Source organism: Venturia canescens, chromosome 9, assembly GCF_019457755.1.
Source record: "Venturia canescens isolate UGA chromosome 9, ASM1945775v1, whole genome shotgun sequence".
Lineage (NCBI taxonomy): Eukaryota > Metazoa > Arthropoda > Insecta > Hymenoptera > Ichneumonidae > Venturia > Venturia canescens.
Window position 1 is genome coordinate 10,571,572 of NC_057429.1, and position 70,707 is coordinate 10,642,278.

General features: G+C 44.3%; 4 protein-coding genes and 2 long non-coding RNA genes across 10 annotated transcripts; 1 reads left to right on the plus strand and 5 right to left on the minus strand.

Annotated features, from left to right (window-relative positions):
- Positions 1 to 18,806: 18,806 nt before the first annotated feature.
- LOC122415924 (uncharacterized) lies at positions 18,807 to 19,601 on the minus strand. The gene is made up of 2 exons (XR_006262022.1): positions 19,460 to 19,601; positions 18,807 to 19,341 (listed from the first exon to the last, which is right to left on the minus strand). It is a non-coding gene; the product is annotated as an uncharacterized lncRNA (long non-coding RNA).
- Positions 19,602 to 22,664: 3,063 nt separating this feature from the next.
- On the minus strand, positions 22,665 to 23,786 carry LOC122415921 (uncharacterized). Of its 2 annotated transcripts, XM_043428522.1 has the most exons (4): positions 23,565 to 23,786; positions 23,344 to 23,400; positions 23,048 to 23,179; positions 22,665 to 22,945 (listed from the first exon to the last, which is right to left on the minus strand). In XM_043428522.1, coding segments are annotated over exons 1-4 (354 nt in total). In that variant the 5' UTR covers positions 23,729 to 23,786; the 3' UTR covers positions 22,665 to 22,944. The 2 variants fall into 2 exon arrangements, with proteins under 2 accessions (XP_043284457.1, XP_043284458.1); XM_043428523.1 differs by lacking the exon at positions 23,344 to 23,400.
- Positions 23,787 to 24,415: 629 nt separating this feature from the next.
- LOC122415920 (uncharacterized) lies at positions 24,416 to 29,554 on the minus strand. Of its 4 annotated transcripts, none has more exons than XM_043428519.1 (16): positions 29,394 to 29,554; positions 29,234 to 29,293; positions 28,933 to 29,001; positions 28,674 to 28,742; positions 28,474 to 28,533; positions 28,162 to 28,185; positions 27,903 to 27,971; positions 27,703 to 27,762; positions 27,289 to 27,372; positions 27,131 to 27,193; positions 26,901 to 26,945; positions 25,384 to 26,801; positions 25,199 to 25,252; positions 24,936 to 24,989; positions 24,691 to 24,728; positions 24,416 to 24,502 (listed from the first exon to the last, which is right to left on the minus strand). In XM_043428519.1, the coding sequence occupies exons 1-12, from the start codon at positions 29,489 to 29,491 to the stop codon at positions 26,732 to 26,734; spliced, it is 771 nt and encodes a 256-aa protein (XP_043284454.1). In that variant the 5' UTR covers positions 29,492 to 29,554; the 3' UTR covers positions 24,416 to 24,502; positions 24,691 to 24,728; positions 24,936 to 24,989; positions 25,199 to 25,252; positions 25,384 to 26,731. The 4 variants fall into 4 exon arrangements, with proteins under 4 accessions (XP_043284454.1, XP_043284453.1, XP_043284456.1 ...); XM_043428518.1 differs by having other exon boundaries at positions 28,162 to 28,230; XM_043428521.1 differs by lacking the exons at positions 28,162 to 28,185; positions 28,474 to 28,533; positions 28,674 to 28,742.
- A 1,998-nt stretch (positions 29,555 to 31,552) lies between these two features.
- Positions 31,553 to 32,540, minus strand: LOC122415922 (uncharacterized). Its single transcript, XM_043428524.1, has 4 exons — positions 32,379 to 32,540; positions 32,119 to 32,172; positions 31,997 to 32,038; positions 31,553 to 31,876 (listed from the first exon to the last, which is right to left on the minus strand). Exons 1-4 carry the CDS (start codon positions 32,474 to 32,476, stop codon positions 31,807 to 31,809), a joined length of 264 nt encoding a protein of 87 aa, XP_043284459.1. The 5' UTR covers positions 32,477 to 32,540; the 3' UTR covers positions 31,553 to 31,806.
- A 134-nt stretch (positions 32,541 to 32,674) lies between these two features.
- LOC122415925 (uncharacterized) lies at positions 32,675 to 36,251 on the plus strand. Its single transcript, XR_006262023.1, has 3 exons — positions 32,675 to 33,970; positions 34,454 to 34,496; positions 35,769 to 36,251. It is a non-coding gene; the product is annotated as an uncharacterized lncRNA (long non-coding RNA).
- Positions 36,132 to 37,126, minus strand: LOC122415923 (uncharacterized). Its single transcript, XM_043428526.1, has 4 exons — positions 36,965 to 37,126; positions 36,705 to 36,758; positions 36,583 to 36,624; positions 36,132 to 36,442 (listed from the first exon to the last, which is right to left on the minus strand). Exons 1-4 carry the CDS (start codon positions 37,060 to 37,062, stop codon positions 36,373 to 36,375), a joined length of 264 nt encoding a protein of 87 aa, XP_043284461.1. The 5' UTR covers positions 37,063 to 37,126; the 3' UTR covers positions 36,132 to 36,372.
- Positions 37,127 to 70,707: the final 33,581 nt, after the last annotated feature.

Consider the following 70,707-nt stretch of genomic DNA (forward strand, 5'->3'; position numbering starts at 1 on the left):
CGACACATTCCGGCTGATTCCCCGGAGATTTAACCTCCCTCGTCTCCCTTCATAGGACTCGATACTGGCTCCGGCCCGCCGGACACTCGAGTCCTGCGCACTTGACTCTTCCGCGAGCCCCGCTTCATTCGCAGTTGCTTTTAGTGTCACTTCAAAACTGGCTTATTTAACGCACGTCTTAGTTAGTTGCAGCCACAGAAATGGGCTTGACCTCAATATGATCTTTAACTCCCGGTTCAACGAGCCTCCCCCCTCTCCTCGGACAACACAGACGCGTCTCAATCCATTTTATTGCCTAGCTCCCGTCAATAGCTCATCGGCGGTTGGTTGCTGCTCAACTCGCTTAAATTAAACCAGCGAAAATGCGCTTCTAGCCTCATCGGAGTCTTGCCTGTCGCTGCATGACCTCGCTTCTCTGAATTCACCTGGCCCCCACCAAGAGCTTCGTCAAATTGAGGATCGCCGTCCAACGTCGAAGGTTCCAACAGATTTGAGTATCTGCCAGAAATTGATTTTCCTCTCACGAGTGCGAGGACCGAAAAACTTGGAGTTTGGGACAAAAAATGTCCACTGACGTTGGATCTGCATCAACGAACGTTGGATCGATCCTCGAGGTGTGACGAGCCTTCGCGAGGAACGGCCAGGAACGAAGGTCCGAACGTCCGATCGAAGAGCCGTTGAAAATCAAAAAATCATCTCGCGGCCGACTCTTGCTCAGAGCTTTTTGGCGAGGTCACGAACGATTCCTCGATCGATAACCAACGCCTACGCGCTCCGGGCACATTCGCAGACATGTCTCGAACCACCTCGAGCAATCCGTCTAACTGCACAAGAGTAGCAAGATCCACGATCGTTAATATTTTGCTATAACTGATAGCCTGCGATGAAATTTGTTGATTTTTTATGTAAATTCACGTTGTACCAGTGACCGCTCGGGATGTTTACCGTTTAAAGTAAACTCTCCTGTATATTCAAATAAAAACTGATGCTCGTCACAATTTCACGAACTTATTATAATCGGTAAATTCGCACGAAAAATTCAATGGCTTCGTTGCCGCAGTTGTCATGGGTTCCGAGTATTTTTTCTCCGAGCTATGACCCGGGACGATTGATTGATTTATGCGCATGTTACGTTTTATCTTATTATCAGAATTTTTGAATTTTTTACGTTTTTGTGCACGTCAGAATAATAGTGAATATTCTTCTTTCGGAGCAACTTAGTAAATTTGTAAATAAATGAATGCAAACGTAACTGAACGAATAATCGAATCTGTGGACGAAATTGGACATTGGTATGCAAAAATTCGAAGAAAGTTGGCTCTCTCGATATTTATTAATCGATAAACATCGAGATCCGCGCGGGCTTGAGCATTTTGTTACGGCATTTGCAAACATAATATTGTAATACGAAAAAAAACTTTTCGTCTTCGTTGGCGGGCGAGAAGGAGCCGATTGTCCGCTCGTACAAATTAAATCGAACTGCTCGTAATTTTAAAATACTCGCGTCATAATCATAAACAACACGCTCCCGAGGAAAGGGAAAAAGAGCTGGAGAGAGTCTCGATTCGAAATCACGCCTGTAAAACGGAAGAACTCAAACGCATTCATATTATTGGGCACTTATATTCGGCCGAACAAAGATACCGGATAATTACTTATGGGCTTATCGTATCTCCCTGGATTATGCTGTAGCAGAATTTTTTCTTTTGTTGAATTTTCGCGACGGCCTGGACAAGACGAGAGTTATGCGTTTCACCGCGATCACCTGATTTCGGCGGCTTTCTCCGGCTTCCATATTTGTGAAAACCCCCAAAAAATTACTCCACGAAATTTGGAACCTTTTTGGCGTGATTCGGGACCATAAAAATTTCAAATTTCAGTAATTATGCAAAAAATTCCCGTTCAGATTTGAACGTTTTTTCACATCAAGTTATTTATTCATGAATGGTGTGCAATGAATTTTGATAATTTTTTGTTTCAATAGTTGTAAAATGATATAAAAAAAGACAGTTCTATCGTGTACTCGTCACGAAGCATTAACTGTTTTTATGTTTTTCACATGAGAAGATTTTTGAAATTGGTTAAAGAAATCCTTAATTTTTTATTCGATCAAAGATTCTTCCGGGACCTTGGTACGGTGTTGTTGTGGAAAAGATACACGGGCCGGAGCATCTTTTGAAGAAAATGTTCCGCGCCCCAACGATGCCTGAGGGTCGAGCGGATAAGACTAGCATTTGCTCGTAAACGTCTGTATAGACGTCGTCAGTGCTAGACGCACGTTAATCCACTGTACGAGCTTAGCCCCCTCTCTGTTCGAGTATGAAATAAAATAATGAATATTTTACGTTCGGGAATAGGATAAAAAAGTCTTATTCCGTGTTAACGTCGAGCTCTCACTGTCAACCATCCCGAATCGATGTGATTTTTAAAATTTTTACATGATTTTTATAACCCATCACGAGTAGACTATGCAGTGAGGAAAGCCCGAGATAAAGATGGCTAGAGATTTGAATATTTATTCATTTAGTTATTTATTTATAATATATATATATATATGTATAGGAGCGCCTGGTGCAGATGAACCGCAGGCCACAGGTGTAGTAAACTCCTTTTACCTCGCGAATTCTCGCTTAATGGACCACAGCATCTCGGCTCACTTCTTCTTAATCGTGGTCTGTTCTCCCTCCCATATAGAATATAGCGATACATGCTCGTTCTCGACTGGAAGATTTTATGACGTTTGCACTCTCGCGCCCGTCATACGCATCCGCAACCTTCTGTGCGAATCGCCAACAGCGACTATACGGGCTGGTGTGTACACAGTTGTATTTAGCCTAGAGTTTGGAGAAACTTTTATACAATTTGGGTTCCAAAAGAACGAGAAACTCAATTTTTTAAATTGGATTTGTATCGAGGTTGGATTTAAAACGGAAGCGAAAAAGGGGCGTTTCGTTTTTTTTTGTCAAAATCAAATCTGACGATGGTTCTTGAGCCCCTCGCGATGAAAAAGTGTCCGATCATAATGGTGGGTTCTCAAAAAGTGACCCGTATTTCGGGGCATTTTTGTTACCTACGCCCCCGGCGGTCTCTCATTCATGCGAAGTTCGCGTCTCCTCAGCACGTTTCTCCATCTAATCGACGAACCGGTTGACCCACGACCACTTCCGGGCTCTCTTGTCCGGCTGACTTTTGCCGCGGTGGGAGATCTTTATTTATTTACGATCCAGCGCGCCCACTCGGTTGATCAATCGCAGGTGATTTTTCGCACTGACCGATCTTACGGTATCTCCCGAATTTACATAATGTCAGTCGAATAAGAAAGGATCAAGGTTGGGCCTGAAAAAAAAATCCAATAGACGTCAGGACAATATGCGATATTTATTACACTCTTTTGTACAACCTCACGATTAATTGCTCACATGTTTATCAAAGTTGTAAAGCAAATAGTTACAAATGAAAACTGACACTATGATTCTCTAAGAATAAATCGTTTAACGAAAGAATTTGCTAACATCCATCAAAGCGTTTCCCACAATAATCTACGAGTCAATCCACGCAGAAATCCGTGTAGAGCGCTGCTCTACTTATACCCATGTTCGGTTCGTTCGTTTACGAGAAAAGTTGCACCATCTAGCGGTCAACGAGCGAACTACATTTTTTTTATGAAAGAAGGAGTTCCGCCGGGAAGATGATCGCGGCGAGGTTCGGCGATGCATCACAAAAATATTTCCCGAAGCCAATCAAAGGCCTTTTTTTCTCCAAGATTGAAACGTTCATCTTCGCCTCGCGAGAGATGAACTCGCTGTATTGAATCTCGAGAAATCGGATAAGGATTGAAACAACCGACGAGCGATGATTTTCCATTGGACTCGGGGTTCGGCTCGTTTGAAACATTATCGTTAACTTATATCCACGCAAGTGTTGTACACTTTAATACCGATGCTTTTCACCTCTGCGCCACGGTGTATTCGTAGTATTTAATACGAGATGATACGTAATACTACACTCTGTGTACACGCGCGTGTATATACGTGATCATTACGTGCGTGCTCGTAACGAATCTTTTAAATGTCGTGACATCGAGTTGAATCATTGCAACGACGTGTATATTCTGTTCGCAGCCAAGTATACACACAATATTTTCTTCTTCTTTTTCTTATTTTCAATCGGATAGAAAGGCAATTTCTATCCTGACTGGTTTATCATGAGGTTACACTCGCTCATCAACGGGGACACAAGCCGATTGCGCACCGTGGTGATTCCGATCGTGTCCCCGTCACGAGTTGGAATATCATTCGAGATTTGTGAATATCATTCGGAATTGACACGCGTACCGAACCTAGTGAACTGTCAAAAACGAAGGCTTCGAAATCGAGACGACCGGGGCAAAGAGGTGACTCGGAAATGAAAACTGATTAACGCGCGCATATTTAACGTGACAATGACGATTTGGCCCCCACAGAACGACCGATCGATTGGCTAGACTCTCGATACAATAATAGAGCCAATATTCCAGGATCGCCCCACTCCACATCCGAGGTGAGTTTTGCGCGTGGGCGCTGTTGGAATATCTTTTGAGGCGTTCGATGCCGCGTCGAAGATTATCTCGCATTATCTCGCGCTATCGAGCACGATCCTCGGATCCTCACCCCGAGATAGGATCGCGGGTGTTCAAGGATCGAGGATCCCGCGGAGAAACGAGAAGGAGGGCCGCGACCCGTCGCTCCATTATACCTTCTTCTCGTGTACCTCTTCTCACCCAACTGCCTCCCTCCCTCGTTCTTTCTCTCTTTGTCTCCCTCGGGATCATCCGTTGGTTCGACGATAGAAGCGCGAGCAACATTATACCATACCAATGTACCTTGTATCCGAGTTTTTCTTCTTTCGCTTATTTTAACATCGATCGTATAGATCGGCACTCACGAGCTATCCAGGACCATGAAGATCAACAGGCATTTGCGAAATCGCCCCTAAATTAGCATCCTTCTCGAATACTCCTTATCAGCTACGATCAGGGAAGTCTATCGTCTAATCCAAATGCGATAATGCAACCCCGATAACATCAACCTCGTGGATACTGTGGAGGAAGACGTTCTAAATGCCAGTTCGATCAATACCGGACCAACGTTTATGAGCTTAACGGTTAACAATGCCCACTCAGGTGGTTCGTCAATGAATAAAAATGGTGGAGGCCCGCTTTCGCACCGCTCGAGAATGACTCTTTTCGGTATACCGCGTCTTTTCGCTGGTGTCCTGATCCTTGACGAAACGGGCCAGAACTACCTTTGGAGTGTTTTATCTCCAAAACTTGGCCAAGGACGAAATAAGTTGTGGGCTACCATTCGCGGGTATTTCCTGTCATACCGATTAGTGCAGCTGCTTTATCAGGCCTAAACTAGTTGAATCCTGCTTCTCGAGTTTGTGGTAAAAGGAAACCGGGGGAATCTCTGCCAAGGTTGGGCATCGTGTCTCTAGGTATTTCCGGCGATGACATCTCGTCCCATCATCAATTTATCCGGGTCCGAGGTTGGCTCTCACGAAAAGTCTTTTTATTTTGGTAAGAGAGGTGAACCGAACGGAGCAGGGAGAGAGCGAGCGAGGGCGAAAGAAGGTGGATTATGGTTGAGGTAGTTCTGCTATTTCGAGGTTGGAATATGGGACTGCTCTGGCGAACTGGGGAGTCTTGCGTCGGAGAGTTCTTCCGTTGGTGGAATATCGTTTGGAGGATCTTCGAGCGATTTGTCAGGGCTGCCCGAGCGGCCGTGTACCACCTTATCAAATATATATCGAACACCGCTCCCTCGTGTATTTACCGTGGCTCGCCCCGTGAGGTTTTATTGCAGGATCGAGCAGCAAAGGGCGCTGTGCACACATGAGCTTTCGATTCAATCGTCCACCGGGTTAACGCTCCCGCGATCCTCCTCTTCTTATCCCCCGCGATTCTTTCTCTCTTGGCTCAAGGCGAGCTATCCAGCGCATGGGCCAGGATCGAAGAGCCCGGAGTTACAGTGCCAGCGAAACTCCCTTATAACTTTCGTCGCTGGCGAGCCTTCACTCTCCACGTATACCTGCAGCCTGAACTAAGCGCACGCGTTCGCGTGTCCATTCGTGCGACGATCGTATCGAATTATTCGAACGCGTTATATATGTACGTGTTATCCCTTGATGCTACCATCCGGATAGGTATACACGGACACGGGAGTCGCCGCGCAAACGTGTAGAAAGGAGAAACTTATCCCTATGAGGGGATTCCCACGGTTTGGTATACCCGCCGCTTAGACTCGGGTGTCAGGTGTACTACTATTCGTTCCGAACCGGTAGCCATTCGTTGATCATCAGCCACCCACGCTCCACCTCGATCCTACTGGCTTCCCGACATTCTACGTAGTCTCGGGTTCCACCGCATGTAGCTTTGCCTGTACGAGCGCACACGTCCGATAGGGAATCCGCTGGATATCAAGTGGCTGAGGATTGATGATTCCTGATGAGAAATCAATCGGCGCTGCTGCTCGACGGACATGTCCTTCAATTCAATGTCTTTTTATCTGTCGCCCAGTTACCGCATTCACCAGCATTCGACGAACTGCTGAACCACTGATTGAGCACATTTGCAATTTAGAGAAATTCTTATTCCTTCGAGTCAATCTTCTGGGGGCATCGACTTTCATGCCGGTCGATGTCGCTGCCATCGCGCTCATGAACGATGAGAGCTACAGGCAACGACGAGTTTCATGACGATTATCCGTTACCGGGAAGCGGATTTGCAGGCCCTTCATCGAAGCCGGGCGGGATCATCGTCGTCCCATCCGGATCATTAAATCGCGAGGCGTCGAAACCCCTGATTTATCTTCATCATCAAGAATTTTCCTACTGCAGTTGACTTTCATTAAATTAAAGGAGTCGAGTTACCGGCGCGGGCTCGTTATCGCGGGGAAGGGAGCGCACTGAAATTCTCTTCCAACTGGATCGCCAATCTCAAAAGCGATTCCGAGCTAATCCAATCTTATCGGGGCACCTCTTATGAGAGGGTGGCTAAATGGTCAAGTGGCATCCGGGACCTCGCCCCTCAGGACTTTCGATCTCGATAAGCTCGAGGCTCGAACTTAGCAACCCTGCTGCCGGTTTGCCCCAGGCGTTTGCATGCATACGAGACGATCATCGGCATCTAAATACTGTGGTAATGGCGCTTAATATATTGCCTCGAGATAACAATCGTCGGAGCGAGAGAGAAAAGGACGAGCGCGGAGGATGCGGGCCTAGGGACTTTTTGCCTCGGGCTGCTTGCGGCAACCGACGCTCGGCATATCGTGAGCAGGACGGTGCGAAAGGATCTTTTAACGCGGCTCGCGATCGAGAGCTTCGAGAAAGTATAATAGTAAGTAAGAATAGCGAGGATTGCACTATTCAGGTGTGCGCTCGCTCTTCTCTCTTGTAACTCGCCCCGCGTCATGCGTGTACGGCAATAACTTTTTCAAATCTTTTGCTATATCAGGTGATTAATCGATCGTTACCGATCGTTTGAGATGCGCCTTTCGATACACAGAAGTAGCGTTCTATCCTCGTCCTTGTTGGGAATACCGAGTGAATAAATGATTGAAATTCGATAAATTTATTTCCCATATTTATACGCATATTTTCATGATGTCGTTTGGCCGCTTGTACGTACATGGGAATACGAGACCCCGATACAGGAAGAAGTACGATGGTCGGGGTCAAGAGGCTGCCGTGGACCAGGCACGCGGGGTTGACGTATAAGAATTATGATTTAATGACCATTTCGTATACACGAACGACACAAAGTTCTATGATCGGAGCTCTTTAATGACACGTCACTTGCCACGAGGCTCTGCAATTATTTAGCCAAGCACGTTTTGCTTACTCGAGTGTGACGTCACATCGGAGCCGTAGCTTCTCACGCCCTATGACCGCTCGAGCCGCTCGGCCAAGACTACACTCCACCCCGCATCTGTAGACTGCGCCCTTCTTTCCCTATTTTTTCTCCACGCTCACCGATCTAACGATCTACGATTAATTGACTTTCTTTACCGTGTATTTTCCTCGAGCTGGTAAAACGCACTACATTTTCAATCTCCTCTTTTTTTTCGTTGATCCGCGCGCTTCGAATTTGAGCTTCTCATCTGGCCGAAATGAGATTTGATGAATTTTCTTCTTTTGGTTTATAGTTTTAAGATAATTAAGTAAGTTCGATATTTCTCGATATTTATAGAATTGGAGGAATATTATAATGTCGGGATTCGATAACGTACTTGGGATTTGAATAAAATATCGATTAAACGACTCTCGAGTTTGGTCGACCCGTATTAGAGAGGTCGCCGGTTCTCTCTCCCTCTCTACTCGCTGTATAATGAAAAAACACCGAAAAAAAATCAACTGGAGATACCTTTTGTATGGTTTTCTATTTCTTGTGTTTTCTCGCTTCAACCGTAGCCAAAGCGCACTTGTAGCCCAGCTTCGTGTTCGATATAAATCAGATTGTATCAAGACGAGCGCGCGCGCGCGTCGAGTGCCTCACTCTATCGGTTAGAGGATCTTTTAACCTCGCTATGTGGGCTCGCGACGTTGGGCAATTATCGCCGATATATCGACGCAGGGAAAATGTCACCGGGAACCTGGTGGAGAAGAAACGTCTTCGCAGAGCCTCCTCTCTTGACGTTCCAGCCACATATTCGGTTTCGCTCTTTTCATTTTTTCCATCAATTTATCGTTTAATTACGCAATAATCCATCATAAACAACTTTCTCAGTTATTTCATTCCGGACGGTGTCCAAAATATCGAATGGTCTGAAATGAAAGTGTCGCCAGGATTTCGGAGTGACTCCGAACGTTAGTTTGGCCTCAGCATATTTTTATGATTTTTTTTTGCCAACGTCAAACAATGCAAGATCGTTTCTTGAGCTTTTGATATAATTTTTTTTAGGCCAGTCCATAAATAATGGCCGGTTCCATTGTACTCTGTTATTACAGGAGCCTTTTCCGCCGGGTTTCGAATCCTTTTCCTCGAATCGGCGTATCCCTCTATAAATTTGTAATTTTATTACACACCCGAATCGCTCGGAGAGCATTAGAACTGCTTTTAACTCGCGAACTCGTTCTATTTTTTACGATAGTATGCGGCTCCCGATTCCGGTTCGGATCTCTAGGAGCTGTTGGGAGCAACAGGTTAGAACGATTTGTGAGCCTCTTCTTCACTCCGGAGTCGATGTAAGCGCAATTTTTCAAAGACCTTCAGTTGTTTCGAAATATTTTACGATTTCTAATTCGAGAGGAATCGAGAATAGTTTGATCGATAAATCACGCAACGAGGCCACCTTAAAATACACTTAATTTCACTAAATTCACCAGCACACCTTCTTTTTCGTATCTTCTTCGTTGAGATTAGAAACGAATTCAAAATCCTAATAAACGGGACATTCGAGGCATAAATCTTGTTCCGATCTCGCAACGCCTACCAAATGTTCATCTTTCGTGTTACGACCACGGTGAAACGATGGATCGCGATTGGTCGACGCTCCGCGCAGCGATTCAACCGGCACATACTCCAATTTCATCTTCATCGAATTGCCATAATCAGCGTCACGAACATTCTGTGTGTTTCCCTCGCTCCAAATCGCACGGAATCCCGAACACACGAATACACACACGCGCACACATTTCTCATGTATATCCATTCTCCTCGCACGAAGATGGAGGTCGATTTCTAATTCCCGCAGAAAACTACGTCCAGTCAGTCTGCCAGAGAGTCTCCATAAATTGACGTGTTTACGCACGCATTTGCTTAGTTTTTACGATCCGCCCCGAGTCTCCGCGATCCTCTCGCAGAGTTTCGACTCTTTCCAAAGCAAACATCCTCCTGTACAGGGTGCTCTCAAAGTCGAGTTCCAGAGAACAGTCGCGGGCCTCGAGATCCACAACGGAGAGCAGCCCTCGGCGATTGTTCTATATAATGCGACGTTTTGTTCGGGCCATAAATGAACGATTCAGAAACGACGAATCCGGTGGACTGGGATCACAAGTAGAAGTGTAAAGTTTCTTCCGTGCAGAGGGAAGAGGGCGTGAGGATTTTTATTATTCCAAACAACCAAATTTTGTACGAATCCAGCGGCGATCGAGTACGACGACTTCGAAGACACTCCATCGGCTCTGAAATATTCTCTCAGCATCTTTATTCATTTGGCGAAGTCTGAATACGCAACGATAAATATACACGAGGGCGACGAGGACGAGGAGACAATAAACAAATGTAAAATACTCGTAGTTCAACGACGGTCGAGTTTCCATCGTTAACGCCGGCTCCCATGACCACAGATGTCGGCCCATCTCGTCCCTGCAGTCGGGAGAAATCCGTCGGTCATCAACCTGAAATTCGTTTCCCTCTCGTTGTCGATTCGCGACTTCGCTGCGAAATAAATCAGTTAAAAGCAGCGCTTTTGTGAAATTTTTTCGCAGAGCTTTCTTATCGGCGGTTCAATTCCAACTTTTATTTCCTCTTTTCCTCACGGCATGCTCATCTTCTCTCGAATATTTTGCCCGCTCGATCCGCGCGCGATACAAAAACCATCTGATCACATCAGCGTAGCAAAATATGTAATGGCCCTCTAGCGGTATTGTGGAAACAAACGAAGTGTTGCTTTACGCCGTATGGTACGTGTGTATCTCCTGCATACTTACGCACGACGAACAACATCATTATGTGCACCGGGGTTACGAACAGCTGTCTACGAGATGAGCCAATTAGAGGCACATACCCAGCAAACACTCGAGTCCCTACAGGCTGTTCTCCCAGTACAATCCCAAACGATTTTTTTATCTCCGCAATACTAATGTTAATTCAAAAGTATACCTAGCAAATGTGAATTTCGTCTCCATCCGAGGACACGGAAAACTGTCGTCATTGAAACGACAGTGGAAATCATAAAGTGGATCATTTCCGATGAACCGCATCGAGGAGCTCGAATAAACCAGCGCTCCAATGCTGCGATGCAGCTCCGTCTCGTTCACGGGATGAAGACACCTTGTATAAGTCGGAAGGGACGATGGTACGACACATACGTGAGACCCCGTTACCGTGGCTACGGGAGAAATATACGTGGTACTTAAGTACCTTCGCCGAGAGGAGGAGGAGGAGGAGAGACAAAACAATGAATGATAAAAAATTGGATACCCCTGTTGGTTCTCGGGGATGGAAAAGTTGGCGGTTGTGTGGGTTTTTACGTGGCACGAAGCCGGTGCCGGCGAGGCCGCGCACGGAGAATTATAGTAATCCGGTGGCACGTGAGGCGTACCACTGGTACCCTATTACCGCACATATTGCATTATCCTAGTCACCGGGCGGCCGGCGAATGAATAGAAATTATTTCTTCACCTCGTCTATATCCCTATCGGAGGGCCTCAATAAAGAGAGTTTTCGTTGCGGCATGGGAAGCAAGAAATGTGCGGGCCGAGATGTGCTCTCGAGTTTTTACGCATCTTCCAACGATCCCCGAGCGGGGGGATTTCTCGTGCGAGTTTCCAATCGGCTACCTCGGAACCTGCGGGGAGCCTCGTTGCGTTCTGGACGATCCGGAAGGTCGATCGAGTTAGTTCGCGGTTAGGGCGACCTCCAAAGTCCGAAAATACGAGGCCCGATGGCCTGCACTCGCAGTAATCGGCTTCGACCTCATCGTGGCCTCGATACTGGGCGCCACTCGCAAATGTCTGAGTCAGAATAACTCGACCGGAAATCGTTATCACTTAACACTTGGCGCACACGGAGCTAATGGTCGTTTCGCGTGCCACGGGAATTGATGCAAGCGCACACGAGTTGGCCAATCACACGACACGCCGATATTACACCGTTGCTTTTCCCATTTAGCGGATGATTCACCGAGCGAACGTGTCTCGGAGGGTGTCGATAGCGCAATAGCCCGCGACTCCGATCGGGACGAACTCTCGTCGTCGATCGTTCCCCTCGACACCGAGGAGCCCAGTAATTACGGGATGGCATCTGCCGTCCCCGTGAACACAACGATCATGACTTTTTTCCGAGTTCCGGACTGAGAGAGCCCGGAACTCGGACTCGGATGAGCAGCGACGGTCCGCGCTTCGTTTTCTTCCGACTCCTAAACGACTTTTGACATTCCTCTGGCTCTGGTGAAACCGATCTTCGGGGACGCCGTCCAATGGTGTTCTCGGAGCAATCAAAAGCACTTTGATCACGATCCACACTTTCGAAGGCTCAGCTGGGAATTAGCAGGTCTACAATTGCTACGTCCGAGGTCTGAGTCACGACCGGCTTCGTTTTTGTGGCATGGAATATGAGAAAAGAATTTTCGACGTTGTGAGCTGCTTGCAGCAATTAGTAAACGACTGTTTTACGAATAGGACAGTTGGAGAGTGTTTGAAGTCTTTTAGAACCTGGCAAACGAGCGAGGATATAATCGCAATTTCGGTGGCCCAGCGAATTACACAATGGTCTACATCGCTTATTCAATTATCCACTTATATCCGTCGACGAAAACGGAGTTTGCCTGTTTTCACGTCGAGTTAACGCGCTGTTCCAAGACAATAGAAAAGCTCCGAAACTCTTAAATTAGCTTCTAAAGCGTAGCAGAAAACAGGGGATAACGCGCGTAATAAGTTATGACGCAGATAAGATTTCTCGTCGATGATTTATCCTTGGGCGAGATTGGGGCCCATCGCGGTCGTAACTCAGATTAGACGAGGCCTCGCTCGTGGTAGCGGTAAATTAGTGAGTCGCACTACAGATCCTGAATTTCATTGCTTCGTTGCTGGACCAGATGGGAGCGTGTGCTCGCAGCGAGGACGGGGAACAGCATCGCGGAAGAAACATTGGTCCAGGATGCCGGTGCGGAGTCGGAGCGTTCGTTCGGTCTCGGTGCCCGCGCCTGAGCGGGCTGTTGCTGACCCCCCGTCGAGGATTCCGGCACTCCTGATTATTAAAATTACTCTTACCCCCGAGAAAAAAACGTCGCAGCACAGCAGCGCGAGCAGATTCCTCGTAGATTCAACCCCGAAATTTATTGAATTGTCTCGGTTATTGTTTCAAATGAAGCGCCGAGATATTCGAAGAGATCGGCTTATGGGATAAGCCGAGTCTCGTAAATCTCACGCGTACGCGAGGACTAGCCACGTACCGAATCCACATAGACACCATGTTCGTATAAATTGGGCCTCGACCGATCGTCTTCCTAGTGCCGCTGCGGAGCCTGGAATTATTATTAAAACGAGTCAAGTCACGCAGTGATTTTCGACGATAAACCCCCGTCGAAAAATCTATTGCTCGAGCACCTTATTCGAGGGAATAAAAAAACCTCGAATTGTGAGGGGATCCGTGAGCACTCGAGTCCCTCGAAACGAAGCCATGCTCCGTGGAATTTTATTGAACCGAATTTCACTCGAAATTATGATTTTTGCGTCAATTATTCCGAGCGCAGTGAATGCGGAGTCTCCTGCAACCGAAATAGTCAACAAGATTCGCATTTCCGACGAGCTCCTCGCACGATAGCGAGGGATAGTCGTCCAAAAATATCCATTCGAGTCTATAAATGGCGAGGAAGATGCGCGAGAAGACAAAAGAAGCGAATGAAGAGGTCGAGTGATATTTGCAATCGGTGCTCCTCTCCTTAATCCCATTATCGGAAGATTTACGAGAGATAGAGAAATTCGCAATGTCCTCGTTTCGGATATCGCACGCCTGCGCGAATCGCGGAATATCGTAGCGTGTCTCATTAGTTTCTTAAGCTTCATTTTAAGAGGGAATTAAATGCCAGTATCACGTTTATATGGGTGTCGACTTTGCGCGGTCCCAGAGTCGTACGACCCCATGCAGAGATTCGTATAACGAACTCTCCAGCGCTTGCGAGCCCGAGCTCCTTGGCCGTTGACGAAAGGGCTCGGTGCCTTGGCTCTGTCGACGATCTTGCGCCTTTCTCACCTCCGAGACCTCGTGGATCGTACGATCTACGCCATACGCGCGCGCGCTCACAAGCATCTTTCCCCGAGTGTACGTTCACATCGGCACGAATGCGGGTACACGAATTTGCAAGTGCATATTTATACGAATATGGTCCGGATGGAGTAATACGAATGGTTTACCTGCCAAATTATATATAATACATAATAGCCGAACGGAATGGCTCGGATTTTCGAAACTTAAACGACCCACCTCGTATTATAGCAATATTAATGCTGCACACATAGCTCCGGAGTCTTAAAGCCAATAAAAAAATACTTAAAATAAGCGAGAACCACCTCCAATCGGTCGAATATCCAATTAGGAAGATTAACGCTCGACGTTTATGCGCATTTTAATTTGTCCGAGGCCGAACGAACGCCGGAGCGAAAAAAGCTGTTCACGAAAATCCTACACTGCTTCGACACAAAACGTGCGAAAACAAGGAGATAAAAAACTCCGGAGACTCCCCTCGGAGCCTCCGAGATTCTTTTTCCTTCGATATTAGACCGGAGAATTTTTCACGATTTTTTATTAACCGCGGAGAGAGTGCGTTAGAAACTTTTCAAAAATTCGGGACCTGCTTCGCGAGCGCTTTTGGATCACAAACTTTTGAAGCCCCTCGAGGTGAATAAGCGCGCGGAAAGTAATGTGATTAAAGCCCGTTAAAAGTAGAATTAGCGATGAAATATTGTCCGACTAATTTCATGAAACGAAAGGTGTCCGTTTCTCGGAAGAACGTCGATAAATTGCGGAGATAGAAAAAAAAAAACAAAAAAAAATAAAAAAACAACGCGGAAAATTCAGCGTGAAAGCGAGAAACTCGTGTGCACAGATATTATGAACCGCGAATTATGTACTGAAGGATAATAAATAGAGAAGAGGCGCAGCAGGTGCATAAGCGGAGTTTATACACACCTTGTTCAGGCGGAGATCGATTGCAAGTCCCGTGTGGGTGGACTCCGGCCAATCGATTACGAATTCAATGTGCACGAGAGTTAGGTGCGATCCGGCAGTGTTGTAAATAAGCTCTTCGAGATTGTGAAAAGCTTCCTGATGATGCATCACACCGCGATGAATCGAAAGTTTTTCTTCCTCGCACAATCCACCTTCGTTTATGTTTTATCAATGGAACTTTCCTTCTCACAAAAGTACGCGATACACTTCGATGTGTTTCAAAGAATAATTGTATCATCGAATGTATACTACGATACTCGAAAGTTCGGCGGGAAACAAAAATATGTTGATAAAAAACTGCGTCCGAGTTTGCTGGTAATCGGTAAACTCGACACCGCAGGTCCGAAGTGAATTCATAATTCATTGGGTTGTTCAATAAGTTGTCGACAATGTTGATCAGTTAGGCGACGATTGGTTGTGTCGAAAGTAAATCAATTTGAGTATCTCGTTTCAAGGCATTAAAGGGCAGCGAGGCTGGGAGGGAGGGGGCTTCCTTGCCAGCGGGGGGACTCGGTATTATATCGCGAGGAGGATGAGTACCCGGGGAGCGAAAAGAAGACGCTTGCCACGTGGACTCACGTTGCGCTCGTGTGCTATAAATTAATAAAATATACGTATATAACGTAGACGCGTGTACGAGCTACAAATCTGCGAGTGAAGCTAATTTATCAATTTCACGCTGACCTCGTAAATGCGTTTCTGATTTAGCGCATTTTTATTATCACTAAAACGGTCGTTGGCTCCTCGTGGCCAGCATGATTATTTGCCCAAAAATTTAATTGCAACGATCACCGCCGATAATTTACAGTTTCCATTGTCGCGTATTCGTCGAGGTGCGTACGAGAAGATTTCGCGGCTTTTTCGAGGATTCGAACGTTGCATCATTCCTGTTGCTTTTAACTGCGATAATGTTCATAATCTAAAAATCATAATCCTCGCTTCGTCTCTCTACACTGTTTCATGTTTATCGGTATCTCGATAAAATATTATCTGTAACGGCGGATCAATTATTTTCGAGAGGCACACTAAGAAAAATATATCAGCGAAGGTATTATTGCAAGCGTTGATGGCTCATCGAGATATAAATTCGGGACGTCAGTCGGAGAGTCGAGGGGAAGAGGGAGGCGCGTGTTTATGGAGGCTTGGAAAGTAAGCAAGTTCGTTTGCCACTCAGGATTTATGGGATGTAATTGAAAATTATATTTGGTGATAGAGGGTGATCGATAGCGAGCCGTTAACTTGTTAATACATCAGGTTTGCCCGGGGCCCGTTTCGGGCCCCATTCGGGATCGAGCACCTCCGCGCGCTCTTCTTTCCCTCTCACTTTCTCGTTTCTCTCAGTGTGCTGCTCTGTTTCTTCAGTTTCTTCGGTTCTCCATCATCGGCCTCTTATCTTCTTCGTATTCTTCTTCATCCCCTCATCTGTGGTCGCCTCGCTCCTCGAGTCGTAAGGTTCGAACATCGCCACTGCTCGCCTGGTGCAGTTAAGCCACCCACTCGTGTCCCCCCCCCCGCCGCCCCAGCCCCATCGCATACACACGTAAACACACACACACACACACATTGACCTTGGATCGTCTTAGCGGGGTCAGGTCGACCAATAAATCCAATACGCCACGGTTCGTCCAACCTCGCGAAAGAGAGACTGAACAAGAGAACGAGGCAGAGAGAGAAAACGGTTTTACAATTCATGAATTTATTATGGGCAGTGGGGCCTCGTGAGGGCCTTCTCTCTCGCCTATTGATTTATCGTTACGCTTTCTCGCTCTGAGAGCTAAGGTGCGCGCACGCATATCCCATACATCTGGACCAGAAACACAATATTCCGTAACTGCTCGCGTAGATACGCGCCGCTCAGCGCGAGTGTGTTCGTACCTGAGAGAAATTATTCCATTTTATTCGATGGGTTTGTTGTAAATTTGCGAGCAAAATGAAGGGAGCTAAGAAAATAGGATCGAAGCGAATTAAAATATTTGGATCGAAGGAAATAACGTGGCGATGGAGGGATTCGCGTGCGACGTTTGCTCATCGTGGGAAATGGAAGCAAAAGACACGGCGAAAGGAGAAATATAGACCGGGTTATTATTGGTCCGCGAGACGCGAAAGGAAGAAGATCCCGATGCTGCAGGTGAACGAAAAATCAAAAGTTTGCGACTCGTAGAAATCCTGATTTTCCGGTACAAGCGCGAACGTCGATAAGTGCGCGTACGTTTGACCCCAAACTTAAGATGGCAAATCACGTAGCACAGTTTACACCAGCTCAAATGGCACATGCGTTTATAAATAAAAACGACACGTAGTTCATTAATCACGAATATAAACGCCCGTAGTAGGAATGCCTTCGTATTTCGAGAGTTGCAGTCCATTTATCACCTCGCAATAGTGCAAGAGGGCACTTGAGAAGGAAACGCATTTGTAGGCGAGCTTCGGTGGCTCTGCCCTCAAATGTGATCCGCGCCTGTGTGAGTGTGCGCGAGCGTTGTGAGCAAGATTCTCGCTAACAAGTGGATACGCTGTCTCCACGGATGATGTAGCACCATCCTGGGACCGCTGGCCCCCCTACGGCGTCCGACACCTCCAACCTTCGAACCTACGACCGATAGAACCTCCTCCTCCCTCCAACCCCTGCGTTACCTGTTCCTTCGCTCACCGTACGTAAATACGTATGAATATGGTACTGCCGCCGAGCAGACTCATCGTCGCGGACGGTCAAATCGATTCGGACGAGAAAACACCGATTCTGTAGCGAGACCGTTGTCCGATATTTCGGAACTTCACACGCGTCTCTCAGTCGCGGTACGATACTCTCGGTCGGGACCTTGTGCTCTCGCAAGACTCATTCATTTTCATATAGAAACTTTTACAGGGCCACAACCAACTTGGCAGAATTCGATTAGAAACAAATTGTAGATCTGTATTGGAGGATAATTGACCTGGAAACGTTTTTGGAATCTTCTTGATCGCGAGGATCAACCTGGCGCGGAGTGTGACCAGGAATAGGACCGGAATCCTGGTCCGTGATTCACAGTTTGCTTAGCTCGAACCCACGAGTGTGGTCCAACGTGAGTCGTGACAAAATGAAACTCAAAAACACTCGATCTGACTCTCGACACTTCGAAATAGTAAATTTTACGTCCAGCTCGATCTTCTGCCAGGTTCTTCTGGATCGTCGCAACTACTTTCACTTTCTACACGGTCAAACGAGCTTCAAGAAAAATTCAAGTAGCTGAGACTGTTTGTTCAAAAATAACGTCGAAGAAGCAAGGTCTTGTTGAGAGTAATCAGAAATGAGAGCCATCAGGCACAAGCTCAGAAAATCCGTAGGTAGAAAAAAGTGAAGAGCTCACGAGTGAAGTGCAGGAGACGTGGGAATCCACGTCGCTGCGGATTACGCCCCTTCGCCACGACGCTTATATACACTGTATATTACGGTTAGTACACGAGGGCTCTGGGTTGCATATTCACTTTAGCCAAGCGAGGTTCGTGACCTCGTATCGCCGCTGGATTACAACCGACTCAACTCGAGGCTCGAAGCCTCCAATTGAACTCGGCGCTTCAACGTCTTGTGCTCCACGATCCTTTTATTTATTTGAATTTTTCTCTCCCCCGCCCCCACCTTTTTTCCCTTCGTATCCTCTGCGAGGCGCCACGTCACGGCGGAGGCTGCAATTACAAATTTAGAGGCGAGACCGAGTCGTGCCAAATACCTCCCAACCGCCATCCTCGTGCCGCCCTCTTTCTCGCCTCGTTCTTCTACCATCACCCTCCTCCTCACACAGCTTCCAAACTAACTATTAAGCGGTTAAACTCAAGGAAACTCAAGGAAACAGGTCAAATGAGGCTTTTTCTATTTGGAGCTCATAACAAATCCTCGATATTCGGTACCCTCGCTCGTTTTTATTTCATCGTCACCCGTCAACGAGTCTCGTGCGTACATTTCGATGTACACATTACAAAAGTCACAATTCAATACTGTTTTTAAAAAATTCCATCAAAAGACGTCTTTTCCAAAATCTTTTGAAATCTCTTCTTCTTCGATCTACTTACGCGTCGTGCGTGGCTCTCATCCGTCATCTTCTACGGAACTGTAATCTTCATCATCGTCCAGATTCTTGGGATGATATGGTCCCAAAAGTTTACTTTTCTTGCAAAAAAAACCGTCAGATTATTCAATATTACGAATAGATTGCTTTCAGTTGATCAAACAAATTTTGCAAACATATTTTGAGTCACGATCTTTGTTTTTATGAAAGATTTATCGCAAACGTTCCAGCAATATTTAATCGAAAAACAGCTAAATTTGGATTTGGGCACACACCTGAACATGTGTAAAAATCGAGTTTGGATTACAGTATCGTCTGAGCCAAACAGCACTTTCCTTAATCGGACGTAATACGCCAGCTTGCTGTTCTCTAAAAAAAGTTGTTCCCATAATATTCGACTGACATTCTACTGATAAATTCAATGATCAACAGAATTAATGCATTAATAATCGATTATTAATTATGAAACTAATTCGGTTTTTCTTACTGTAGAAATTCTTCGTGAGAAAGTGTTTTGTTGGTGCTCCTGAAAAAATGGATATTGAAGTATTACGAATATGGACCAATCATAATTTCCTGGATAATGTTTTACTTCAATGTTGAATCAACTCCAACGATATCCTAAGAGCAGTTTCTGCCTATCGTTTAATCACTTTTTCAATAATGGAGTTTCCCGAAGAAAACTTTTATGACTTCGTTCATTTTACAATCTACACCAGTGGCAGGTCTTTGAGTTCGCACTATAATATTGGTCAGCATCGTACAACGTACGTTCGATGATAACTCGCCATCGTAAGTATAAAATTGTTAATTGCTAAAATTGCTTTTTAACGATAATCGCTGTTCCAGGACTGTTGGCTTGCTCACGAAACTGTTTATCCGAACGTTAAAAATTCGACAGCTTTTAAAGACATTTTTACAAATCGATTTAGCGCCTGAACGAAAGTCTTCGTTTCTCCATCGTTCGAACATTTCCTTCGGGCATATCTACGAACTTTTTGTAACATTGTCGGAGTCTGACAGATCAGCGAGTCGTGAAGATAAGAAACGAGTTTGTAGGTGATACGATCGAGTATTACTTCCGGCCGACTACGACAATGAACAAATGTATTTTCACGTGTCACAGACACTTTTTTGAAATGACATAATTTCAAGATAATTCAAAGTCCCTTCGTAATGCTTGGATCGTTTTTATTCAATAAAAAATACACTTGGCAATTTATGGTGTTTGGTTTTCATCTTCCCGCCTTCATTTCTCACTGTAACAAAAAGTTTCAATACTTTGTAAACCTGCGATACTTTTATGCAGACTCGTCTAAGTTTTCTCATTTTTTTCAAAGTGATTACGAATGAAAAATTCTTGTGCAATGACAGTTGATTTTTCTGCTTACAACTACCAAATTGAGCTCCGGACTCACGAGAAATTACTCGATATTTTTGGTCCTTCTAACCCATCGAGTTCATGGCTGAGTTGACGGCATCCGTAATAACATCCAAAATGCTCGGATCGGGATTCCTACGACTTTACGAACCACCGAACACAAAATAGTTACTTCTTCAATCTCGAAGTTAATTTTTTTTCGTCATTTGCTTCAGAGAACGATATGAATGGAAAAAAAATCATTTTTTATGCAAAAATTATTTAATAGAAATAATTATAACGATTCTCACCCTCTAGACGCGTAGAACTTCTGATCCGGAGATGCTTCTCGACGAATTATCGATTCGGCATTCGCTTCCTCACAATTGACTATGCCGATCGCGAGCACCAGAGCTACCATCAAAAATACGATTCCGAAAGAAAACTTCATGTTTATTTTTTATTCGATTTTCGTTCTATTCGCTTCGGTAGTCGAATTTCTAGTATAGCGATGCTCAAAAGATTCTCCTTTTTTATACAAAATTTTTCTAGGAAATCTTTCTAATTTTTATTTCTTCCTCATAATAAAAGAGGAGCGTAATAATAAAAAAAACTCGCGAGCCTCCATTTTTACATTAATATTAACGTTCGTAACGTAAAAATATGTCCATGACCCTGTTCCGGGGATTTTATTTCGTTTCCTCGATATACTAGAAATAATTTCTACGTTAAGTGGAGCGTTAAGTTCACTGGGATATTGGTGGACACAAAATATTATGTTCGTATCGTTTTTATTCTATAACAGTACATGAGGAAATCGTCGTTGGCCGGTACTCAGTAATTTTTTTTCATTCGTTACTGTAAGAAAAAAATATTGCAATTCACAAAAGTGGATAGAAGCTTTTCTGTTATAATATTGTTATAAAATTTACTGTTGAATTCTGATTTCTAATTGAATTTTTTTTACCAGAAAACCGAACAATTTTTAGTCAATTTGAGCACGTACATGTTGGACTTCGTGGTCGCTTCAACCCTGGTACCTTACTTTGTTTTTATCTGAAAGAAAAAACAGAAAATTGAAAAACCATATTAAAGATGAATCGTCGATTCGCAGCGGTAAAATACTGGGAATTCGTCACTTTTACGCCACTTATTTGAACACTGGCACATATACAATTGACACTAAATTCTGTTCAAGAATCAGCCTTACTCTGGAATCTTTTTCCCCATTTTTCTTTGTAGGCATCCACCCTTCTGAACAAAAATTCATCGGTTAATTTCATAGAATAATCGGTTAATAAAACTTGTTATTCTGTTTTCTTACTCTTTGTGCTTTTGCAGCCATTCTTTGGCAGTTTGTCTTTCGTTTGTATCCCTGAAAAAAAAATCTTGAAATCTTACAAATTCATTTCACAATCGATTCTCCAAAAAAAAATGTTTCATTCTCATGGAGATTTCAATAGAATTTCAAGGAATCTATGAGCAGAATAATTGACAAAAAAATTGATTTTCTGAGATCATTGAACCGAACGTTATTTCTTTGGTAATGTTATCCTTGAAAAAAAAAATTGTTGCACGTTCGCTTGGCTCCTCACTCGCAGTCGAGTCCGCTTACCGTTTTGTAAATTTTCCAATAACCGATTCCGAATTTCTTTTTTCCATGTTGGTATGAGCTTCTCGACGGACCATGCTTTCGGCATTGATTTCTTCGGAGTAGCCCCGATCAATCGCAATCACCAAAGTCACGACCAAGATCGCAACACCAAGATGTAACTTCATTGCCGCTTTCTATTTTCAGTTTCTGGACGATGAAGTATGACTTCGTTTGCAGCACAACTTGTACTATCGTACAAGCTGTCAAATTTGCTATTAATGATGGAAAGTTTCGAACAATGCAGTTATAAAGGGGCCATTATACGTCCACAGCAAATTACCGCATTCGTAGGTCATTAACGTGCGGTTTCGAGGGCGGTCGGGCTACGGTTGATTACAGCTTGTTCGAACATGGAAGAATCGATAGTGCTTCAAAAGCATTTTCTAGGAAGATAGAAGAATTGCTTCGCAAAATAATCGAATCGAGATTTCTACGACTTTAGGAACCTTCGAAACGGAATAGTTTTTTTCAATCATCACATTCCGTTTGAGATTGATTGAAATTTGATGTTTTATTTAAAAAAACAATTGAAATTTTAATACATGAAATTGCAAAAAATCAATTTTTTGAAGTTCGGATTAGACATTTCACTTTTCTACGGAGATTCGATAACATGAAGCGGGAAAAACAATTTAATTGGGTGAGGGATACAAATTTGGAAAAAAAACTCGACACGGATTTCGTGTTCGTGTGATTTTTATTTAATAATTCAATAAATTTATAATGAAATCGTCGTCAGTTTTATGAGGAATGAGTCGTTTATCGTCCAATTCGGGTCATTAGGTCTATTGTTTTTATCAGAGAACGAGACAATTCGTAGTCGATTTCCGCTCGTGTCGTAAAAACCCGTTGGACTGGACTTTGCTCAGTGTTTAGATGGCAGAAGTTTTTTTAGTTTTTTACCAAGGTATCCCAAAAGTTCCTTTTTAAGTCCAGGATCGGCTTCCGGATCGGCGTCTCTGAAAATAAATGTAGCCACTCCAGTCAATCAATTTTTTCATTTTTCTAGTGACTTTTATGAGGAAGGACTAAAAAAATTGTTATTCACTAATCACACTCACCATTTGCCTATGCCTGGTATTAAGCTCAGTAGCGCTGACAGCATTCCGGGATCAGCTTCTCGACGGACCATCGTTTCGGCACTGGCTTCCTCAAAATTCATTTGGTCAATCGCTTGATCGACGTCACGGCCTCTGTTCGGGGGAACCGAAAGTTGTCACCATAAATTTGCATGAATTTATCATCGATTAATAAATTGTATGACGATTGTGAGAAATAGAGCGAATTAGTATGCAATGATTATTTAGTCAAGTCAAATAATTGACGCATTTACTGAAACCCATTTAACGTTTCTCACTTTCGCATTTCTCGCAATCTTTCCATCTGTTTGGGAGGAGGTCGTGGGTCAGCGTTCCTAAAAAAATCTTCTGATATTGCAGTGGTACGGAATTTCTTAATACTAATGACTGAAAAAATGAGCTTGAGTTTGCAAAAAGAGGAAGAACTGGAAAATGAGAATTAAAAATTAAAAAATGGAATAGAATTCCTCAGGCGTTGCAGCACTTTGGAAGAGCTCACCTTTTGCCCATTTTTTTATTCATTTTTCGTTGTATAGGTTTCACCCCAGGATCAGCCTCGCGACGGACTATGCTGTCAGCTTCGACGGTCTCGGAGTTGACTTGGACGATGGCGAACGCCAGAGCCACGACCGAGAAAACGATAATACCGAAACGAAACTTCATTTCGTAACTGATTTGTTGTTCTGGCTTTAGAGGCAAAACTTCAAGTTGGATCACCACAATTTTTCTTCCCGTTTTATACCGAAGCTTGTCATCGGAAAATTTTCAAATTGTATTTTAACGTTTAATTTTATATCCTATAACTTCATTTTTACGTAGTGAGCTGGTCCGCTTACTTCCTTGTAGAAAAAAAACTTCGTAAAAAATGTCGTTTCGAAAGATTTTGATGACCGTGAAAGCTCCGAGTTTTCTCGATTCTATACTTTATCGCTGTTATTTTCATAGCTCGGTCACCTTGGCGTTTCGATCAGCTTTTTTCTTTTCGTATAGAATTTTCACTTCCCCTCAGGGCTGAGGGAAACTGCCAAAAGCCTTGCATGGGTTATTCTCCGAGCATTTTGGTCGGGTGGATAAAAACTGTTGGTGTTTGCTTATTTTTGAGGAGATATTTCATGGTTTAAGAAACGGAAGAACATAAATATTTGAACGCAATTGTTTATGCTGATTTTCTTGTTTTTATTTGCCACGATGAAGAAAATGCTTCTAAGATCATTTTACAATAAAAAGATACGCCTGTGATACGAAGCGAGTGTCATTAGCAAATGCTACGATATAGAGCAAGTATCGTGAAGGAAATCATGGTTTTGGGGAATCAATGAAAATTCAACTTGCCAACGATGGAAGCTTCAATTCTGTTTCACAATATATTTATTCACTGAAAGTACATTTGGTAAAATTCATATCCTTGGATTTCCCCTTCGAGACTTCGATGTTACTCTGTAAACAAAAATCGTTCACTAAGGAGTTGTGGGATTCCTATTAAAATCGTTTTTAAGTTTCCCTTACTCAACAAAAAAGCTGTAGTCAGAGTTACATTTTTCTGCATTCATTGTATGAATTTCTGTTTAACATTTTAACTAAATTTTCATGATTTTAAAAGTTTCAACAGGTTTGAACTTCCCTACCTGGACGTTTGTTGTACATGCTTTCGGCGCTCCTTCCACTTGTCATGGAAAAAAAATGAGAAAATAAATGTTTTCAGTACCAAAGCATCGTGGAATGTCAATCAAGAATCATCGTCAATTTATGTTTTAACTTCTAAAATCTACAAAAATAGCTAACGTTCGACCAAGTAACTCAAAGTCGAATAACTCATTGATTTATAAAAATAATTATTTTTTCAATTCAAATTATTACGAATGTCACTCACAGTCGTTTTTGAAGCTCTTCTTTTATTACCGCTACATCTTCAGGATCATTGGCCCTGAAAGATTGTATGTTCAAACACTAGGTTACACCATAATTTGGGATAATTTTTAGGCAGATGATAGTACAATGAAAAATATCCCTCAGTATATACTGCTGGATAATAATGTTTGTTAAAAACCATTGCTAATCGAATCCAAATAATTCATGACTTTACAAAAAAAAAACTATTATTATTGTGATTCAAATAATTACGATGCCACTTACAGTGCTTCTTTGATATGTTCTACGATTTTTTCCACATCGATTCCGTTTGTACTCCTAGAAAATAACATAGCCAAAGGTTAGAATACCACCGAAGTTGAACGATGTAATATTTGAAAAAAAAAAACTTTAACACCGTTGTCTCGATCACTGATTCCAATGGCATCCAATTGAGTGAATGCCCTCACCGTTTTCTATTTACGTTGGCAGATTCGGCTTGGCCAATAACGAATATCACCGCGACGACCAGAAATATTATTCCGAAACGAAAGTTCATGGTTTGTTCGGTGTTCTTGGTGTAGTGGCACGAATTCGAGTCTACTAGCAATATGTTTCCGGCTTCTTTTATCCTAGTACTTACTGCCGATGAGTGCTATTCACTGATAAGGCCTAAATGCCGAAAATTACTCATAACAAGAACCGCATATTAGACGAAAATATTGCTTCGAGTTCGCAATACAAGCATAGTAAAAAAAACTGTTCACACGTGTATTAAGAACTTTTAAAAATATCACACTCTAATGTGCAAAAAAAACCAAATTTTTCGCACTTTTCAGACGTTTAAACGAATCTTTATTGTTGTGTTGTATAAATCCTAACTTCCTAATTAATATTATAAACGCGGAAGTGTATTTTGTTTGTTTGTCCTTTCTTCACGCCTTAACTAAGCAACTAATCTACTCGATTTTTGGCAGGGAGTTAGTTTTAAGGACGGAGAGTGACATAAGCTACTTTTAGTCCTTGAAAAACATCAAATTCCCAAGGTTAGCTTAAAGGAACATTCGTATTTTTATACCGAATATCGTCCTCCCTTCTTCTTTGCGCAAGCGTCCTTAAAAAGTGCACTTTTAAGTACGTATGGTCGGTGTCTCATTCCTCCTGGCAAAGTTTGTTAAATTATCACGCGAGTAAAGCCACGGTTAAAAGCTAGTGTTGAATAAAAAAAAAAACTAAAAAGAAATATCACAATTTTTAGTTATATAAAATCGTCATTTTTGCTTTTATTGATAATCTGAGAACATTGTGTCAGATATTCGTTCAGACATTGGGGACTTATAAGAGGCATGCTTTTGTTCAGATGCGTGCTTCATTCGGAAAAAAAGAATTTCGGACGATGTTTTCGTGGTACATTTAAAAATGATATTCCTCTGGCGTCGCATCTTCTTCGGCTCAATGCTTCTTTGTAACCGAAAATCTCGTTTGATTGTTGGAGTAAGCAATCATTTGCTAGTGCCTTGTCCGTTTTCGCGCTCATAATCGTTTTACATTTTTTATAATATTTTTATTTTTATCGTCGAAGGATTCTAAATTTTGAATTCATATCTATATATTTATTGTATAAAAAAAAAATCATTTTTTCATCTTCGCATAATTTTAGTAATAAAAATGGATCTCGAAGTATAAGTTTTGAATCGTCTTTATTCGATGATGGTACATTTTATGCATAATCATTTGCGATTTTTCTGATACCCTCCGCCGAAGAACATTTATCAGTGCTTCACTGAAGCGTTGAAAATCGATTTGCTTCCAGTTTTTTTAACCCATCGCGTTCATGGCTGCGTTGACGCCATCGGTGATAACATCCAAGATACTCGGATCAGGATTTCTACGAATTCATGTGCGGTCAGAAACGATCGAGTTATTTAGAGGTTGAATCATTGGAAATAATAGAAATGATAATTTTTATATTTATGTGTTTACTCACCGGCGTTCCCGGGCGATATTCATCGGTTCAGCAGATCTCTTGACACTTGTTATGAAACGGAAAAAATTGTTTTTACACATCGACACCTGACCCTACACTGATGTCGTTAAAAATTCTCTCATTCGTGAAACCAATTACTACATTACTCGATTTAGCAATTTCGAATGTTTGAACATGTGATTATTTCTCAATAATTCATACGGTCTCGTTGTGAAAAATCGTTTACTTACAAAAGGTTTAATCCTGGTATCGTTTTCAAGATTGCCGTGATCATTCCGGGATCAGGATTAGGGCTTTTTATGAAACAGAAAATAGTCACGGGCTTGTTAAGAGAAGTGACCAATAATATATATATTTTTTTTTTTCCAATTAATAACTTGACTTTTACCTTCTCTTTCCTTTTTTCTTATTGGCTTTGATCATTTCCAAGAGTTGAGCCATGCTCACTTTTCCTGGATCAGCAGCACGACCGCTGTTCAAATCAAAACAATTTTACTTTTGCGGCTCATATTCATAAGATTACTGTTAGAGGAATTATTGTTGAATAATTGAAAGAGTAGAAGCTATTAAACAATGTTTAAATATAAATCACACATGCGGCTGAAGGGGATTGAAAGATTTTACATTCATGCTATCAGTATCGTATAAAAGCCTTTGAAGTACCAACTTCCACTGGATTTAAATCTTCATCATCAATTTTCTAATTTTAAATCTAATTCTAATCGATTATCGAAACTGGAAACCAAACGATTCATCTACTCATGACTTTCGTAAGAATTTTAATTAACATGACTCTACTCACAGTCGTTTTTTGATCTCATCGATGAGTGCCTGTGCCTTAGCATCGATGGGCTCAGCACTCCTGCAAATTTCCAATGTTCAGACAACGAATTTTCCTCAAAAATTACACAAAAATGAAATAAACTCAAACGAACACATAAACTCAAATGAGAATCCAACAAAATGATCATTGAATGCAGGTTTTCCAATGAGTTTCCTTACCGTTTTCCCAAACCAACCTTCGATAGCATGCCCATTAATGCGCTCATCATTCCAGGATCAGCTTCAGGGCTTTTTATTGAACAAAAAAGAGAAGAATCAATATTCTGAATAAAACATCACCTCTCGTTACCGTAGTGAACGACTTTGAAATGAATTGTGACGAATCACAGTCTTTTTCTTCGAGATTAAGAACCTCTGTGAATCTACATCGATAGATAAGTGAAAATATATTTATTTCAATAAATAATTTGATTTTTACCTTCTCTTTCCTTTTCGTTGGGCTCTGATCATGTCCAAAAGTTTTTTCGATAGATCAGCATCACGACCCCCGCGTTGAAATCAAATCGATTAGTTTTCAATTATAATACTGTTGAATTTTTTGTTGAAAATCATTGATATTTCTCTATTTGTTCTTTAGTATTTTGTAGAACTATCAAAGTATCAACCTCCATTTGATGAAATTATTCATCATCGATCCTCCAGTCCCATGACAATTGATTTATTGCCATTTGGAAGTGAAATATCAATGAATAATCGTCGAACGAATCTGAATTGAAATAACTTTACTCACATCTTTCTTTTGATCTCATCAATGAGTGCCTGCGCCTTGGCATTGATAGGCTCAGCACTCCTGCAAATTTCCAATGTTCAGACAACGAATTTTCCTCAAAAATTACACAAAAATGAAATAAACTCAAACGAACACATAAACTCAAATGAGAATCCAACAAAATGATCATTGAATGCAGGTTTTCCAATGAGTTTCCTTACCGTTTTCCCAAACCAACCTTCGATAGCATGCCCATTAATGCGCTCATCATTCCAGGATCAGCTTCAGGGCTTTTTATTGAACAAAAAAGAGAAGAATCAATATTCTGAATAAAATATCACCGCTCGTTATCGTGGTGAATCACTTCGAAATGAATTGTGACAAATCACAGTCTTTTTCTTCGAGATTAAGAACCTCTGTAAATCTACATCGATAGATAAGTGAAAATATATTTATTCCAATAAATAATTTGACTTTTACCTTCTCTTTCCTTTTCGTTGGGCTCTGATCATGTCCAAAAGTTTTTTCGATGGATCAGCATCACGACCCCTGCGTTTAAATCAAATCGATTACTTTTCAATTAATACTGTTGAATTTTTTGTTGATAATCATTGAAATTTTTCTATTTGTTGTTTAATATTTTGTAGACTATCAATCCCCATTGGATTAAATTATTCATCATCAATCCTCCAGCCCCATGAAAATTGATTTATTGCCATTTGGAAGTGAAATATCAATGAATAATCGTCGAACGAATCTGAATTGAAACAACTTTACTCACATCCTTTTTTTGATCTCATCAATGAGTGCCTGCGCCTGGGCATTGATAGGCTCAGCACTCCTGCAAATTTCCAATGATCAGACAACGGTTTCATCTTAAAAGATTTGCTCAAAACGACCTTCAGCTGTCTTTTTTTCTGTTTTTATGGGTTTTCTCTCACCGTTTGTTGATGCCTGCTTCAGCTTCCTCAGAGTTGACTTGGGCAACGGCGAAAACCAGTGCCACAAGCAAGGAGATTAATCCAAAACGGAAATTCATGTTTATTCTTTTCTCGTTGTGCTTAGTTCAAAAACTAAACTTGAGTGTATTAGTTCCAATATTTCGTGCATATTTATACCGAATATTATCATCAGGAAATACTCAAACTGCATTTTTACATTCGATTTAATGACCGAATATTTTAACTGCTGCTTCGTACCGTCCGGTCGCTGTTACTTCCTCATAATAAAATCGCGAATCCAGGAAAATATTTTTTTTTCATTATCTTTGTGCCTTCCATTGCGTCGCTTTTTTAACCTTTTCCTACCGGCCTCCTCTGCTCCTCCCTTATTTTTGTAGTTGCAGCAATTTGATTCTTATTGAAACGTGATGGGCAAAGGGAGACTACAGAAATTTTGATAATCAATTACTTGGCCAATTCAATCATTGCTGTTTCCGACTCTGATCGTTCAAGAGACGTTTTCGAGCAATCGTTCCAGGAATTGAAATGTTCGTCACATCAATTTAAAGTCAAAGTACAAAAATTTCAGACGACTTGGAATTTTGAGTCAAAATTTCTGATTCTCGTGCCAAGAAGCACCAATTAGAGCAGAATCCATTTCGACGGTTTCGAACATAAAAAAATGTTGGATTTTCAAACTTTGACCATTTCGATTCTAGCTGCTGGCTTTCTGGCAAGTGGTTTCTACATGATTCTGGAAGCTCCCAGATTTTTACTCTCGTGAAAATTAACAACGAAAAACTCTGTTGAAATTTAATGGGATGATGGCAGCTTATACGTTATGCCAATTTTTGTGACATCTCCCAACCAATAAATTCGATTAATCAACGATAATTATCTTGGCGCAAATTGGGAATAGATTCGTATTGAAATTTTGGTATTAATTTATCATTCTTGAATGAAGTCATATACCGATGATGCTTTGCACCTGAGAACAGCAGCTGGTGAAATAACCAGATCCGTTGATTGGATGCGACCAAAAAATATTCAATCAGATTTATCGATTCATTAATATAAAGATCCATTGAACACCATCGATTGATAAAATAAGCAGTAGCGACAGTAGAAGTTATCGCGAGTTATCGTTAGAGCAACCGTCATAAATTTCTTTCGCAAATAAATGAAACCTTTTGTTTTAGAGAACTTTTATTGCTGTATGCACAGAAATATTGATCCAAGAATTAGAAATTTTTTAAACAAAAAAATATTTAACTTCGTCGATTTGGTATTGTTATAAATTTGGAATGTTTGGAATGTTATAAAATAAAGGCGCTTGTTCTTTTGATGATCGGATCGTTCTTTGAATTGAGTATTATTTTTATCGCTTAGTTTTGTTCTACATCAATTATCATATTAATATCCAACTTGATGACCATATGCTAATCAAACTTTTATTATTTCGTTTCAGAAGTCAACATTTCTTTGAACAAAAGATGATCTTATTTCAACAGGTATAAAAAATTGAAAAAAAATTGATGATGAAAATTCCCTTATGCTGTTTTTTGTCACACTCACTGTTTTAGAACGAATGTGAAAAAAATATGTTTGAACTGAAAACAGAGTTTCAATGTACAAAAATAACGTTCCATCAGGAAAGAAGCACCTGGTCGAAGAACAAAATAATTTTTTCGCTTCCAGACGATTCAATACCCGCTCGGGGATTATAGCATATTCGTATTTTTTGTCGAATGAACGTTTGTTTGAGTAAAAATAAACTGGTTAATGAGTTGGGTTCCTAATTTTTAGCCCTCTCTGCTCCGTCTCGACACGCTGCTTACGTCCGCTCCTTCCAAGCACTCACGCCGTTCTGACTCGCCTAAGTCGTGACTCCTTATCACCCGCGCACCCTTACTCGCTCCTGTCAGGGTAGAAGAAAGTGGGACCGCTGCGAGCGCTTCGAGATAACAACAGTGCTAGAGGGAGTAGAAAACTCTGGAGGTGAATTGCGACGGAACAATGTCCAATGAGAAGTGAACAACCTTCGATTCATTCAGATCGGCTATCAAGCCAAAGTAAACGACTAATAATTCAGTAAATAATCCAATCAAAATAATTTGTGTTTCGAACAACGCTCGTTTTCGGAATAATTAAATCTTGGATTACGATTTCTGCAGTATGTTTTTATTCGTTGATATTACATTCAGTTAATAAAGAAATCTTGATTTTGTTTTGGTCAATTGTACGTTCTCTGTGATCAAAGAATATTGGATTAAGCGAGAAGAAAATAAATTCTTATCAGCAGAATTTATTAGTTGATGTTCCATACGATGATTCTGCGGTGATTGGCTAATGCACAATCAGTTTTCAAATTTCCCACTCACGCCTAACAATCCGGTTGAACTTGGTTGGATTTTTAACCCATCGCGTTCATGGCTGAGTTGACGGCGTCCGTGATGACATCGAGAATGCTGGGATCAGGATTGCTACGAGTTGATGTGTCACCGAAAACAGTAGAATCGTTACGAATTATTGTGGTTAAATAATGGCATGATTGTGAGAATTTTGAAAAAAATAAATTTTTGAATTTTTGTGCATTTCCTTACCGGCGTTCCCGGTCCATTTTCATTGATTCAGCGCTTCTCCCGCTAGTTATCAACGTCGACAGAACTCATCGATTAATGAAAATAAGCATTTTTTTTATACGAATAGTTACGTTTTTACTTACAGTCGTGCCTTGATCGCATCGACGATTGCCTTGACATTCAATGGATCAGGACTCCTGCAAATTTTGGTGATTCAAATATTACATTATTTCTCAAGGTTCAAAGGAATGACAATCAATGAAAATCTCTCATTTGTAGAACGATTTAAATGAATGTCAACGTCAAGTCATTCGAAATAATTTCAGTGGAAAGGGTTACTCAAAACTCGATCAAAATGACTTTCAACTGTCTTTTTGTTTTGTTTTCAAGGGTTTTTTCTCACCGTTTGTTGATGCCTGCTTCAGCTTCCTCAGAGTTGACTTGGGCAACGGCGAAAACCAGTGCCACAAGCAAGAAGATTAATCCAAAACGGAAATTCATGTTTATTCTTTTCTCGTTGTTCTTAGTTCAAAAACTAAACTTGAGTGTATTAGTTCCAATATTTCGTGCATATTTATACTGAATATTATCATCAGGAAATACTCAAACTGCATTTTTACATTCGTTTTAATGACCGAATATTTTAACTGCTGCGTCGTACCGTCCGGTCGCTCTTACTTCCTCATAATAAAAACGCGAATCCAGGAAAATATTTTTTTTCATTATATTTGTGCGTTCTACTGCGTCGCTTTTTCAAACTTTTCCTATCAGCTTTTTCTGCTTCTCCCTTATTTTTGTAGTGCAGCAATCTGATTCTTACTGAAACGTGATGGGCAAAGGGAGACTACAAAAATTTCGACAATCAGTTACTTGGCTCATTAAATCAGTGCTTTTTCCGATTCTGATCATTTAAGAGCCATTTTAAAGCAATCGTTCTAGGAATTGAAATGTTCATGACATCAATTTGAAGTCAAAGTAGAAAAATTTGAGAACACTTTGAAATTTGAATCGAAATTTCTGATTCTCGTGCCAACAAGCATCAATTAGAGCAGAATTGATTTCGACGCTTTTGAACGTAATAAAATGTTCGATTTTCAAACTTTGGCCATTTTGATTCTAGCTGGCTTTTTGGCTAGTGTTTTCTACATGATTCTGGAAGTTCCTAGTTTTTTCACTCTCGTGAAAATTAACAGCGAAAAACTATGTTGAAATTTAATGGGATGATGGCAGCTGATACGTTATGCCAATTTTTGTGACATCTCCCAACCAATAAATTCGATTAATCAACGATAATTATCTTGGTGCAAATTGGGAATAGATTCGTATTGAAATTTTGGTATAAATTATCATTCTTGAATGAAGTCATATACCGATGATGCTTTGCACCTAAGAACAGCAGCTGGCGAAACCAGATCGCTTGATTGGATGAGACCACAAAATATTCAACCAGATTTGTCGATTCATTAATATAACGATCCATTGAACATCATCGATTAATAAAAGGAGCAGTAGCGTCAGTAGAAATTATCGTTGGAGCGATCGTCAAAAATTTTTTTCGCCAATAAATGAAACTTTCGGTTTTCGAACACTTTTATTGCTGTATACACAGTAGGATCGACATATCCAAGCATTAGAAATCCTTGATGCAAAAAAATATTTAACTTCGTTGATTTAGTATTGTTCAAAAAATGTTATAAAATAAAGAAGCTTCTTCTATAATTGGTTCGTTCTTTGAATGGAGTATTATCTTTATCGATTGGCGCTGACACTGAAGATAGTCACACTGTCAAGAAAAAGGAACAAACGACGTGAAGAAGTTTGTTTATTTGGAGACAGTTGTTATATTCACAGACCGGCAAAAAAGGATGTGAAGTTTAACCGTCTTCGGAGTATTAAATCAATTCATCTAATCTCGATAGTTTCAATTCTATTTGCTTCTTCACTCTAAAAAAATTGTATTTCAGTTGTACAAGATCGACAAAGTGATTTCTTGAGGTGATAAACGTTGCATGTGTGTATTCGAACGAACGAGTGATAGAGATAATTTAATAGATCATATTCTTAGTTTCACTTGATTTACATTTGGTTAAGATTACATCAGGTAATCTAAACAAACTTATCTTTTCTTTATAATTTACACTATTGTTGGAGCAATCTTACTGTGTCTGAGTACGATAAACTTTATTCCCTATTCAATTGATCACTCTCTATTTCTCTATTTCGTTGTTCTCTATTTCGATTAATTTCGTAATGAACTTCCTCCTAAAACTTATCATGTCGATTACCTCAACTCTGTAGTGGTATCTCATTAATCAGTTCTCGAATTCTCAACTTTGAGCAAGTCACAATACATCATCGTCTCACACGAGTCTCGTGAAGATTCTCTTCTCGTATGAGCTTGGTCTTGCTTCAGATCAATTATCATATTAATTTCCAACTTAATGACCGTATTCTAATCGAACTTTTATTTCATTTCAGAAGTCGACATTTCTTTGAAGAAAGAATCATCTCATTTTAAGAGGTATAAAAAATGGGAAAAAAACGACGATGGAAATTTCCTGATGCTGTTTCTTTGTCACACTCACAGTTTTATAACGAATGTTTATAAAAAATGTGTTCGAATTGAAAACAGAGTATCGATGTACAGAAATAACGTTCCATCAGGAAAGAACCACTCGGTCGAAAAACAATAGTATATTACACACCTAGGGAGGGAAAATAGACTACTTCAAACCGCGGGCCGAAGGCGAAGAATTGTCACCCGAGCCGAAGGCGAGGGTGACAATTCTGCCCGCGGTTTGAAGTAGTCTATTTTCCCTCCCTAGGTGTGTAATATACTATTTTCTTGCTCCCCTAGCCGAAAGTACGCACTTTCCGGCCGCATTTCAGGCCGGGAAGAGCATTTTTCGTGGCCGGCTAACTCGGCTAACTTCAGTGCGCTCTGACGATATTTTTGCGGCCGGTGATCCTTTAACATTTCGATATATGAATGTGAAGCCTGTATTCGTTGCCATGATTTTGTTTATTCGTTGCCAAGCATCATTATTATTTGCTTCAAGCGGGCGCGTATAGCGTAGCTTTTATCATTCATGTTATGCGCTATACTGCCATGAACCCGGACGAATAACATACATTTGTTCGTTCAGATGCGAAAACAGAAAATAATGTAACCGAACTAATAAAATGAATATGGTCGTCTGGAATAATGTTGTATTTCCAAATTCCAGGTTCATAGGAAAGCACATATTCATATAAATTGTCAAGTATAGCGGGAAATATTCATATATAAAAATTGTTAACTATCATGGGACTTTGAATCAGACATGTATCAACGAATTATTTATTTGTACTAATAATATTGTTGTATCATTGTGTGATATTTTGTGTGTGTTTTTTGACTTTTTGTTTATGTTTTTAATGCCCGCCCCGACCAGCAAAACCTCGGCTTCGCCTCGGTCCTGCAAAAGTCGGGCGGGCACCCCCCCCCCCCCGTAATTGCTAGTAATTATTGAACGTACTTTCGGCTACGGGATCAAGAAAAATAGTATACAACCCACGGCCCAAATGTTAGATGCCCTGGCATGTGCGACATGAAGGCCTCGGCTTCGCCTCGGCCTTCATATAGCACATGCCAGGAAATCCAACTTTCGGGCCTAGGGTCGTAATATACTATTTCCCTTCCAGACGATTCAATGCCCACTCGGGGATTAGCATATTCGTATTTTTTGTCGAATGAACGTTTGTTTGAGTAAAAATAAAAAACTGGTTAATGAGTTTAGCTCCTAATTTTTAGCTCTCTTTGCTACGTCTCGACACGCTGCCTGTTCTGACTCGCCTAAGCCGTGACTCCTTATCACGCGCGCACCCCTACCCGATGCTGTCAGGGGAAAAGGAAGTGGGACCGCTGCAAGCCCTTCGTGATGACAACAGTGCTAGAGGGAGTAGAAGACTCTCGAGGCGGATAGCGACGGAACAATGTCCAATGAGAAGTGAACAACTTTCGACGTGAAATAATATCAGCGCAAGTTAGGCTGAATCAGAATTCATTCGGATCGGCTATCAAGCCAAAGTAAACGATCGATAATTAAGTAAATAATACAATCAAAATATTTTGTGTTTCGAACAACGCTCGTTTTCGTAATAATTCAATCTTCGATTACGATTTCTGCAGTATGTTTTTATTACTGTGATATTACATTCAGTTAATAAAGAAATCTTGATTTCGTTTTGGTCAGTTGTACGTTCTCTGTAATCACTAAGCGAAAAGACAATAAATTCTTATCAGCAGAATTTATTAGTTGATGTTCCATACGACGATTCTCGTGATTGGCAAAGGTATAATCAGTTTTCAAATTTCCCACTCACGCCTAACAATCCGGTTGAACTTGGTTCGATTTTTAACCCATCGAGTTCATGGCTGAGTTGACGGCGTCCGTGATGACATCGAGAATGCTGGGGTCAGGATTGCTACGAGTTGATGTGTCACCGGAAACAGTAGAATCGTTACGAATTATTGTGGTTAAATAATGGCATGAACACGATGGTTTACTTGTGATTGTGAGAATTTTGAAAAAAATAAATTTTTGAATTTTTGTGCATTTCCTTACCGACGTTCCCGGTCCATTTTCATTGATTCAGCGCTTCTCCCGCTAGTTATCAACGTCGACAGAACTCATCGATTAATGAAAATAAGCATTTTTTAAATACAAATAGTTACGTTTTTACTTACAGTCGTGCCTTGATCGCATCGACGATTGCCTTGACATTCAATGGATCAGGACTCCTGCAAATTTTGATGATTCAAATATTACATTGTTTCTCAAGGTTCAAAGGAATGACAATCAATGAAAATCTCTCATTTGCAGAACGATTTAAATGAATGTCAACGTCGAGTCATTCGAAATAATTTCAGTGGAAAGGGTTACTCAAAATTCGATCAAAATGACTTTCAACTGTCTTTTTGTTTTATTTTCAAGGGTTTTTTCTCACCGTTTGTTGACGCCTGCTTCAGCTTCCTCAGAGTTGACTTGGGCAACGGCGAAAACCAGTGCCACGAGCAAAAAGATTAATCCAAAACGGAAATTCATGATTATTTGGTTGATTGGCTGTTGTTTGTTTCAGTAGCTAAACTTCGAGTCTGCTCATTTGAATTTTGCGTGCTATTTTATACGGCGTCTTATCGCCAGAGTTTCAGCAGTCAGCCTCGTACATTATTTTGAATTTACTATTTTTTTTATTACTGTCGTTCCCGGTCCTATCACTCTTGCTTCCGTCTAACGAAAGATAACTCCTGCGTTAAATCTGAATTTGTGGAACTCGAGCAGCTCGTACATATTTTTCATTATTCAACGATAAAACAATGGTTTAATTTTCATTTTTTCACTCATTTTACGCATGTTGGAACTATCGATTTTTTCCAGTTCGAAATTGTACTAAGTTTTTTCAAATTTTCTTATTTCTGCAATATTTTTTCCATCAATCGAAAATATTTCAATTATTTTGTTTGAAAATATGAGTAAAACAGATTGGTGAGAGTAGTCGGAAAAAAGAGACTCGAAAACATCGTAAATTGGAGATTTCAACCCCCTGGGCGTAACTTTGGGGTGGAAGCAGGCGAGGGGCTGTAACTCTTGTATCTCAAAAGCAAGGATAATTTGATCGCTCTCTTTGTAGAGACTCGGAGAGTCGGAGTCGTTGTACCGCGTGGGTGTAAGTCGCTAATTACACGTCTGAGACCAGTCGCGGTCTCAAGGTGTTCGTTATTATGTGCGCTCGAATGCGAGAGAAACTTTGTAGTTGAAAAGAGAAATGTTGATAAAATAAATGCGGTATGAAAAGCCTGAAACGAAGCGAGTGATTTTAAAATTCATTAAAAAGCCTTGGCTCTGCATGAGAGTAACGTAAATTAAAGCCAATTGGAGGGTGAGTCGGGCGACAGCTCGAGTTAATTTGGATGTAAGTAAATTGAATCTGATTTCTCACGGCTTCATTTACTTTTTCTTTATTTTCAGGGCAACCGGATCGTCCTCACGATTCAATAGCAAACGACATTCTTCCAGGAATGAAAAACTAGTTTCAACAATCAATTGAATAAACAATAAAATCTGAAAAAAATGGAAAAACAAATATTCGTGTGACCCGAACTATCAAAACACTTTGTAGATTTTTCGAACGCTCAACAAACCTGTTGTCTCAAAAACTATAAAAAATACTGCTCATATCTCGAGGTTATAAAAATATTCATAAAAAAACCCGATAGAAAAGCCTGGAAAAGAAATCCGTGCCAGCTTTTAAAAAACATTTGAAAAAATTTTTAAAAAAATTGAAAAATCAGGAATTCGCGAAAAACTAATAAAATAATGTAAAAAACGTTTGACTTTATTCGCATGAACAGCTGGCATTAAATTTTTCATTGTTATTGATAAAAAGAAAAGAAAAGAATGAATTCAGGACTATTAATAATATGCAGCGAGTCGTTAATCTGGCCGGTGGATTCGTTTGGACGTGGAAACAGATGCGTTGACCCCGTGAAGAAAGGCGACGCGTGCGCCACACCCACTCGACGAATAAAAGAGAAATATGCGAGAGCTCGGTGGAGTCTTGGCAACGCGGAGCGTCAACAGGGTCGAGGATGCGCGTACAAATAAAAGGGACATTTTCATCGGTTTATTAATGCTCCTCATCACATCGGCACTGGACCGCATTACTCAATGCTGCCAAGGGTTTTATGCGGCTCGTTTCGAGCAGGTTCTAGTGTTTCAAGTGTGGGTATCGGAGAGGCAACTTGTTTCAAATCGTCTCTCGAATGACCGGATAAAAGTTTATTGTTCCGACGACAAGGAGGAATAAATAATGAGAAAATGAATGAGGATTGATGAGCGGGAATTTGTGAATAAGTGAAAAATCAGATTTCCACATGGTCGTTGCCGATGGTAAAAAATCAACGAGAACTGATACTCCAAGTACGAGACTCGTGGAGGTCCGTAACGAATGTAAAAACACGAAAAAATTGCTCGCAATAAAAGTTCGAATCGATCGCGAGAGTCTTCTCGAGAGGATAAAAAACCGAAGGAATCGCGGCGTTGCCCGCGGACGAGTAATTCATCCGTTGATCAAGGGAGATGAGAATACGTGGGTGAGAAAGCTGGTCCACAGCGCTGGTCAGGATTTATCAGAGCGATATGTCCGGCGGTGACAGTGTGATGTGTAGGCATCGCTCACAGGCCGAGCAACATCTCTCACCTTGGCATCCTCTCTCGTTTGACGCTGTTAGAGAAACCTTTTTTCCTAGATAGCTCGCTGACGGATTTTAATCCTCGTACAAGTTAGCGCAACGACAACCCCTCGAATTGTTCGATCAAATGGCGTCATTTTTCAAAGTCAGATAATGCTTGTTCGCCGGGCGAACTCAACACAGCCGCGTTTAATTATTTACTCTATGCGATTCCGACGATTCCTCGAATTCCAATCGCGGGGATGAAAACTAACATCTTTCTTGAGAGCGCCGCGAGGAGCTCGGTGAGGAAACAAGCTTCGCTATATTTCTCGCGCGAGCGGGGAACGCGGAGTCAGGGGAGAAAGAGCTGTTCAAAAAGATAATCGCTTCGTCGTTTATTGTTGCGCGCGTGAACGCTTTTTCCGATCGGGCACCTGCTCGTCGATTCGGTGAAAATCGGATTTTTCGTTCTCCGAAAAAACTGGGCGAGCCTTCCCGGAGGAAAAACTCAGTTTCGTTGGAAAAGAGCGACGCATCGAGACTGTTTCCGGGAGAAGATCGTCCCGGTGGGCTTCCCCGTAAGCGACTCTCGTGCGCGCGGCTTCCTCGACCCGGGGCGTCGAAGAGGTTGTACTTTTGGTGGCGTTCCCCAGGTCTTTTTAAACCTGGCTTACAGTCCGTGCGCGCCGCAGCGTCTCTGCGTGACCGATGGGACGAACGCAGCGAGATCGAGATGCAAAAGAAGTTCCGCGCGCGAGGTGCCCCTCGTAGTTGCTTTCAAACTCGCCGCCTCCGAAGCGTATAAATTCGCCCGGGTCTCTCGATCTATTAATTCGAGCCGACTTCGCATTCCTATGGGATCCTTCGCGAGTACTGCGATCTCGAGCTCAGCCTCGCGACCTCTCTGGCCTCTCATTCTCATTCCTACACTCGTCCGCGAGCACGCATCCGCGCACGTATATGAAAGTTAGACGCGCCTGTGAGGGCGCGCGCGCGTGCACTTTTTTATTGCCCCCGATCGTTTAATTTATTTGTAAAAGCTGGGGCGATACCTTCCGCGACAAACGGCTGTATGCTTCAGTGACCCCGAGCCCAATGGTTGTTGCCCGATGTTATATGACCTCGCCGAAGATTATTTGTATCGCCGCGGATGCCAACGTGCCTCGCGAGTTTCATTCTTGCTTCGATAGAAATTCAAGCGAGTAATAAACTGGGGGATCAAAGTAAACAATTCGAAAAATCGGAGCCACGATCGGGCCCCACGAGCCCCCCCCAATTGCTGAGTTTTTTATATACCGATTCGGAACGAAACTCGAGGCACTGAATTAAGGCAACATCAACAATCACTTTTTCCGTGATAAATAAAGGATTAAAGAGTCTAAGAGATGAAGAGAATCTCTGAAAAATTCGTTCGCCGTAACGCCGTGAGAGGTTTGAAATATCGAGAAAGGGCCAATGTCTTTCCTCCGTTAGGAGCACCGAGCGCGCAACAGATCGAGAGAGTACGGAATCGTTCCGAGCTCGGCTTATGTATGAAGCTATAAATCTCTCGCGACAAATCGCCGAGTCGTATATTCGTTCTCAGGCTAATTGTTGGGAGGCGAATGCCGGACTCTCAGCGAGCCTCTTCAATGGCGCGGCTTCTGTTTGCCGAGTGAAGCGATCTCGGGGCTCTTTACAACTCGACCATTCATTAAACGACCGTACGATCGAATTAATCGATTACCTAACCTTTTCCTCGAGATGCTAAAAAGCTCGTGATTCCTTCGCCTCAACACCTGCGAACACATTTTCTTATTCAAATCAATCGCGGACACACACACACACACACACACACATCAATAAACAATCTTCCAACTCTGTTTATATTCATCTTCGTATTCATAATTCTCGCTCCCGCGTTCATATCTCCTTCCGGCAAACTAAATTTATTTTATTACCGAATCGCGCGCGCACCGATCGATTGAAACGCGCGCGACATTACTTTCCAGCCTCCTCCGAGCACTCGCGCGCACTCCTTTCACTTCCTTTTTCGATCATTTCCCCTTTCGAGGCTCGTAAAACCGATATGGAAACTTAGCTGTTTTATGGATACATTATAATAAAGTATTGCACGGGCTCGGGGCCGCTCGCACTTCCATTTCACTCGGCAAATCTATTTACCGTACTCGGAGAACCGGTAGCGGCTCGAGCCTTTCTTCATTTCGTCAAAAACGAATCTATATGCCAAGACAATTTGACGTTTTATTCGTACTTTATCCCAAAAGTGAACATGCTGGACCATCGAGATATGTCGTCGAGCGATCCTTTTGCTCCAGGTCCCTGGAGCCGTTGTTCCGAAGATGAAGTTTCGTTGACAGCGAAGCCAGTGAAAAACGAAAGAGCGACGAGCCCGAAGCTTTCATAGGTAGAAGGAATCCGTTTAAGGTTCGGTTAAATATAATGTACCCGGATGCGAGCAGCGAGGCACCGAGCGCACGAGCAGGATGCAAGGACACTCGCTGGATAAGGTCCGCGAAGAGTGCGCTTGTCGTGGGACCTTCGTGGCAACCCCAAGCGGCGATATTTCCCTAACTCCATGGTCTAAGCGACGTCAGGGATCTTGAGACGGATCGACGCTGCTGATGTCGGCGAGATCTCGCCACAAAGAGTTCACGAGATTATTCAAGGAGCGGGATTGGTGAGGAGCTGGCTCAGGGAGCCCTGACACAGCTGTGGCTAGCCCACGAAGCCGAGGAAATGTGCGTGTCGTCTCCGCGCGCGGTCGCGACTCTGATCGCGGACAATACGCACCCTGCGGGTCTGCTCGCGGGAGCAGCTCGAGTCCGCGGAGACTCTGACCGGGAAAGTTTAATGGCCGAGAGTCTTTGCGACGCTTCCGTTCGGCCCGCGAATGTAAATTGAGTGCACCGGTGACCAGGAGCACTTCTGATGGCTGAGGCGCCACTGTCGTCGGCGTTAGCGCCGCGATGACTAATTGCACTGGTCTTGGCGAGTAACGTCGATTGTTCAACGAGGGAGAACGAGCACGGGAGACCAGAAATGGGACCTGGTGATGCGATGAATAACACGGAAATGAAATAACACATGTGGACATCGCTATTCATATTTATCGCGTGGCCTCCTGTAACATCGCTCAACAATTCCTCCCGTTCGAAGAGGATTCCAGGGAGCCTGGATAAGGATGATCTCGATTTAACAGGCTGCGGTCGCGTCCCCAACGAGGACAATAGGAACCTCCTCTTCGCGATGCTGAATAGAAGGAAACGCATACGTGAATTACGCACTCACCTGCTCAATTCTCCTTCGGCTTATTCCTCGTTCTCTTCCTTCCTTGCCTCTATCTTTTCTTCCACCAATTCGATAAATTATTTATGAGCCCGACTCGCTTCCCTCTCTTTTTTATTCTCGTTCGTGCGTGTGTCAGGACACCACACGAAGTATAAGGAATTCTTAGGGAACTTCTGTGCTACAAGATACAACGGTGAAAAATACGAGAGAATACTCGTGTTATGTTCTTGCTTTGCCTTTTTTACCGTTCGAATACACTTTGTCGAGGACACCTCGTCGATGGGAATGATCGATGGATCATTGACCGAAGGAAAAAACGAACTGGACTTTGCTCCCCTCGCGAATGGTAGCTTTTTTTAGCGATCGATCGATCCGCCACTGATTTAACGATCGTTTGTTTTTGGGTAAGATTCAACAAAAGTTTCTTTAATTTTTCTCAGTGTGAAAAAGGTTTTCGCAAGAGCCGTTATCGTACTGCAATCGTTTTGTTTCTATTTGGGACTCGCTGGTCGCGCTTTCGTGTATTTAGTAGGCCACGAATGTGTTGCCCGATGTGTAGTGGCGACGACGAGCAAATTGGCTGCGGGAGTGAAATCACCCGTGGCATTTTCCCGAAGCTAGTAGTGTAGAGAGACGAGCTGAGATTTCCGAGCGGGTATTCCATCTCGCGCATATATTATAAAATGTTCGAGTATGACAGGCTACGACTTAGAAATCTCTGGCAAGTACCCGGCGTTGTCAGGCGTATTATGCTTTCTTGGAAACTGTAAACACTATCATTGAAAACTTCTGATACGTGAGGACTCGTCGTCGCCACCCGGCAAAAGGTCACGACGGTGTCCGACGCGCGCGCAGCGCGACGTCAGACGATCTCGCGAGCCTGCGCTATTCGCAAGAGCCGATCCTACGCGGCTGTTAACGTAAAGAATCGCGTTAAAACCGAGTGCCGTGTGGCCTTTTGGCCTTGAAGTTTCTTTCGTCGAAAATGGATTAGCTTTGGAAGCCGCGCGCAATTACATATTTGCCAATTAGCGAGGAGGAGAAGAAGCGGAAGAGTTGGCACCGAAGTTCCCGGATTCTTTTCTACTTCGATTGAAAGTACGACGATTGTTGTTACAGCCGGCCGCCTGATTGGCCAAGATTTCAATGAAACAACGAGTTGAACCGGCGAGGATGATCAGATGACCCCAGGGATGTTGGTACTCCGGAATACTGGCAGAGGCGAATGAGCGAACCTGCGAGTTTCCGCGTGTGGCAGTAGTTGGAGAACTGATCGGGGACGCTGCTTGTCATCAACGATTAAGCAGGTGAATCCCCACAGTGATCGGATGGCCCTAGTGACATTCCTGGTGCTCGACGCACACGAAAGAGAACTCCGGGGTAAACGGACTTTGACTTTTGACTCGCGCCGCGACGCAGCAGCTCGAGCAGCTCGCGATCGCGTCTTCGGGAGCTGACCAAAAAGGTCCACTTTCTTTTCCCTCAATTGAGTTAACCCCAGAGCATATATAATGAAAGAATGGTGGTTGCGCGCATATGCGGCGATATACGTGAGCGCGTTCCCTGGCAAATCAGCCGGTGCTGTCTCTCGCGGTCTTGTCTCGTTGGCTCCCTGCTCGCGGTCCCTTTACCGTCGACCTGGACGTCCATCCGTACGGTCAAACAATGCGACGTGCAGATTCCGCTTTATTTACTCCCGCTTATATACAACCGAGCGGGAAGAGAGCCCATTGCGCTCAGCGGGTATGGAGCTCCGCGCGGATGTCCCTGATCCACTGGCGCTGCGGTGCACGGCTCCTTTCAACGAGAACTCTCAGAAATCCGGAGAGCTGAAAGGTGGTACTCTCCTGCGGACTGTACTCGGAGCCTGACAGCCCGTGAAGACTCGACATGCAAAGCACGCCTTGTCATTTGCTCCCATCTCCTGGAGATGGTTTTGCCCGGCCGGACTGCTCCGGTGCGTAATCCTTAACAGTCTCATTTTTCTTTACCGGCTCGAATTTTTCCTCGGCTTGTACCAACATCCTCGTAGACTTTGGGGTCAGGCCGAGGGGGCAGCTGGAACAGGAATCGTCTCTTATTCAATGACTCTCGAGTCACTGCCGCGGCCATTTTCAAATAAACCGGCCTGTTTGTCACCTCGTGATTCATGATCGGCTCGCTTTACTCGTGATTTCGCGAGATTTTCGCAATGCCAACAATCCGGAATTCCCCGGGGATACGAACTACGAAATCTAGCATCTTTCGCGTCCATCCTGAAAGGATGGAATTTCGAAGCAAGTACCCCTGGTGTGTTTACAGGTTAACGAGGACGCAAACAACTTCAAAGTCCTTGGCTCACAGAGCCCGGAGAATCCGCTATCAATATGGATTTAAAGTTATTCCCCTCCGCAGGCACTTTGTGTGGTCACTATTTATCATTCTGCCAGCCCTCGGTCTTGTTGGGTATTCTCTCATTTTTATTTATTCTTTTCATCTTTGGTTCAGCTGAAATACGTTCGGGCCCAGGAAAAGCACGTTGGATGAATAATTCGACTGCAATCTTAATCCAATGACGCATGTACTTGGCCATTTCTTCAACAACGTCAAACACTTCTGTACACCACTGATCCTCAAGATTTTCCTCATCCGTTCTCTCTCGCTCTCTCTCTCTCTCTCTCTCTCTCGACGATTAAAGCATCCGCGGAGGGCGCCTCCCGACTTTTTATTCGGCCTGCTTACTCCGGGACTAAATGGCTCGGGAGTCATAAATCTCGCTGGTCATTGAAGATCCGTTTATGGAACTGGATCTGATTGCGTTTAAGTACGGGATGGAGGCCAGCTTGATTAAAAAGGGAAAAACAAATTGGTCGTATTAGTTTAAAATGTTTGCAAATCGCGTCGCTTCCCCTCTCGAAGGACCAAAGTTTCCATCCTTTTTATTCCCACGCCAAAAATATATGCGCTGCTCTCTCGCTTGAAAAGGAAAAAATCGGCGAAAAACATTAAGACGAACGGTCGCGTAACGCATATTCAGAGACTCACGTAGTCCAAAAACAAGGGAGCAGCAGTACATCCGTTCTAAGAAAAGAGAATATATACGCGCAGGGACGTTTGAACCGCGAAGGTCATCGACCGCGTGAACGATCGAGATTACAGCCCGGTAAAGACACGATCGTGTTTCTATAGGTATATAGAGACGGTATAAGGAAAAGTGTGGCTCGCTGGCGACAACAAAGTATTCCGTAGTTGTCCGTGGAGTCGCCGGAATCTACCGATAAATTCAGCACTTGAACGAAATGAGAAGGGGAACGAAAAAGAGAAAGAGCCCCGAGGGAGAGAACAAAAGAAAAAAACAAAGGAGAGAATAATGCAAAGCGGGAGTCTTGGGTTTCTCGAGCGTCGGTAGCGCGAGCACAGGGGACAAGGTGACATTGGCTCGTGTAGTATTTCGCGAGTTCCACAAGCAATATGTTGGCAGTATTTCGTGGGACTCTGGATAACCAGCGGAGAAGGACAGCCACGACGACAACGACAACAACCGAAACGAGGATATTTTGCCTCGTGCTCTGGGTAAGCTGAGAAAAGAGAAGGGGAAGGGTGTACCACACGAAGGCGAAGAATTGCAAGCGCTGGACCACCGTAGAACTCGCTGGCTACAAATTGCATTGTTCGAGCATGTTGGTGCCATCAACGCTCCCTTCTTAATGGCCCCAGTTGCTTTTTCGGTAACTTATAGTATTCGACGTTACGCATGCCACAGCAACGTGGCCCTTCCTTCCTTCGACCCGCCCCAGCATCTCCGATACCTTCGGTACTCCCAGTCAACCACTAATTTTCCTCGCTCCCTTCAATTTCATGGAGCCTCAGGTGCGCGAGGTTCCAGTACCGTTGAACGATTTTATTCCAACTTGCACTTTCCGTCATCGCGCATTTAGCTGCTCAGACTTTTTTTCCTAACAGCAGATCCATCGAAAGTGGCAATTGCTGTTGCTCCAACTCACGACCATTCTTCTGATGGCTCCAATCGAGATCTGCTCGAAATCCTCCAGCCGTCTTGACCGAGAGCTACAGCATTATCAAGCTTTCGAATAAATCCGGTCGTTTAGTAAAATTTGGGTGAGCCGGCTCGAAAAATCTGTCTGGCAGTAAGAATGAAAGACGAAGCTACCGCGAGCAATAAGGAACAGAATGGTCTTGCGGTCTGGAGCTGATGGTCTCTTCTTCCAGCGGTTTAACAGGGAGGCCTAAACCCGCCGTGTCTCCTCTTATTCCTCCTCCGTCTTATCTCCCTATCTCTCTTTTCTGTCCTCTTGTGCACCAGCCGACCATCATCAAGAATTATGATGATTGCAGGCTGCTACCATTTACAGTAGTGCCCTTTTCTCCTTCTTCTTCTTATTCTTCTCCTTCTTCCTAGCGACTCGAGAGCAACGTAACGCGAGATCTGTTCCAGTCTTTTATCTCTTCTCATCTATTTGTCCTTATGCTCGAGAGGATGAAACGTCATAGCTCGCAAATGGTAGTTGTAGGACTATCGTAAACCTGATGGTGGCATCGAATAACGAACTCGAATCGATTTCTCTCGATGGCACTCGTCCTAAGAAATGTTTATGCAACGAAAAATTATTATTTTCGTTAATTAACCTCCCCACGAATGAACGAATTAACAGACAAGCCCGCCAAGTCCTCAGGACGTTATATCGGGACGCAGAAATCATTGGAACGGATCTCGGAGGCACAGGAATCCGAGGGCTTGATAACTTCTTCTTCCTCTATCTTTTGACTGTAATATCTCGTTCAATGGTAGCCACAATGTGGCGAGATAGATAGAGAGAAAGAGAGGAAAGAAGGAGGATGAAAAGGAGATGAGAAAAGTGAGGAGGAGGAGGAGGAGGAGGAGGAGGATAATAAAATGAGAAGAAGAGAGAAAGAGAGCAGTAGATAAATAAAGGGAAGAGGACCAGAACGCGAGAGTGAGACACCCGAAGTATTTTTGTAAGCGATAAATCATCGTGTGCCACCTCCGTGCTCGCACAATGCCGGACTAATCTTCCATCACGCACGCACGATATAACTATGCCCGCATGGCGTCTTGTGATTTACCATCCTTGCGGCTAACCTCTATTATGTATGGCATACGGTGGAAACTGTTGAGAATACCCATGCACCTTGCACTCCCTCACGCCTCTATATAAACGTATGCACACATATGCTAACGAATACAATGCTCGTACACGTGTATTCATAGATTTATTTATACGGATATATATTAGAAGTTCAACCATTTCGATATTCGTGACAGTTATTAGAGGAAACAAGACAAACAAGAAAAAATCTGGTTTTTCGAATGGAGGAAAATAGCACTGCGGGGACTGTTGAAGATTTCCAGTCGTAAATCCGCTGCCATTTCATTCTTGCCGAGGGGCGGAGGGGCGGAGGGGGAGTAGAAAATTTGAGGAAATCGAGTGACAGTGAGTTCAGGTGAACTTGGTCTTTTTTAATTTATTGCTGATTGAGGAATTTTTGAGTCGTTTGGAGTTTCGATCGAGGAACTGAAGAAGGCGAAAGCCTTTGAGGGAAACAGGATCGGACGACTGCATGTGGAGGGAAGCAGAGGACACAAAAGGAACGGAGAGAAAAATATGCTTGGAAATTCATTTATGGGATATTCGTATGGAGGAGTCTCGATATTCCAGTAAAGGTGATCGCGTCGTTCGTTCTAATCAAGGCGGCCATGTATACCGCATATTTCCGTGCTTGAAGCAGCTCGAAAAGCGAGAAGCGAGCCCCTTTTCTATATGAATGGAGCAATAAAAGACCGATGGGGAAATGGCTCTCCGGCACTGATAATTTTTCCATGGTAAACACACATTACGGCAAAAAAGGGAGGCGAAAGGGCTTGCGAAGAGGGATCAACGATGATACAGGAAGAATCGAAGATTCCCTCGAGCACATTTAATCGTATTTCAACCCGGTTGCTACCGATTATTCACCCAGTCTGACCTAATACGGACGTAACTACTTGCGCGCTCTAAACCACGCTTAATCTCGGCAATACGGAAAATCGATATTTCCTATGAATTTTCACTCTCCGCACAAATCAATTCGATCAACTCGAGTAAACATCCAGCTGCTTTTATTCCTACTCCTCCTCGAACAATGAAGATTTATCTTGAGAATTTTCGATCATCCTCGAAAAATTGTCCTCAAAATAATGTTTTTTTAATTTCAAGTTTTCATTATGGTTTTTTCAGCTCGTTCGATCAAATTTAACTCTCTTCCTCGTTTTCAGAACTGTTTATTGACAATGTAATTGAGAAAAAAACTTTTCTTTGACTCTTGATATTTTTTTGGAAAACGAACATTGAAATGATACATCAAGGAAGCTACTCAGTCATCAAAATATATTAAACCATCGTTCGACCTGAGTAGCAGTTCGTCAGTCAACGTCGCTTTTCGTTTTCACGTGGGCGCGTTTATGCATGTTCGAAAACAGATCGTATGTCATTGACAGTTCATCAGCTGCATGAAATACATTGGATCTCAAGAAAAAGACTTTGCCTTTATACGAAAATATTTATGGAAATAAAAGAGTGCTTCCCAATTTGTTTGTAAATTAAATCCTTCCAACAAAAAAAGTTTTCGAACGTGTTTGCCAATCTGCACATACGCTGCTGATACATATGTCATATAATGTGTCATGCTTTATTTTAGTAAACACTCCTGTCATAAGTCACATTCGATAAATTTTAAGCCGGATAAATAATTCGAAATATTTCCTGTTCAAAAAGAAAAATGTACAGCTACTCCGTGATTTCCCATGAGAGGCAATGTTAACTTGGCTTGTCGAGGCAGAAAAGAAATTACAGATATTTCGCGTTACAATTGACCGCGGACCTCAAAAATTTCTACGAATGACTTTTACATTATAATTTAACATTCTGTAAAGTTCCATATTTTTTTGTCCATTAATACTATTTTCTGCTTAACTTCCTTAAAACAAAATGATTTCTATGGGTTTTTTTTTAAAAACGTTGCTTGTCGAGTAGTGATCGAAGAAAAATGGCAGAAATGATGAAAAGATCTTGGATTTTTTATAGTTTAGACAAAAAAATTTGTATCCCGGAACGAGAGAAATTGATGCGGCTTAATTGATTACCCATAAAAAGCTGATAAACACGTACGTTTAAATAGTGAGAAGATCATCCGTATAGCGGTGGAGAAGCGCGGCTGATTTTTGATTTCATTAATGGGTCGGGGGAGCGGCGAGGAGGAGCAGCGCTAATGCGAGACTGTTTGCCGAGCACTCGTCGAGCATTAAGAGCGCGTACATATGCGTTTCTACCTCGACGGGTGGACGTTCAGAGGCGAGATGGAGTCCGGAGCGAGGCATGCGCGCTTTTTCGTAAAACTCGTTTGAGGTGCAAGAACGAGATAAAACGATGAATAGTTGAGAACAAGGAATGGAGACGGAAGAAATGGGCATAAAAATGGCGACACGGAGTTTTTGTCACGACGCTTATTTTCATATTTTTTTTCCTCTGAATTTGCTGCAGGTGTGGCAGCAAATGTTTCGCGTCTCGAATCGACACGGAGAAGCAGAAGAAGAAGAAGAAGAAGAAGAAAGAGGAGGAAAGCCTAGGGCGATCTGAAGCAGAAAATTAACACTTCTAGCCGAGTCTCTCCCAGGAATAATCGCGGTCTGTTCTGTTGGAAGTTTGCTTATGTTAATTCACCGTTCGTGTTGGTATCTCCCTGTCCCGCTTCAAATATATCAATTAACATCGTCATTAAGAAACATATACGCGCCGCGAACTTGTCTCGCTGAGGTGTATACCAGACTCTTCTATTTACGGTAGTGAATATTCAGACTTTGCTCTTTCGCCACGCGAGCCCAACAGCGTCTCGCGATGCCTTCGAATTTTTATCTTTTGGAGCACCGTTCGATGCAATCGTCTCCGAAGCTCTATCTTCGAGATTTTTCTCTCGGTTACCAAGTTTTTCTGACCCGGAGGCAAAGCATTTCTTGGGTGTGTCCGAGCCCGGATTCTCGACTGAAGTTTTATTTATTGCGTTATTCTTTAGAGTTATTTTGAAAGACTGATTTTGGTTATTCGAGTGACGATTGTATTCGTTGTAAATGGAGAGCTTCGCTCGCCGAAAAAGTCGACGAAATAATGTGAGCGTTTCCCACACGTGTTCATAGTTTTGACATTTTGATTCAACCTCAAAGAAAGCCATGGATCACCCATGGAGCAGAGCGAGGCTGTGCAGATGAATAATAATTAGCGAGTGTACAGTCCCACCGACGGCGAAGCTGTCGTTACAACTCGGGGCGATTACATTTTCTAATTAGGCGACTAGCTCGAGGGAGGAAGAGCGCGGAGAAGAAACTTTGCAATGTAACACGAGTCCGGAGTTACTTTATACTTCGGAGATCGATCACTGGAGATCTTCGCTCGATATACGATCGTCCCAATTAGTTGATCATTAGTTATCTTTCGCCCCGAGTTGTCGTTCCTTTAAACGACAGCGGTTCGCCGTCTCTTTTCCTCTTCGGTGACACGAGTCGTAGCACGCGGGTGAGAGACCGAGCTGGAAGCCTCTCATTGTCGTTTCCAGTCTCCAGACTCTTTCGTCGCCCGTTCTTTCGATCTCCCGCGTTGCTCGCGAATCAACCAAGTGGAATTCAATTAATCATGAAACTTCCATAAATTTGCCGGCCCAGAGGCGCACAGCGCACACGCGCTTTTCTCTCTTCCTCGCGGTACGCGCCATTATTTATACAGGGCGAGGGACACGACCGCGAGGACTCCACGTGCTCGAGCACGCGCGCGGTGGGAACTCCACTCGCGTGAATTATTCTTCAGTCCACTTTCATAAATTCTGCAACGAGATATGGAGCGCCTTGCGGTGATCCTTTTTATCAGTTTCCTCGTCCCTACTCTTTCGTCGATCTTTAGCTTCATCTGCGAATGCTTTCGTGAGACAATGCCCGAAGTTTCGAGTCTTCTCGCCCGTTTTTCTTCGATTTTCCAAAACGTCACCAATCAACGAGTCCCAGCACGAGATCGGAAAGCATCCAAATTATTTCTTCCAAGTTTCATTCCCTCGAGGCCTTTAAACTGGGGGCCTCCAATTAATGAAATATTTTCTAAGAACTACAGCCAGAGATTTTTCAGCGATTTCTCTCTCCGGAGGACGCGAGCATGGGCACGGCCGCGCTGAAGAAGTGTACTATCCGCGGCGGGGCTTCGTTCTCCGCAGCATCTTTAACTATCTGAATACGTTGAGACGAACGTTGCACAAGTATGCGTGAGGTCGAGCGTCCCGGGTGAAAGTCTTCTTCAGGTCACTCGGTCTCCCGCGTGCCTATAGGATCGTCGATGATGTTTGTTGGAGCCGCGGCAGCGTGTATCGATCGAGCCGAAGCGAGAGATTCGTTCGCGTTTATCGGGAGCTTCGCAAATTAGAAGCTTTTGCGAAAAAAACTCTCGAAACCGCTAGATAATTCGCGGAGAATCTTCAGCCGAGCAATAAAACTCCGTGTATGAGGAACGAGAGTGGTCCCGAAGTGCGAGTATTTGGCGTAACGCGTTTCATTCGCCTCGAGTTACGAGTCGCCACTCAGCCGCGACGAAGCACTTTCTTCCGTCACTCGAGGGAGTCGTGGCTGACTCGGGCGACTGAGCCAGCTGTTGCGGAGTGTCATTGCTACTAAATCTAGCTTCGTTACTTCGGCTAGATTTTGGAGCCTTCTCGGATAAACGTTCGCCCGGATCGAGCAAGATTTCTTCGCAGTTTGTGAGCAGAGTCTACATCATACGTAGGGTTGGACAGCGGAGATACTGACGCGGACACGCGGATGATTGATGAACGGGAAACTGAGATGTGAGGAAGCGGCCAGTAAAATCGCGCTGGTTAGCGTGAAGCGAGGAAATTGACGAAAAGTTCAATCGCTCATCGAAGCTTTTTCGATCAGCGATTTAAATGATCGACTTTATTGCTCCAATCGACAAGCAATCAAGAGAAATTCGGTTAAATCTCTGCTTCGTGGAAAAAGTTTTCGATCATGATTTATGCGAACGAGTATACAGGCGCGCATGTGCTGGTTTTCGCGCAAGTGTATCAGCCACGAGATGCAGGAACACGTATGCTCGGTGCTCGGGCTCGCGTACACTTTGAATGACGTTGATGCAAGCCGCGGTAGAGTTCCTCGAACTCGCAACTCAAATTGACTCGTTAGTTACGACGTCTCTACTCGCGCTCGTATCAGGCCACATATTATGCTATTCGTGCATGTAAATACACACGTAGACACCTCGTACGTGCGCAAACCTTAATGGAATGCGCGCAGGGCCCTCTATCTCGGCTGATCTCTTGTGTGGCTAGCACTCGCGCGAGATCATTAATCAATAACAATCAATCTGAGGGGTCTAGCCAGAGCCACGAGGCGAAAACAACATCATTCGTATAACTGTATTATATTGGGTGCATGCGCATACAGGGCTTCGCAAAATGTGCTCGCTCCTTGAGTATATGCTTAAAAGAGGGTCCGAAGTCTGCGGGGGCTTGCAGTCACTCCCCTTCTGAGGGCCACCGTATCCGTAAAGCATTCAATAAAAAGTGGGGCCTTAAAAGTTTGGCCTTGTCTCACGCGGCTGGAAGAGCGAGGCTCGTTTCTTTCCACCGAAATTAAAATTCTGTTGATCGAACCAAGTCCATTTAGTTGGACGAAAGTCAAGTGGATTCGAGCACATTTTTTTGAGTGAGCAAATAGTTGATTTTTTTCACCAGATAAATAGTTGAATTTACTGGATTCTCATTCAACTACTAGGATTTTGTTGGAGGAACAGTGTTTTCAGACTCGTTGGCCTTAATGACGCTCGAGCCGAACGGCTATCGTCGAATCCATCGAATAATGGAATTTCTGAGGAATCCTGCGCATCGGAGAAGCCAATCGCAGATGCATTTTTGCTTGGGATATCGCTTTATGTTAGCAGGAATGTTGGCCACCACTTTTCGTATCGCGTTGCACACGCGTATTTGTGGCTTTTTAATGGACCGAATGATGCTCGTGTGAAGTAATACCATCGTCGGCGCAATAGCACTTTTCAACGATTTAGTTTACGAGACGAGTTTAACGTTGGGAGAAGCGACGGGAATCGACGCTGTCACAAGTCCGACGGTAAATACGCCGGGTCAGACCCGCCTGAATCCACACTCGAGTTCTACGCAACCGCGCGCGAGTGGCTCGAAACCTCGGTGAAACTTGAAGATACATAATTTAGAAACTGGCAATGACGAATCTCGGTTAATGCGCGCGTTCAGATAAAGAAGCGCTGCTCGAAAAAACGCGCCGGGGTATATCGATCCGTCGAACATGGACGCACGGCTCTTGCTGTTGGTTCGATGAAGATGTTTCCTGGAAGAATCTCCGGACGCTTATCGTCGGATTTCCAAATGGTCGACGAGGATTTCGAAAAATTTCTCACCTCCGACGATTAATGAATTAAAAGCGCTTAAACCCCGTAGGCTCGTAACGCGAGAATGAAAAATGACTTTGAGTCTCAATTCTCATTCGCTAGAATTTAGTCTCCTCTGCACTCAAACTCGCTTGGACGGTCGAACGAATTACTTTGGAACTCTGCTCCTGAAGTTTCGTCATTTTGAAAGAATCTACGAAATGGAGTGTCGCGATGGAAAATGATTTGGAAATTCCGTCAGGAGTCAACACCGCAGACGTCGATTACCATCGGTCGATAAGAACCGAAATTCAAAGCGGTTTACAGGATTGCTCGGCTTATTGCGAAACGAGTGAAGATGCGAGAGGACCGAGTCGTCAACGAGGTCGATCGCGAGCAGAGACATTCACAATCCTGAATTCCATACATCAAAGTGTATCGTTTATTATGTGCTCGCATGTACGAGATCGAAGCGGATCTTGGAGTGAATTGCAAAATAAATCCTATTAGCTTCTCGCTCTCCGGTTTTTTCACATATCTCGAGTGCCAGGGCAGATCTGTGCTTCTTCGGCACGCTGATTGCGAGCTATCTTCGAGCTGATAGAAGTTCAACGCGCCCTCGGCGCTCTCTCCTGCTCCGCTCGGCGAACATCTCTCGCGGGTACGATTTTACTCGACGTTTCAACGAGAGACAGGCTCGGTCCGTGTTTCCAAATAGCGTGATCGTCAAGCGCGAGTCCAGGCAGTTGCTTGATCTCCATCGGAGCACATTTATTCACAGTGAGATTAGTGAGAATCTTAATCTGGCGTTGCTTCACATATTCGCCTGATAATCGATGTTTCGAGGAGCAGTCTTTTCAAAAACGTGCCTAACGTGGCTGCGAGAAAGAGTTTTTACTTGGCAGGAACCGAAGGGAAAAACGATGTGGGAGATTTCATTGCGTTCGGAGCGTTCGCCAGGCCGCGCGGGGCGACGGAACTTTTTCTCCTCGTTCCTCCATTCCCCATCGATCCTTATTCTCCTCCTCATTCGTTCCCTCTTGGTTCTCATCGTACACTGGGATGTTGCACCGTTCCACCACCAGAAACTCGAAGATAGTCGGTGGTACGGCTCGGTGGTGATCTACCGTTGGCGAGCCAAGCCCCTCATTAACGCCTTTGCTAAGAAATTACACGCACTCGGTGGCAAACAAGAGCAAGAAGGTGTCTGGTATGGGCATGCTCCTCGTTCGGTTACACGTGGCATCGGCCTCGTCCTTTTGCTTTTCTCTCCCTCTCTCTTGGCCTCTCCGCCGCTCGCTCGGTCGCTCTCGCTATCTTTGAGGCGTTCGATTCATTTCGTTATTTTAACTTCTCCTGCTTCGTTCGAGCCTCGGAGGCTCTCCCTTTCACCCGCGACGTTGCTTCCTATGTCGATATGTTCACGAGCAAAGCGTGTGAACTTCGAGTGGTAATTCGATCGAGATTTTGGCTCAGATATCCCGCGTGTGTACGTTAGTTGGCTCGACTCGTTTGCTCCTCGCGCGTTGCTTATTCCACAACAACCCTGTTTTATATTGAACTTTCAGATGTCCAAGTGTCATCGGGTTTCCTCGGTAGCAGGAGTTCCCCCGATGAGACGAAATTACCCATTTTTTTCATTTATTCCCTCAAAGAAATATTCTTTCCGTTATAATGTTTTGCTGCACATTCGCATCCTCGATAACGAATCATAAAAACAATAATTCGTCAATGCTGCAAACATCGCGTGCCCGATTTCGAAATCCAATGACGTAGAAACGAGTCCAATTCGGCTGTATTTTCTCGTCAGCGGTGGATAAGAGCCGAGCGATGACGTCGAGCACCGGGGGGTCGCGAGTAATGTTTGACTCGTTGGTATGTCAGTCATTTCGATCGTAACACACAGCGAGTGCGAGTGCTCTCGAGTCTGAGACACTCCTCGTGACCGGACGAGGGAGAGCGATGGCGATCCAGGAATTCGGCCGCGCTTCGTGACGATCTTTCTCTCTCTCGTCCGCGCGCGCGCGCGCGTCCACCTGTATCGTGATCCAAACACGATCTTCGTACGACAGTCTCATAACACGTGGAACATTATTCCGTCTCTCGCGGAGTAAGAAATTCTTCCCACGAGATTTATTCAAGCGCGACCTCCTCGCGTACCTCGGTGATTTCAAATCACATGCGTCAACACGAGGGCGCTGTGTATTTGAAATTGGAATGGTTCTCGTCGATGCTTCGAGCTCCTCGCGACGGTTCACTGAAATACGATTTTTTCGTGAGCCATAATTTTTCATATATCTTCGTCATCGTTCACTTACACTTACTTAATCACGCGAAAGGATGACCCACGAATGCTCCAGATTCTTTCGAACCAACAACGACAACTCCAGAAGCTTGCGCGTCAATAAAAAGCGAACTATAATTAACGGAAAAACAAAAAATAAGAACGAAGATCGCTCTAATCCGCGAATCCAGAGTCCCATGGACGGTGAGAGCTCGTAAAGTGAGGCCGTCCGAACACAAAACGGCTGTTAGGGAAGGGACAGACGAAGAAAATGAGAGGGAGAGAGAGAGAGTGCGGAGAAAATCGTGGGGACGGGGGAGAGTCGAGGGACGCTGAGCGGGACGACGTGTGTTCCGTGGCCGGCGCACGTCAAGACCATCCGCCCGGAGACGTAATCTTATTAAACGGCTATTAGCTGCTCGCCGAGGCTTGTCAACATTTAGACATCTGGCAGACACGCTACATTCTACTTCTAGACGCCTACACACGCGTCAAATGGCTGAGATATGCGATTCGTGTGCGAGTCGCCCCCTTTGTATACTCGGAGAGAAGATTTTCTCGGATCAATATAGCCTGCCGAAATAACGGATACAACGTTGATATACGTGCGAATTGCGAATGGTTATTGATTCGGCGATGTTCGTTGTTGCGGTGGCTTTACCGAGGCGGATCTGAGCAAAGAAATGTTTCAGATTCTATCGAATTTGTGTGTAAGTCACGAATTGTAATTGATTGATTCGAGAATATGAAAAAATACACCGATTGCAAGGAGTTTGCATTCGAAATAAACTTCCTCGCTTTTGGGGAGGGCGGAGATAATATAAGTTTAAAATCGTATTGGAGGCAGTATAACCCCAACTAAATAATGAAACAATACGAATACATTATGAGAAAGTGTTGGAGCCGTAAAAATGAATCGGAAAGTTGGTTATTACCGGTCGGTGCGTATAACTCATTGAATATAAAATGTAAATACGCGAGAAAGAGGAAGAGGCACGCTCGCTTCCTTTTTTTTATCTCGGCTCGGTTGTTTTTTCAGCCGCACGCAATTTCCATTATTATTTTCACCGGCCGCCGCGGTTTCACGGTCAATATCGTAAAATTTATCGGGATACGAGTACGATGATATTTTACCCGAGTCCAGCCACGAGGGAGAAAGAGAGAGAGAGAGAGAGAGAGAGAGGGAGGGAGAAAAGAGTCGCGAGTTTGTGCACTGGATGCGCGCAAACGTGGAACTGGGGCCCACCCATGGTGGGCCCCGTTCGACCATCAACACATATATTTGGCCGTGGGGAAGCCATAACCGCGGTATTATTCCGCTATTTATTCGAGTATGGAACCCAAGCCCAGAACCCCATTCACCACTATCGCTTTAATTCCACCACCGACACCGCATCCACCTTCATCTAAATCTTCTTAATACGGAGCCGACCGCGAGATCGGCACAGTGGACCACTTGTTTCGCCCAGCTGGGGGAAGCTCCGACGCCACGGGGGTGCGCCGCTTTCTCAGATAAGTGGGCTTCTATAGCTACAATGAGTTTATATACGTTCGGCTACATTCGTGGGGAAGTGCGGCGCTAAAATTGGTACACCCATTCGATGGAAAGGCCGATTTTTTGTCACTTGGAAGCCCTGATATGAGATGATTCGGATGAAATGATACGAGCGCAATCGGATCGAAAGAAAAGGCTGTGGGCTTCAGGATCGATTTCGCGTGGAGCGGTGGGACCGCGAGGAGCTTTTGCGCGCTATTAAAAAGAGCCGTTGATACGAATTGTTTTTCCGTTTGTATATCGTTAAACGGAGGGGAATTTATCGGTCGGTTGGCTCCAGTCGGGGGAAAAAGGTGTCATTTACTTAGCGTTGATCCGTCGTAAAATAAGAATGATTTTTATTCGCGATCTGAAAATTGTGAATTCCGAAAAATTTAGCACCGCCGTATAGATTCATTTATTGGCCGTATAACGCAAAAAGTTCACAGCCCTTGGCCTATCGGCATAGCGATCGGGCACACATGCTCGTACTGTTGGGCCCGATAATCCTGGAATTCTCCATCTCTCGCGGACCTCGAGAGCTTCAGTCTCATTTGCATAGACGACCTGACCCGGGTGAGTATGGAGCTCTGGAATATTGGAACGAAAGAGGGAAAGAGGACGCCGTTGCGCGTTTAGCCACAGCCTCTGCTCACACCGATCCAGCCAACATAAATACGCGCTCCCGAGTCCGCGCATACAAACAGCCTCCCATTTTCTTCCTTTGTGAATAAGTATTTCTCGTGCTCCTGCTGTTACTGCTGCTGCTGCTGCTGCTGTTCGCCATAGCGCACGTCGAACAAAAAGGACACGCGTCTGCTCGTCCCGTTTTTACGATTCGGCTCTAATTTTATCGATGCTCGAAGCGAACGTCAACTCGTTGGAATGGAAGAATATTTTCAAGCCGCTGGCCGTGGAAAAGGTGCGGAGGATCGAAGATTCCTGAACTTTTCGAATGGCGATCGATTCGCCAATAATTCCGCCTCAAGTTTCATTTTTCTCACGAATTATTGAAGAAAAATTCAATATTTTTCGGCAGCTTGCCGGCGAAAGCTTCGAATATGTCAAAAGAGCGTTAATCGAAATGAGATTGAAGTTAGTTTCGTGAGTTAACCTGAAAGCGATCGGGGGACGAGGCGCAACGTTGAGGAAGGGCAAGTTCAAGAGTCTCTTGATTATGCGACATGCTTCGCTGAGGGTTCCTCTCGGATGAGGCTGCGGGGCTCGCGAGTAAAATAATGTGGTCAAAGTGGGTGGATTCGATGAGGTCCGAAAGGGTCACAGCAGGGTCGTGGGGAGGATAACTATACATATTTCTTCCTATGTGCTATTTGTGTACTTATAATGGAGGGTACGAGTGTGTATGGAAAGAGGTAAAGGTGTGCGGCGGAACATAGTCAGCGGAGTAAAACGTACGTGAAGATGGAGAGAGATGGAGACCGCTCGAAGAAAAGAGAGAGCGCGAGGGTGGGAGGGAGTGGAGAGAAGACAGGGGTCGGGTTTGGCGCGAGTTCACTCACGAACGAGCGAAAGACAGCGTCGTAATCACATTACGTTGATTTTTACGTGGCGACCGGCTATTAATTCCACGGGTGTACACACACTCACCCGCACGCACACACTTGCAAAAATCTTTGCCGAGAGGTTGGAGGGGTCCAGTCCAATATACTCCCGACCACCGAGTCCCCGCGTTTGCACGCTTAAGATATATATCCCAGCTTCGGATACGTCCCTCCCCCCTTTCCATTCGAGGAGGGGTGTTGTACACAAGCAGAAGAGACCTGCCGACCGTACGTGTGTGTGCGTGTGCGCGCGCGTGTGTCGATGCTGGGCCTTCTTTCGCGACCCCACCTCTAAGCGTTTCTTATTCTCCTTCATTGTTGGTCTTCGCACAACGCTTCTTCATCCTCTTATTCTCCTTCCTCGTCTTCTTCAGTATTTTCCGGTTCTTCTTCCTTCTCCTCGCGGCTTAGGCAAGCTCGCGTATGCTCGCCTCAATGCGCTCGTAAGTGCGTGTGTGTGCGCGGGTGTGGCGAATACGTGCCGAGGTCGAGGGTCGAATCCCGATCCCCAGCTTTGTGAACCCTCCGCAACGGCGCTCGCGTTCGGCGTCTCTTTCCCTCTCCCTCCCTCTCTCTCTCTCTCTCTCGCCCTCCCTCCCTCCCCGCTCCACTCCTCTCCGCTCTTCACTCCTCCTCGTACTCCAACAACCAATCCCCAGACTCGCTCGTGAATGCTGATGCATTTTAACGCAACGCAAACCTCTCACTCCCTCCGACTTATATCCGTACAACCGAACCGTCCCAACGCAAACACGTGACTAGTACACACATCTCCGATATTATACCGCGTAAATAGTCCCGGAATATATACCTCGCACGTGATCGAGCGTAAGCCCCGCTCACACATACCCGCGCGCACCTCGCTCGCTCCGTCATTCTTCGATTCACACTTTCAATACCATTTTTCATTTTCGTTGGTGCCTATTTTTTGGGTCAATCCGAAATAATGCATTTTCAATCCACCTGATGCTGAGCGTGCTGTCACTGTTTTTGAGGTTGAATCATTACTGGGTCAATTTTATCTGCAGAAATCATTCACGACGTCGATAATTATTGAGTTTTTAGTCAAATATCACGGAGTTTATGAGAATTAATTTTTTTTCGAAAATACGAATTGAAAAGTTTCCATGATAACGATGCATTCTCATTTTTTATAATAACATACGTTTTATACGTCTCTTAGGTTTTGATAGAATTCGCGTATGCGTAAGATTGCACAGACACAGAGACTCGCGTGTAATAAGAAGGATGGATATAAATATATTTATATAGAGAATAAGGGATAGGCGTGGGAGAGTTCATTGAGGAGAGATAGTATCAGCGATTTTATTTCAAAGCGGACATGCCCGTTACGAGGAGGAGAATAAAGGGGAATGAGGAAAAGGATGGCGAGGAGAGGAAGAAGGGCGGGAGAGGGAAACTACTCGACTGGATTCACCAACAGGATAAAATGCATCCTCGCGCATACTCCAAATTCATGGTCGCGTGCTTGCATCGGTTTTTCCTCAATTCGAATCGAAAGGATCGACGGTGAAGCAGTCCACCCTGAACGACGTAATCGATGTTCGATTTTTTCAGCTTATTCGCAGCAGCGTTTTGATAGAGCCTGATAATAAATTTCATAAACGAAACGATCATTTTGAGTGACAATGAACTTTTGACGACTTTTTTTCCTGGTCCATTTTGCCCCGGAGGCTCGAAAAGAAGAGAAACCCGAGTGAATGTTGAATCGTGTGTGCGGCTACCGTTGAATGCAATCGGTCCGCGCAGCGGCGAGTTTCGTTTGAATTATTATGCGTAGATAGGACGATGATCTATTGTCCTCTCGCGGATACTCGGGAGCGTGGTTTTTTGCTCGGCGGACTAAAGATTTCCAGCTCGGCGAGGGAGTTCCGCTGGCCATTCAATGAGACTCTTCGGGACCCGTGGGTATCATACAGGCTGCTCTTCGCCCGGCCCTCCGTCGACTCTTAATAGTATTGAAATTACTAGTTAGACGCATAATCGAGTTATAACTTTTACCGGGTGGAATGATGAAGGTGGATACCCGTATCCAGCGCCCCCTCTCGCCCCTCATTTTCTTCTCAGCCTCAGATACGTCTGTGCAGACTCTCTCTCTCTCTCTCTCTCTCTCTCTCTTTCTCTGCTGCGGATACAGTGCGTTACGGCACCATCTTCGATCCACCATATTGCACAACCTTCCACTCTGGATAATGAAAATGAAAAATCCCTCTTCGGCTACCAAAGACCCGAAGCCATAAACAATTCTCTCGTCCTTAGGAGAAAGAGAGAAGAAGAGAGAATCAGCGCTACCGAACATGGGAACATATTTCTCTACCCTGTTCCCTTCACCATCCCCCAATTTCGCATTATCCTCTCTGATACACTTAAACATCTTATATCGCCGGAGAACCGTATTTACTTGCTGGGAGTTGATTGAACAATCACTCGTACGTACTGTTCCCGAGCGTTTGCTCATTTCGTTTGAGCCACAAAGCCCCTCTGCATCAACATATGCTGGGATTTTTATCCTCGTGACAAAACACTTCAATGTTCAGCTCCGAGGCTGAAATTCGAAGAGTTACTATTCGGGAAAGGCTTTCCAGACTAGTTTGATAAGTTTTTTCTCGTTGCTTTCTCGTCCAGCTTCAAATTCAATTTTAGTTTTATGAAAACAGAAGCTTTGAAGACGCTGCTAAAACGAAACCCTTTCGGTTCAAGAAAATTTATGGTTTCTGAATGGCAATAGGAATTTTATTAGGATTTAGCGATTAGGAGGAAAAATATTTTAGTTATTGATTCGGAGCAAGACTAACCTCACACGAGAAGATCATTTTCACGAGACTCGCGTGTAAGACGATGATGTATTGTGTGCCTTGCTCCAGTTTGAGAATTTGAGAATTTATTGAAGAGACGTAACTATAGAACTGAGGTAATCGATATGATAGTTTTCGAGGATGGACTTCATTGAATTGGAGAAGAAACACGAGTGAGCAATCGAATAGAGCATAGCAATTACCACACACACACACACACACACACACACACACACACACACACACACACACACACACACACACACACACACACACACACACACACACACACACACACACACACACACACACACACACACACACACACACACACACACACACACACACACACACACACACACACACACACACACACACACACACACACACACACACACACACACACACACACACACACACACACACACACACAAATCCAAAAAAATTGACTCATCTCCATCACTAGTTCTTTTGGTCACACAGACGTAAATTTCATCACGTTAAGAAATCTTCTTGTTCTTTGGCCATTCAAGTATACAATGTTAAGGGTGAAGACGAAACTATAACACAAAATATCGATATTAAATAAACTGATTGAATATTTCCATGAGATAAACTGCCATGTTCTCTTTCACCGTTCGCCGTAGAAAAACTGTCTCCGAGTAAACAAACGTTCCTTTTGTTTGTTCCTTTTTTTCTCTTTTATATCTAAATTCATCTAGATACTTGAATTAGACAGTGTAACTATCTTTACTGTCAACACCAATCGATAATATTAATACTCAATTCAAAGAATGAACCACTGATCAAACAAAAAGTTTCTTTATTTCATAAAATCTTTTAAACAAGTTGAATAACTTTGTTGTCATTGATTTTTCTTCTCACCGAGCACCCCTGCATTGATGAACTTGAAGTTCGAAGGGCTCGATTTTTCGAGTCGATGGCTAAAATGATTGGCCACCGAAAGCAGGGAGCTCCGAGGATGACCGCAAACAGCACTTCCCGGTTCATTGAAAAGAGGCTCAACGTTTTCTCAGGCCGTGATATACGTTCGCGGCTGGAAACGGTTTACAAAATGAGTGATGGTTCGAACTTTGATAAATTCATTGAGAGTCTCGTAGTAATGTGAATAATCCTTGGGAGACGCGCGGTGCTAACAATAAAGCTGTGAGTTTGAAGCCGCACTCGTGCGTTCGCTGGCGGACTATTAAGTGATATAATCGTACGGTGTTCCAGTGTCCTTGGACGAGGACTGTTCTCAGGGGAGTCTTGCAATCTCGATAAGTCCGGCGCGGAGTAAGGCCCGCCGAGATAAAGGAATAAAAAAAAGAGAATCAATACGATGACACGGGTCGCGGTGAACCCGATGAGGATTCACCGGGCTGGCTCTGCGCCCGGGATCACAACGAGAACCGCGTATGCGCTCCGCCGATGGACAATGCTTCATTAGATCATTGTCGATGCACAATATCACACAATTAGCTTGGACCCGAGAGCATTGAACGTTCACACCGATCGAGAGTATCGCTCGAGCGTCACTTCTCTCAAAAGAAATCTTTAACAGGCTCTCTCGCGCGCCTCGATATTGAAGCAGCGCCGCTTCCCCCTCGTCGCCGCTCCGCGCCACGATCTACCGATCACTCGAAGCGTCGATCGTTCGATCGGCACCTTTATGAATGTTCCCGCGTGCATTATGTCCGAGTCGCATAATGCTCTTTATACGGAGCTTCTTTTATTCTCTCTCTCTCTCTCCATCTCGGATCCTCATGCTTATTTCTTCGCTTTGAATCGCTAAACGTCTCCGGAATCTCGCCGCTTAAACCTCGGCGTACAGCAATTTACAATAAAATCGGTGAATATCGCTCACGCTAAATCAGTTACTTGTCAGCTGATTTTTTAGCTGTTTTTCATCGCCGATGTTGATCCGGCGAACGGCTCGAGCCTCTCGCGCGATTCAACAGGAAATTGTGACTCCGTTGATCTTTTTTGATCTTCTGTTCCACTCTGAATTTCGAATCGACTCATTTCTGTGGACAAAATCATTTTTCAAAAGTTCATCAAAGAGAGCTTCGAGCCAAGTATAATTCCGCGAGTCTCGCGACACGGCTCGCCAACAACAGCAGCTACAAAAGTGAGATCCAAGTGCATATGCCAAGCTTTTTCTAAGACCAGATAACGACCGCGAGGACCAACCGGCCCAGGGAACAACACCGTGCGCGAGCGAGCAAATTATGTGATCAAGATTCAACTCCGCGGTGAACGCTCGGAACGTCGGCACCGTTGACTGGAATTCCAGCGCACTGTACGTCTCCCAGGCTCCCACAACGTGTCTTCGTCGTCCACCGAGAAACCGATACAGCAGCCTAGAAAATCTCTAGACCTTTATGCATGCACCCGTGTGCAGGTTATTCCAGAAAATCTGAGCTCGGGAACTCCTAGGAAATACCAAAATTGCCGATTTTTTCGAGCAGTCTCCAGCTCGAACAATTCGCAGTTTCTCCGGATACTTTCTTCACAACTTTTTCCGCATTTTCGTCCTCGAAATGCTCAAACTCTAAAATAATTGAGCATAAAAAGCTTACTTTTGAGAATAACGCCGAAAAAACCTTTCAAACACTGAAAAATTCCTTGATAAATTCGTCTGATCCGTCGATATAAAATTCTCCAGCGCGACCGCACCAGCTCGATTCAACGTTTGACGATAAACAAGAAATCAAAAGTGACGATAAGATGAATAACGGAGGTTCAAATGTATCGAAAGACCTCGTGGATTAGAAGAGCTTGTGTAGAAATTGGAGGGGTTGGATAAGATGGAAACGCTGTTGGTACGGAGTTCGTGCCCCCATGGCGTGCTCTCGGTACGTAGGCACATATGGGTGCACCGGGGCTTGTCTCTTCCGTCACGACAAAGTCGGTGCTAATGAAAATTCCGGTGAAGCATATACGAGGCAGGCTTGATCGGAATGCGGTCCAATTAGAAGGCTTTCCCTTGGGACCTATACGCGAGGTGAATTTTTCTTCTGTTTGTATTCTCGTGTGCGTGTGTGCGTTGTGTCTTATCTCGTATTTAAACTTCTTACTGGCCCTTCGTCTAAATCGGTAGATAATGTAAAATATAAGAGTGTGTAGTACGTAGGTAAAATATGTGAGGATGGTACGTAGTGGGTGCGAGAAGTTCTTGACGTATGGTTGGACTGCGCGAGGGGCTCTCGAGGAAAGCCGCGAGAATTGGTTTATTACATCGAAGCGAGCGAGGGATACAGAGCCGAGCCGCCTAATGGTGATTCGGTTTTACATCCTCTTCCCGGCTTTCTGGGCTTCGAATTCTTTCTCGGACTGCCTTTTCCTTCTCGAACACACACTGCTCTCGGGCCTCTCCCTCATCCGTCTGCTTCTCCTGCTCCTTCCTCCTCTTTTTTCTGCCTTTCTCGACTTGTTCCTCGCTCTTCTTTTTATTCCTCTCCTCGCACTCCCTTTCCTTCCACTCATCCATCTCTCCGCGATAATCTCGTTCCTTTTTTTCCCTCTGTTTCTCACCAGCCTCATTCGCCCGTTGAGTGGCTATCATATGTGTGTGCAAAGGTCGTTTCGTGTCAACTTTACTCCACTTTCGCTTGACCAATGGATTTTTGTAGAGAGTATTAAGGGAGCGTCACCCGTGGTCGAATGATCGTTCGGTCCGCGACTCTTTTGAGGATCCTACGTGAGCTCCCGAATAGAATAAATGCGAATGAGAAGCGGCGAGTGAGGTCAAAGCGTTCGCGGTTTGGAGCGAGTCGATTTGGCAAGAACGCCTCGTATACGTGTGAGGGCTAAGTGTAACGTGCCTTCGCCTCGTTTCATCTCCGCGTTCCTCGCGATATGTTCTCTTATATTCGCGAGGAAACACCACGGGCGTCCGCGAAGCGAGACTTCCTTTAACGAACTAACAAATCAATTCGATGCTGATTAATGGGGAACCTCGGGCAATAGCCTAATTACCGGGGTAATTACTCGATTGAAGATGAGCGTTGTCGATCGACGTGGCGCCGAGGAGCTCATTGGAGCCGTCTTCATGACGAAGCCTGGGCGCGAGTGAAAGCGGATAAACTTTTGTGTCTTTCACGAGTAGGTGGAGTGTCTCGGTAATCGTGCGACGGCCCATCGCCATTTACGATGCTGAATTATGACTCGCTATTTCGCGCGGTTCTTCCCAACGACGAGAAATCATTCGACGAACGAGCGAATGTCATTTGTTTCCGGTGCAGGATTATCCTAACGAAGTATTAACGCAGCCTCATTTCCGACGGTGCTACCGCGTGTCTGCGGCGAGTCTGACTCCTCGATTCGATCTCCTCCGCGAACAAAGAATGCATCGTCGTTTGTAAGATAGTCGGAGCTCGGGCGCGACGATGAATCCACAGGCAGAGGTCACGTCACATTTGCGGAGGTCAAAGTGAAGTAACGCAGATGCGCGGAGCCTCCGATCATCTCGGATGATCGGGGAAAAGGTGCAAGCGATATTGTCGACGGAATCGCAAGCGGACTGGCGCTTTCGAGGGGGCAGCGCGAGTCAGCCAAATGAAGAGAGTAAAAAATGAGTTGAAGGAGCGAGCAAGCGGAGCTAGACGTCGGCGAGCAACGTCCGTCAAGCGGAGCGGAGCGCGCAGGGGGCTATTCCAAAGTGGGGGAGAGGAGTTTGCGCTACAACGTGGCGGTCGACGAGCGTCTTGAAGGACTTCGGGGCATCCCCGGCGAGTACCGACGAGAGGTCTGATCTCGAACCCCGAAGAAAGAGGTGAGAGGTTAGGCAAACACGAGGCTTTATCTGATGGCCCGTCAGCGGCCAGCTCGGAAGATCCAGGCGTCATGGCAGCAGCGGGCCCGGCAGTCGCGCTGCCCGAACCGAGAGAGCTCTGGAACTGCCACACGCTTAGAACGAGATCCTCGGAGCGTTGTGCATCCGACTGAGGCATCATCCGCGTTGTCCTCGTCTCGTGTCGGCCCGCGCTTCAGCCGCGAGACTCACGGATTTGCTACACTCGAAGCAGGCGAGGCGCGTACATGCGCGAATCGCGGGCTCGCAGCGTTTCCAACGACTCACCGAACTCTTTACTTATATTCAATTTGAATCCGTGGCGGCGCGTATCTCGATGAGATATTCATCGATTTCAAACCCACCGCAATACTTGGCCGCGGGGGGACGGAAGGGGGGCAGCCAGTTGTCTTATTAGATCGAGCATCTGCTCGAAGCGCCGTTCCCCTTCGAGGCGGGACTTACAATTTTGTCGAGTCACGCAGAGCTTGCCTCGATGACGCGAGGTGGAGAAATTAGAACATCTTGTCGTCGATTTCTAATCGATCCTCGCCGTCACTCCCGGGCAGCTCGACACCGAATATTTTTATCTTCGAAGCTCTCCCTCGATCTCCTTCGTAATCGTCGATTTTTCCATTTTTTTTTTTTACTAATCAACGACTCTTCTTGCTCACCTCTGCACGGCTCGCCGAACTGTTTTTAAATAAATAAATAAATGATCCGGTAGATTGGCTGTGAGTCAGAAGGTACCCGGGGCATTTGTGGCTCGTTCGATAATTAGGTGCTCCGAAGAGGTACCACGGGGGGTCATATTCTTGCTCCAGAGAACATGTGGGTGCGTATATGTGTGCGAGAACTCCGCTCGCCGTGATGCTGCTGCCCGAGCCGAGGAAAAGAAACGTCCTTTAAAATGTAGCCAACGAAATTGACGGGGATTCCTTAATAAGGCTCTCACTCGCTCGACCTGAACACGAGAAATCCTCGGGCCCGCTCCCTCCGCCCTCGAAGGTCGTGCCCGTCCATTTGTCCGGGGAAAAGGGCGCGCACTCTCTTGATTCTTCACCAGCTAATCCAATTTCAATGCTTAACTATAAATAAGCCCATAACGTAGCGGTAAATCATCTATGAAACTTCTTTGAAACTCCGCCACCTTCTTCGCAGTCTTTCTTTTACTTAGCACCGTTGTGAAACGGCATTCTGCATCATTGGGATTGAAAATCGTTCGAGGAGAGAAACGAAAAGTTACGAGAGCGAAAATAATGGCGGTTAAATGTTCTCGTTCGAGGGAATTTACAACGAAATTCGTAAATCGTCTGGTCAGCGGGGGCTTTATGGATGGAGGAATGAATGCGGAAAGGAGGCGCAAAACTCGATCGGAATGTCCATAAATTCGATGGATTCGACAAAAAGTATTGAGCCGATTGAAAATCAGGTGTGCAAAGATCGATCGTGAGCCGCATCGAACGATTTTCGCACTTGGGTGAGCTGCATCAAGACTCGCAGCTCGACACGAAGCTCAGCGAGCGCGGTGCGTCTCGACACACTTGGAAAAATTGGCAGGCAGTTGAAGTCGTATCTTCGACCCACGCGCGCTTTCAGACGCTCGGATACACACAGAGTTTAGTTCTTCTCGCTCGTTTTGTATCGGACTCTTTTGGGCTCTCTCGCACACGCATCGCTTATGAAGACATAAATCAAGATGGGGCTTTCGTCGGCCCCCCACACGATGCTCGCAATTACACACGGGCAAGCGTAACGCGATATATAATAACGCGTGTGCGCGGCAATATATGTATATACGAGCTCGTTACGAGGATAGGCCTCCGCGACGAAAAAGGTCTCCGCGAGGTGCGCATAGCGATCGGTAGGCGCATATATTTTTCTCCATTTTTTTTGCGGTTTCTCGCTATACGTAGGTGTGGGAGTTGTGCCAATTTGCCAGGTATTTGGACCGGCTCTCCGGAGTACATAACGAGCTGACTTCCTTCGGAGTATTTATTCTTTAAAAATGTTTTTGCACCGATCGCGGGCGCAGTACGAGCGGATGAGGAGAGTTGAGAAAATGGTGAGAATAATAAAATGGAACTGTCTCGTGCGGATCTGGGGCTGGGCGGCCTTCGGGCCAGTCCGAGAGACGCGGTCACGCTTAGCAATATTTGCCTTCGATCCACAAAACACAAAAGCGGAGTTTACGTGCGTCGCCCTTGATGGCTCGGCGGGCGCGCGACCGCGCGCTCTCTCCGCTCTTCCGAGAGCTCGAACCAACAGCGACAGTCAACGTTTGCTCGACAATTATGTAAGCCTGTCAAACTGTTTCACCAAACATCGCGTCCAACGACGCGAAGCGACGACGACGAGAAAGAGACTCGAGCCGCTGCTCGCCACGTTCACACGCCTTCCCGCTCTCTCTCTCTCTCTCTCTCTCTCTCTTGCCCATCCCAGCCTCGCCGAATCAAACAACAATCAAAGACGAAAGAAACCACGAAATGTATGCACGAACTTATCTCTACGAATTGGAACGTTTCGACTCGGAGTACGCCACGTGTCTCGCGACCTAATTTCGTCTCCACAAAACTCTCAAGCCATCACAGCGTTAACGGCGCTGTAGTGCGGTCAAATTTCACGATGCATTTATTCAGGGCAAGCTCGAATCTTGACTAATGGAACTCAAGCATCCCCCGTAAAGTCGTAAAATACGAATTTTCATTTTCGAACGTAAATAACTTCTTCGTTCGCGAACGGTATCGAAGATTCAAGTTCTCTGGATCGACAAGATTTTCCTGCAAACTACGGAGACGTGGTTCGTCGTGGAATCATTTGAGAATAACGTAGGAAAGTCGGCATGCGAATGCACGAGATCGAACTTCAACTGTGAATCATTTCCTGAACGCGGATTCGATCAGTTCTCTCCTGAAACAACGAAAGAAGCCTCGTCAGTGATTCATGTCCGTAAAAATGTCATTGCAATTGGAATTTCCGACGTGGACAAAAAAGTAGGGAGCGTCAGCGGCTCGGTAAGATGGCCGCGGGTGTCGGTTCTCGCGGGCCAGCACACATCAGGTGACTCGAGAGAAAGACGCGCGAGGCGTCAGCAAGCGGAGCAGAGATTGAAGTACGATGTGGGTGAGCGCGAGGAGCGAGCACGTCCAAGAATGAGAAAGAGGAGGCAGCAGGGACGTTCCTCGTAACAGATCTCGTCCAACATGCAGCAAATACCAGCTCTTGTTTGACTATCTCACGATCCCACGGTCCCCGTGCGAGTCCCCCGCGGATACTCCCTCCGACGAGGAGTTTGCGTTACAACCGATTGGGGATACCTAACGAGTTCGGCTTGTCGTCGTGTCCACCTCTCCACACGGTGTTGCCAGTTGGCGGAGCGCGGTAACACATTCGCAAAGTCACTGAGAGCTCGTGTGTAGTGGCAAACGAACATGCACGCGCGGCTCGTAATGGCTGACGCTGATAAGCATCGATCGGATCCAGGAAACTCGCCATCTGAACCAACTCGTAGTCGTTCCTCCACCCGCGGGCTTGACTCCAACACCTTCGGGAGCCATAACACTGCGCGTCTATGCCGATACTTGCGGATCGACGAACCACCGAGCGTTGTTATTGGAGCTGCTGCATCGTCGACGAGGAAAATTTTGAAAGCAACTGCCCCCGTAGAGAATCGTTTGTACTTGTGAGGGATTGTCAATATTTTTAAAGGCGGAGACTCGATCTTGTCTCTGCAGGACAATTTGGACGATCATGTCTCACGTTCGCTAGCATGATCCTCGGAATCCTC

Coding starts and splice junctions, on each gene's coding strand:
- LOC122415921 (XM_043428522.1), bottom strand. CDS start 23,728: ATGAAGTTTCGTTTCGGTATTATCGTTTTCTCGGTCGTGGCTCTGGCG. Junction 23,401..23,564: donor AATAAAAAAATGGGCAAAAG/GTGAGCTCTTCC, acceptor AGATTTTTTTAG/GAACGCTGACCCACGACCTC. Junction 23,180..23,343: donor AGATTGCGAGAAATGCGAAA/GTGAGAAACGTT, acceptor TCCCCCGAACAG/AGGCCGTGACGTCGATCAAG.
- LOC122415920 (XM_043428518.1), bottom strand. CDS start 29,491: ATGAATTTCCGTTTTGGATTAATCTCCTTGCTTGTGGCACTGGTTTTC. Junction 27,972..28,161: donor CAACGAAAAGGAAAGAGAAG/GTAAAAATCAAA, acceptor TTCAATAAAAAG/CCCTGAAGCTGATCCTGGAA. Junction 27,194..27,288: donor AAGAAAAAAGGAAAGAGAAG/GTAAAAGTCAAG, acceptor TTTCATAAAAAG/CCCTAATCCTGATCCCGGAA.
- LOC122415922 (XM_043428524.1), bottom strand. CDS start 32,476: ATGAATTTCCGTTTTGGATTAATCTTCTTGCTTGTGGCACTGGTTTTC. Junction 32,173..32,378: donor GAAGCAGGCATCAACAAACG/GTGAGAAAAAAC, acceptor CAAAATTTGCAG/GAGTCCTGATCCATTGAATG. Junction 32,039..32,118: donor GATGCGATCAAGGCACGACT/GTAAGTAAAAAC, acceptor GTTGATAACTAG/CGGGAGAAGCGCTGAATCAA.
- LOC122415923 (XM_043428526.1), bottom strand. CDS start 37,062: ATGAATTTCCGTTTTGGATTAATCTTTTTGCTCGTGGCACTGGTTTTC. Junction 36,759..36,964: donor GAAGCAGGCGTCAACAAACG/GTGAGAAAAAAC, acceptor CAAAATTTGCAG/GAGTCCTGATCCATTGAATG. Junction 36,625..36,704: donor GATGCGATCAAGGCACGACT/GTAAGTAAAAAC, acceptor GTTGATAACTAG/CGGGAGAAGCGCTGAATCAA.